The sequence below is a fragment of the Myxine glutinosa genome, chromosome 6 (assembly GCF_964187855.1).
Source record: "Myxine glutinosa chromosome 6, kmMyxGlut1.1, whole genome shotgun sequence".
In the NCBI taxonomy this organism is placed as follows: domain Eukaryota; kingdom Metazoa; phylum Chordata; class Myxini; order Myxiniformes; family Myxinidae; genus Myxine; species Myxine glutinosa.
In genome coordinates, this window is record NC_136266.1 from 45,319,161 (window position 1) to 45,391,249 (window position 72,089).

Sequence of the window (72,089 nt, forward strand, 5' to 3'; positions counted from 1 at the left end):
ATTCCTCATGCTCTGAATATTCCAAAAATGTATAGTTTTGCTAATCTCCAAAAATTTTGAACGAAAAAACATGGTGAACCTGACTAGTCTTGGTGACGCAACAAAGTATTGTGACAAAGAAGTGCAAACTGGTTGATATCGATAATAGAGGTTCCCTTCTGGGGAATTGACAATGTTTGTCCTTGGTCTATATCCCGAAATGTATCTTTAAATTCTGAGTGTCGGCAAGGAAGCAGCACGTACAGCAGCAGCACGTACCATTTTTTAAGTATTTGCCATGACTCAGCCGGGGTTCAGAACACTTTGAACCTCTGACCTCCCGGACTCAGAGAGCAGACCCTCTAACCATTACACCACTGAGTCTGATGAAATTTTCATGCTTTCAGGGTGTTCACACCCAAATCTTACAGTTAGAATAAAGTTGTTGTTTTTCATCTAGGAATATGTTATTTCAGATATCTTGGTGAAAATAGTTTAGAGGACTTCCATGATTATTGCATGAAAGTGTAATTCGGAGTTTTGGAGACAACAGACAAATATAGTGATGGTACATATTGTTGTGGGAATGGCTCCGAGAGGTGAATTAATACATAACATTCATCAATTTATTACCATGTGAAATGTGGGGTTAAGCGATCGGCTGTATGTGTACGTACATACATACGTACGTGCGTGTCTGCATTAAAAAAAAAAATTCTCGGCAACCGTTGGTCTGATGGACACGAAATTTTCACCATATGAAAGCAACTCCTCCTATAGAATATTATAATGATAATTATGACGTCATAGGTCACGTGGTACCGGCGCCATCTTGGAAAAACTGAAAAACGTTGCACCTCTATCCCTGAAACTGCTCCATGGAAAAAATTTGAAACGTGGCTCATTGTTTAAGAACTCCGCATGGAGAATAAGTGTTCTTAATGATGACCTCATTGGTGCCTTAATTATGACGTCATAATTATACAGGGACAATGCTTAGTCTGATCAGTTTGAAATTTCTTGAGCGTGATTTACGCAACAATTATATTAGAGAATATAAGTTTATGATATATTCGCTCACGTGGTCTGACAGCCATATTGGATCAAATAAAAAAAACCTTCAAAACCAGAAGAGTTGGTTCACACCAACTTGACTGCGCAGGGTAATTATTCTATGAATACCATCTAATTATGTTAGCAAAAATAGCCACCATAGTTAGATTCAAAATGACACTACAAGTGTGTGTGTGTGTGTGTGTGTGTGTGTGTGTGTGTGTGTGTGTGTGTGTGTGTGTGTGTGTGTGTGTGTGTGTGTGTGTGTGTGTATCAGAGATAAATGCCATCAAATATTTTAATAAACACGAACCGAGGCAACCCCTATCGTAGTAGATCTTGAAACCCGTGGCTGTAACTATATACATATAGTTATAGAACAAAACGCCCTGCATCTGGAAAATAAAATACATTTACTTGTTCATGCGGGTGGATGAATCAAATTGGCACCCCTTTCTATGAACGTTTCTAAAGCATTACTTGGTTCCTCCGAAGAACACAAGGGTAGTACAGCATGCACACGAGATTATTTGAATGTCCCTTCTATTCTATTGTTCGACATTTTCTACAAGCTATGGAATGTCCCTTCATTTCTATACTTTGCCACATGGCACATACCCTTATATTATATAAAGGGGCCTTTTCTATGCCCCTGGCATTTTTCACAAGATACATTTTAAATACGAACAAAATGCATTTGTTCATCGTACAAGACTTTATTCAAGACGATCGATATGAAAGACTTGAAAAAGTAATGGGCTCAAGATTATTTTGTCACCATTCCATTGTCTTTTTCTCTCAGCTTGCGAAAAATATTTGGTTGGGAACTTTCATGACAAATTGAGATAGTTAGTTCAGTATACCGACGCCAAGGTCGTGATGTTCTTGCACTGAATGGAGTGTTGGTGTGAATGGTGTGATTGTAACGGATGTCCTGATAAGTTTGACGTCAAAATACTAAGTACAAACGACGTTATCCTCACGTGATTTGATATGAAGAAACAACATGGTGCGGTGTTGATTGGTCGGTGGAAAGGTAGTGGGCGGAGCTTCGGTTCGTTTTTGAAACTGTAAACAGGGAAAGTGAAGGGAAAGATTGGAGGAGATGCAATATTCTCAGGGATAAAAGCCGCCTGAAGTTTTTATTTGAGTTTTAATCGAATACAAGACATCGCAGAGTGCCAGGTGCGGGGTTCTGTGTTGTTGTGAATATATTTTTTTATACATATATATATATATATATATATATATATATATATATATATATATATATATAAATATATATATATATATATATATATATGTATACGTATATATATATATATATATATATATATATATATATATATATATATATATATATATATATATACATATATATATATATATATATATATATATGTATATACATATATATATATATATATATATATATATATATATATATATATATATATATATATATATACATATATATATATATAACTGTAAGAAATAGTAGAAACTCCAAAGTACGAGCAGGGCGTCTCATTTGTATTGAGTATATAATCGTTAGATTAAATAAGACGCGGACGTAGCTTCAGGACGTCGATCTTTAATTGTCGACCAAGCTTTCGACCAACAAAGGTCTTCTTCTGAGTCAGCCCCAAGTTCAACGGAAGCCTTCCGTTGAACTTGGGGCTGACTCAGAAGAAGACCTTTGTTGGTCGAAAGCTTGGTCGACAATTAAAGATTGACGTCCTGAAGCTACGTCTGCGTCTTATTTAATCTAACGATTATATATATATATATATATATATATATATATATATACACATTTGTGATAAAATGTAAGTGATGGATGTAAAAAAAAAAAATTATGTGTTATCAAGCATTATTGAGATGTAATTTAGTTGTCAATAATCAAAGTTTTCAACTTACAACTCAGGATTGTTTGAAGAAGAAAAAAGCGTTTTGCTGAAAATGAATATGGTATATTGCTGATAAACATACTTTTGGGCCACGACGAATGTATTTGTGTGTACAGGTATGCACAGTCACGTGAAAAAGTAAGTACACCCCATGTAAAGTTTTGACTATTTCAACATATTTCAACATACAGCTATTTGATCTTCATTTCAACAATATTGAAAGATAAAAGTGATATAATATAACAAATATCATGAAACATTTACATTTTGTAGTCCATTGTATAATTTAAATAAACATAAATGCAAATTTCACATGTGGAAAAAGTAAGTACACCCCTACATTTATCAATGCTTCAAATACCTAAAATTAGAATCAGGTGCATCAGCTCAGGTGCAAATGATTAGAACATCGTTAGAGAGGATCTTGGAGGAACCTGTCTCATTTAAACCTCAAACATTTCGTTTGGTTTGCTCTTTGTTGTTGAAGTGTGCGGCGTCGCCATGCCTAGATCATAAGAGCAGAGCTCTCTGAGGCCTTCAGAAAGAAGGTTATAGGTGCTTACGAGTCTGGGAAGGGATTTAAAAAGATCTCCAAACAATTTGAAATCAATCATTCGACTGTTCGGAAGATCATTTACAAGTGGAGCAGATTCCAAACAACTGCCAACTTGCTCAGGCCAGGCCGCCCCTGCAAGTTCAGCCAGAGGGCAGACCGCAAGATGCTGAAAGAAGTCTCTAAGAACCCCAGAACGTCATCACGGGACCTACAGGTAGCTCTTGCCACTGTTGATGTCAAAGTGCACGAGTCTACCATTAGAAAGTGGCTGCACAAATTTGATCTACAAGGGAGGTGTGCCAGGAGGAAACCTTTGCTGTCCAGAAATAACATCAGGGCAAGACTAAAGTTTGCCAATGAACACCTAGGCAAAGACCAGCACTTCTGGAACAATGTGCTCTGGACAGATGAGTCAAAGGTAGAGCTGTTTGGCCACAGTACCAGAAGACATGTTTGGTGAAAACCAAAGACAGCATTTGACCACAAGAACCTGATACCAACTGTAAAGCATGGTGGTGGAAATATTATGGTTTGGGGCAGCTTTGCTGCATCAGGGCCTGGGCAGCTCACCATCATAGAATCCACTATGAATTCTTCATTGTACCAGAGAGTGCTTGAGGATAATATGAGGCCATCTGTCGGAAAGTTGAAGCTCAACCGAAGGTGGACCTTGCAACATGACAATGACCCTAAACATACCAGTAAATCCACCAAGGAATGGCTGAAAAGAAATAAATGGAGGGGTCTGGAATGGCCAAGTCAAAGCCTGGATCTAAATCCCATCGAGATGTTGTGGGGGGATTTGAAATGAGCTGTGCATGCAAGAAACCCCTCAAACATCGCACAGCTGAAAGAATTCTGCATGGAGGAGTGGGCAAAAATTTCTCCCAGTCGATGTCAGAGACTGGTAGACAGTTATAAGAAACGCCTACTTGAGGTTGTTTCTGCCAAAGGGGGCAATACCGCCTATCAGAGCCAAGGGTGTACTTACTTTTTCCACATGCGAAATTTGCATTTATGTTTACTTAAATTATACAATGGACTACAAAATGTAAATGTTTCATGATATTTGTTGTATTATATCACCTTTATCTATCAATATTGTTGAAATGAAGATCAAATAGCTGTATGTTGAAATGTGTTGAAAAAGTCAAAACTTTACATGGGGTGTACTTACTTTTTCACGTGACTGTAAGTATTCATACCCTTTGCTATGACACTTGAAATTTAGCAAAGGTGCCTCCCATTTCTGTTGATCATCTTTGAGATCCCTCTCTGTACCTACCGTACCCAGTCGTACCCAGCTGCTCCTGGACTCCGTGTCCTTTCCTCCTGACAAGGTGGAAAAGTTTCTGTCAACCCTCGACTCTGATTCTGCAAATGGACCTGACGGCATCAGCCCACGGGTCCTAAAATCCTGTTTTTCCGCTCTTTCACTCCCTCTCTCTGTTCTCTTCACCCTCTCTTTTGCTCAAGGTAAACTGCCATCTGCTTGGAAATCAGCCAACATCACCGCTTTACACAAAAAGGTGCAAAAACAGATCCGAGCAACTACAGACCAATCAGCCTTCTCCAAATTATCGGCAAAGTCATGGAATCCATCTTTGCTTCGGATATGAAATCTTTCCTCTTCTCCAATGGCTTGATCTCTGATCATCAATTTGGTTTCAGACCAGGTCACTCTACTCTGAACATGCTGCTTCTGCTGTCTCAACAATGGATGGAGGTCCTCAATGCCAAACAGGAAATTAGAGCTGTCTCCCTCGACATATCACGTGCCTTCGATACGGCCTGGCACCCCGCTCTGCTCACCAAACTCTCCTCCTTTGGTATCCAGGGAAATCTCCACGCATGGCTGGCGGACTTCCTCTCTAGTCGTAGTCAACGTGTGGCCCTGAATGGGTTTCTCACATCTCCTCTTCCTGTTCAGGCTGGAGTTCCCCAAGGCAGTGTTCTGGGCCCTGTGCTTTTTCTGGTCTTCATCAATGATCTCTCTGACTCTCTTGAAAATCCTCTCTATCACTTTGCTGATGACTCTACTCTCTGTCGCTCCATTTCTCATCCCTCAGATCGGCAGTCTGCAGCCTCCTCACTCTCTGCAGACCTGGACAAAATCACAGACTGGGCAAACAAGTGGAACATGTCTTTCAATCCTGACAAATCTCACACTCTTACAATGTCTCTCCGAAAAGACCGACTGGACAACCCTCCCATCTACTTTCTGAATAATCCTCTCCAAGAAGTTCTGTCACTCAAGCTTTTGGGTCTCACTATCTGCCATGATATTTCCTGGGAAAACCACATTTCCAAGCTGGCCTCCAAAGCCAGTCGCCGACTGGGCATCCTCCGTCGTGCGAAGTCCTTCCTTGGCACACCTGAGATCCTCACCACATACAAGGCTTTCATCCGCAGCTCAATGGAGTACTGCTCTCCCCTCTGGACTGGTGCTCCTGCCTCACACCTAGCTTGTCTTCACGCTGTTGAAACCAAAGCGTTCAGAATCATTGGAATCTCCCGCGATGACGCTATCTCCGAGGGCCTTTCACTTACTCACCGCAAGCAGGTTGGTGATCTTTCTGTCTTCTACCGACTCCTCTCCGGCCTAGCCCCCCAGCCCTGTCTGTGCTCTGGCCCCCAAATATTCCTACAGGTCGCACAAGATCTGCCTGCAACCCTCTTATGGTTAAACTGCCAAAATCAAGACTCTCTGCTCACCTTCACTCTTTCATTCCTCTTTTCTCCCGCCTCTGGAACAAACTCCCTCACTCTCTTCAATCCCACTCCTCCCTCCAGGTCTTTAAAACAGCTGTTCACCACCATCTCTTATCTTCCCCCATCCAAAACCTTGATCTTTTCTACCCCCGCTAATTTCACCCCAAATCCACTTTTTTGAAATTCCAACTGCTTTCCTTGGTGTCCTTGCGTTTTATACCTGTCCTGCCTCCCCCCAAGCCCTCTCCCTCCCACACATCTCCCGATGTTCCTGCTCTCAAATGTTGTGTTTGTGTGCTTCCTCCCCTTCTCTCCCAGTCTTGTCTGCCGATCCCCTTTTTATATACTTTGTTTGCTTGCTTGTTTGATTTGTTTGTTTGATAAATGTTAGCTCTTTCACGAGCCTCGATTCTGTATACAAAAAAAAAGAAAAAAAAAAGAAGATGTTTCTACACCTTGAATGGAGTCCACCTGTAGTAAATTCAATTGATTGGACATGATTTGGAAAGGCACACACCTGTCTATATAAGGTCTCACAGCTGACAATGCATATCAGAGCAAAAACCAAGCCATGAGGTCGAAGGAACTGCCTGAAGAGCTCAGAGACAGGATTGTGTCGAGGCACAGATCTGGAGAAGCCTACAAAAAAATTCTGCTACATTGAAGGTTCCCAAGAGCACAGTGGCCTTCATAATTCATAAATGGAAGAAGTTTGGACAACCAGGACTCTTCCTAGAGCTGGCCGCCCGGCAAAACTGAGCAATTGGGGGAGAAGGGCCTTGGTAGGAGAGGTGACCGAGAACCCGATGGTCACTCTGACTGGGCTCCAGAGATCCTGTGTGGAGATGGGAGAAACTTCCAGAAGGACAACCATCACTGCAACACTCCACCGATCTGGGCTTTATGGCAGAGTGGCCAGACGGAAGCCTCTCCTCAGTGAAAGACACATGAAAGCCCACAGAATCTTGTTTCTCACAGTCTGAGTCCTTTAGGTGCTTTCATGTCTCTTTCACTGAGGCTTTCATGTGTCTTTCACTGAGGAGAGGCTTCCGTCTGGCCACTCTGCCATAAAGCCCAGATCGGTGGAGTGTTGCAGTGATGGTTGTCCTTCTGGAAGTTTCTCCCATCTCCACACAGGATCTCTGGAGCTCAGCCAGAGTGACCATGCGGTTCTAGATCACCTCTCTTACCAAGGCCCTTCTCCCCCGATTGCTCAGTTTGTCCGGGTGGCCAGCTCGAGGAAGAGTCCTGGTTGTTCCAAACTTCTTCCATTTAAGAATTATGGAGGCCACTGTGCTCTTGGAAACCTTCAATGCAGCAGAATTTTTTTTTGTGGGCTTCCCCAGATCTGTGCCTCGACACAATCCTGTCTGAGCTCTGCAGGCAGTTCCTTCGACCTCATGGCTTGGTTTTTGCTCTGATATGCATTGTCAGCTGTGAGACCTTATATGGACAGGTGTGTGCCTATCCAAATCATGCCCAATCAATTGAATTCACTACAGGTGGACTCCAATCAAGGTGTAGAAACATCTCAACAATGATTAAGAGAAATGGGTGGCACCTGAGCTAAATTTGAAGTGTCATAGCAAAGGGTCTGAATACTTCTGTCGATGTGATATTTCAGTTTTTTCTTTTTAATAAATTTGCAAAACTTTCTAAAATCCTGTTTTCTCTTTGTCATTATGGGGTATTGAGTGTAGATTGATGAGGAAAAAAATGAATTTAAACGATTTCAGCATAAGGCTGCAACATAACAAAATGTGAAAAAAGTGAAGGGGTCTGAATACTTTCTGAATGCACTGTATATATTGTCATCCTCATGTTTCACATGCAGGACAAGTCATCAATTTGTGTGCTGTCTCTCAGATGGACGTTATACTGGTGTCCTTTTTGCCAGCATTAGTTGATGGACTTTAAAGCTCCCACAGTGTCCTTTGTAAAGTGTAGGTGAACTATCACAGTATCACAGGCACCCTGGACAAATTCAAAATACCTACCCTGACTTCTGGTGCTGGAGTGGCGACCAGTTCAACACAAAGTTGAACACTAACAACTCGTGAAGGAGCTAGAACGTCGAATGAATCATTCGACGGAACATGAGAACAAAAGGAACATGAGAAAGAGAGGGGAAAAACCAACAACAGAGATGATGAATCAAATATATAGAGACTTAGACAAATAAGGGATGTTGGGAAGAACGAGGGTTAAGGAACAACACAAGGGAGTGGACAAGACAGATACAGAAGCAAACTCTCAGGAAGGAAAAACTGGAAACGTCGAAAGAGGTGAGATTGGGGAGGGTTAACAGGCATAGAAAATGCCAAGGTTTTGTGTGGGAGGGGTGATCTGAGATGGTGGTGGTCAGCTGTCTTGAAGATATGGAGGGAAGAATGAGATTGAAGAGGATGTGGACGTTGATTCCCTTCGATTTGTTGTGTGGCACAAGGATGGCCACAAGTGTTGATGATTTATTTGAGGCCATCTACATTTTACATAAGCAATTTAAAATTGTTTAATGCAATACCCTCGCTCTCTCCAACTCCTTCAGACGTCCCAAATGCTCCCTTCCTTCTCCTGACTCACATCAATTGTAAATTCATAAGCACAAGACAATATGATTTAATTTTGCAATTCTCTTTCTTTGTCTTTATTTCAGCTGAACGAGGCATCGACCACCATCCCAGACATTTGGAAACCGTGTCCACTAGCGATTTATCCTGTCTTCAGCAAATGGCTCAGGAAATGTACACATCCTTTAATCCTGTGCAGAACACATGGGATGCTGTCACACTGGCAGTGTTTGTCATCATTGTGGGTATGTCAATGGATTTGGCATTGAATCAAGAAAATCCCATGTTTTATGCAATACTGTTAATAAGTCAAATTATTGCTGATTAAAGGGTGAATTTGAATCTCTCATGGTATTTTTTGTATACTAAGTCAAGGCTCGTATAAGAGCGAAGACAGAACATATAATAAAGAGAGTGGGAGACAAGAAGGGGGGCAGAGAGTGAAGTACAACAGCTGTAGAGAACAGGTACATCGGGAGATCTGTGGAAGAGAGAGGGCTGCGGCAAGTTACACGGGATAAACAAGATGGCTACATCAGGAAAGAAATCAGGGAATAGGGGGTGGGTTTAGGGTGGATCAACGGGGGTAAAAAAAGTCAAGGTTTTGGATGGGGGGAAATATGAGATTGTGGTGAACAGTTGTTTTAAAGGCCTGGAGAGAGGAGTGGGATTGAAGAGAGTGAGGGAGTTTGTTCTAGAGGTGGGGAAAAAGCGAAATGAAAGAGTGAAGGTGAGCAGAGAGTCTTGATTTTGGAAGTTTCACCATAAGAGGGTTGCTGGCAGATCTTGTGCGTCCTGCAGGAATATGGTTGGGACAGAGCACAGAGAGAGCAGAGGGGCAAGGCCGGAGAGGAGTCGGTGGAAGATAGAAAGACCACCGAAGGTGGATGGAGGTTATGTTTTCACACCTGTTTGTTTATCTGTCTGTTTGTCTGTATTTCAGCAAGATATCTCAAAAGGTTATAGACGGATTTGGACGAAACGTCCTGGAAAGGTTGGGTGTGTGACAAGGGCAAAATGATTCGATGTTGGTGAAGATCAGCATCCAGATTTGGATCCGATAATTTTTCAAGTGATTCTTCACCATTGAGAGATTGGGCAAAAACTCTATATATATCATGACATCTCAAAAAGTTGTGGACGGATTTCGACGAAACATGGTGTACTGCTTGTGTGTGTAACAATTTAGATTTTCGTTCAAATCGATTCGATTTTGGTAAAGATCTGAATCCCAGATTCGAGAAGTTTTAATTTTTTTTAATGATTCTTCACCATTGAGTGATAAGACCAAAAATTATATACACCATGATGTTTCAAAAAGTTGTGGACGACTTATGACAAAACTTGGTGGACAGGTTGTTAAAGTGAAAAGAACAAGCCGATTCGATTTTTGTTCAGGTCCGAGTCCAGATCCGACCTATCAGTGGGGTACAAAATACCTAAACATACCTAAATATACCAAAACAACAAACATACTGTTACGTGGTCCCCTCAGTGCATACCAGGTCTCGGTGACCCCCGGACCGTGAGAGGACCTTCGCCAGCAAATAGTATTATATAGGCGCATTCGCCACGCAATCCATAGGAATTTCACCCAGGCGACAACTGATGTGCAAGTATATATTTCCAATGGTAATGATACCAAACACTTTCAAAGACACAACCACGGAGATTTTCCCCGAGCAATCAACAATACACAACCAGGCACAATCAATATTACAACCATGTGAACTCATCTACACAAACTCTAAGATGGCCATCTTAATCTTATACATTCCTCACGTGAGCCCCACTCCTGACTCCCTCCGTGGTCAATGTCTCTCCTCTCCGCACACGGGCGGTTGAACGAGCCCCGGGCGGACGTGCTCTAAACGTGCCGTCTCGGACTGGGGCCGCGGCTGCAGCGCACCTCCTTGCCAAGCCACGGGGCAAACCCAGCGCGGCGTCCAACGTGCGCGAGGCCCCAAGTGCGGACCCGTACGCGTCTTTGTAGACGGGGCAAAACCCAGCGCGGCTTTCGACGCGAGCGAGGCCCAACGTGCGGACCCGTACGCGTCTTTGTAGACGGGGCAAACTGTCCCGGACGCTTGGTTTCGTGCACGAACTCACGGTGACTGGACGTGTCAAAAGGTATTTACCGCCCAGGTAACTCCTCTCGCCAGACGTTTCGCAACGGCGCGTTTTCCGCGCAGCGTAAGGTCGATTCCACCTTCTCGTCGTCGCGGGGCGAGGAAGAAGAAAAACCTTCCTTTCCCTCGTGTCTTTTCCTCCCTTTTCGTCACTTCCGCTTCCGGCCACTTCCGTTTCCTGCCACTCTTTCAGAAGGGCTCCTGACCCTCCAACCACAACAACTACACAACAACTTAATATACTACACACGGAAGCAAAGACCTGCATGGTAATTTACATACATTCACCTAAATATGTAACACTCCCCCCCTTCAAGAAAGAAAGTTTGAACCCAGCGAAAACTTTCTTTGCCGGCCAATTTGGAGAAACAACCAGATAACTCAACCCCCCCACATTATCAGTTCCCCCCGGGCACAGTTATCACTTAAAAATAAAGCCAGTTAAGCCACTCGATAGCACTTTTCCGGGAGGCCAAGCCGAGTATTCACTACATGGATGCCTTTAGGAACGCGGAGTTCACGGTTAGTCCGTGCAGGAAAGTTCTCTACATGGGCGCCTTGAGGAACGTGGAGTTCACGGTTAGTCCGTGCAGGAAAGTTCTCTACATGGGCGCCTTGAGGAACGTGGAGTTCACGGTTAGTCCGTGCAGGAAAGTTCACTACATGGACGCCTTTAGGAACGGCGTTCACGGTTAATTCGTGTAGGAATCTTGGCTCGGCGGCTCCGCCGCCTTCAGTGCTTCAACTTCTCAGAACGTCCCTAATAATTAGGGTGGGACCACTGGTCCCTGTAGTCCCCTGAATACCGGTCTTCTTCTCGGCCACTACTTTGCCAATTCTTCCTTCGGGAGCGGCCGTAACTCAGGGAGCCTCCATAATAATATTGACTGCGGCCACCACCAAAACTACCGCCCAGTTGTCCTCTCCTGTAGACCTCTCGACGCCTACGAAATGCCTTCCCTACTGTTATGGTCCGACCCTCCAAATCCTTGCCATTCCAATTCTTCTCTGCCTCTCTGGCGTCTTTTGTGCTGGCAAACGTGACAAAGCCGAACCCTCTTGACTGTTGCGTTTCCCAGTCTCTTACCAACCGCACTTCCACCAGCGGCCCATATCTGTTGAAGACAGAGGTCAGAACTTCTTCCTCTGTTTTGAAGTTCAGTCCCCCTACAAATAACTTGGCACTTTTGTCACCATCCCGAGCTGGTGTGGTGTTATTTTCCCTGCTGGGCTCTTTATCAACCCTCAGGTTACCATAAACTTGACCCCCGGCCAAATCATTCCCGAGAACCACAGATACACCCTCTACAGGAAACGTGGCTTGTAAACCGACGGTGACCGGTCCTGACACCAAATCGGACTCCAACTGGATGACCTGAAGGGGAGCACTAACACCGCCCCCGATCCCCTGTAAACGAACACTATCCCTCGTTGCCGTCTCCTCAGACCATGGCAAAATGCCTTCAAGCATTAAAGATTGATGGGCCCCTGTGTCTCTCAATATCCTAACCGGTCTCCGGTTAGTCGAGGCTCCATCCAGTGACACAAACCCCTCGGAAATAAATGGTTGGTAACCCTCTTGATGGCGATTTCTTACGCTAGCCATCGCATTCGGAGTTGTAATAGTCGGACTCCGCTCTGGGTTGTCCCTTTTCATGAGGTAACAACTGGACATCAAGTGTCCAGGTTTTTTGCAAAACGCGCAAGTAGGCCCGGAGGAAAAACTCGGGGTCTGCCTCGGGCCCCCCGAACTATAAGTTTGTCTTGGGCCCGCATCCCTCTGATTTCGAACCGGTGGGGTATCATAGTTGTCCCCATAATCATCTCGAGGCCGCCGCCATGTATGGTCGTTCTCCGCACCTGCTGTTCCCCACCTCCCCTGCGGAGATCTAGGCGAGGAGTTAGGTTCGTGGACCCCTATTCGGTGGGTTAAGGCATAATCATCTGCCATGGTGGCTGCGTCCCACAACTTTGGTACCTTCTTTTCCTGCAGGTACACTTTGATGTCCTCGTGGACACACTGCTGGAATTCCTCCACCAGGATCAAGTCCCGCAATGTCTCGAAGTCTTTCCCGACTCCTTTTGACTCACACCACCGATCAAACATGTTTTCTTTCACTCTGGCAAACTCCACATGGGTCTCACTCTCCCTCTTCCTGGCATTCCTGAATTTTTGCCTGTAAGCTTCCGGAACCAACTCATAGGCTTTGAGGATGTGCTTCTTCAGTACCTCATAATCTGCACATTGGTCCATTGGTAGCGCCGAATAAATTTCCTGAGCTTTCCCCACCAGCACACTTTGCACGAGTATGGTCCATGCCTCCTCCGGCCAGTTTAATTGTCGAGCCACTTTCTCAAAGTGTGGAAAAAATTTCGCGACTTCTTTTTCACTGAACGGTGGAACCAGCCTCACATGTCTGCCCACATCCCAGGTTTTCTGGTTAGGTGTCGACCCCGTCAGCAAGGGTGGTGCCTCTCCCCGTTCTCTCATTAACTCCAGCTCCTTGAATTTGATTTCTTGCTGAAGCTGCATGTCACGTTCCTTTAATTCCCTTTCCGCTTTTCTCTCCTCTGCTTCGAGGTCCCTTGCAGCTCTCCTTTCCTCTGCTTGTTCCTTTTCTCTTCTTTCCTGGAGTTCTCTTTCCACTCTCCTTTCCTCTGCTTGTTTCTCTTCTCTCCTCTCTTCTGCTTTCCTTTCCTCTTCTGCTCTTTCCTTTTCTGCTTTCCTTTCTTCTTCTGCTAACCTTTCCTGGAGTTCTCGTTCCACTCTCCTTTCTTGTGCTTGTTTCTCTTCTCTTCTCTCTTCTGCTTTCCTTTCTTCTTCTGCTCTTTCCTTTTCTGCTTTCCTTTCCTCTTCTTTTATCCGTTCCTGGCTCCGTAATTGCAACTCCAGTTTCCGGAGCTCAACGTCTTCTGGTTCTTCGGGTAGCCACTCCCAGGCTAACTCGTCCCATGTTCCTAATCCCACCATAGATTGTATCACCGTGGCCTGCAACTCTGCCTTCCTCAAATTAGTTCGGACCTCCAAGTTAAAATGTTTGGCCAATTTCAAGAGATCCGACTTTAGCAACGCTCGGAACTGTGCCTCACTCGGGGTTACCCCAAAGTTCTGTGCCACAAACGCCATGGTGCCTATCGTTAACACCTGTTAACCTTCACCCCAAGACTTTCCCCAATTTCTCAAAAAAAAATATTACCAATTAATAATTAATTAATAAATTTTAATTACCAAAAATATTATTATTTTATTATTTTATACACTTTTAGATCCCGGACGTAGACCCAATTGCGAAACCGCAAATCGTAATTTGGACGAGCCCCCAATTCTGTTACGTGGTCCCCTCAGTGCATACCAGGTCTCGGTGACCCCCGGACCGTGAGAGGACCTTCGCCAGCAAATAGTATTATATAGGCGCATTCGCCACGCAATCCATAGGAATTTCACCCAGGCGACAACTGATGTGCAAGTATATATTTCCAATGGTAATGATACCAAACACTTTCAAAGACACAACCACGGAGATTTTCCCCGAGCAATCAACAATACACAACCAGGCACAATCAATATTACAACCATGTGAACTCATCTACACAAACTCTAAGATGGCCATCTTAATCTTATACATTCCTCACGTGAGCCCCACTCCTGACTCCCTCCGTGGTCAATGTCTCTCCTCTCCGCACACGGGCGGTTGAACGAGCCCCGGGCGGACGTGCTCTAAACGTGCCGTCTCGGACTGGGGCCGCGGCTGCAGCGCACCTCCTTGCCAAGCCACGGGGCAAACCCAGCGCGGCGTCCAACGTGCGCGAGGCCCCAAGTGCGGACCCGTACGCGTCTTTGTAGACGGGGCAAAACCCAGCGCGGCTTTCGACGCGAGCGAGGCCCAACGTGCGGACCCGTACGCGTCTTTGTAGACGGGGCAAACTGTCCCGGACGCTTGGTTTCGTGCACGAACTCACGGTGACTGGACGTGTCAAAAGGTATTTACCGCCCAGGTAACTCCTCTCGCCAGACGTTTCGCAACGGCGCGTTTTCCGCGCAGCGTAAGGTCGATTCCACCTTCTCGTCGTCGCGGGGCGAGGAAGAAGAAAAACCTTCCTTTCCCTCGTGTCTTTTCCTCCCTTTTCGTCACTTCCGCTTCCGGCCACTTCCGTTTCCTGCCACTCTTTCAGAAGGGCTCCTGACCCTCCAACCACAACAACTACACAACAACTTAATATACTACACACGGAAGCAAAGACCTGCATGGTAATTTACATACATTCACCTAAATATGTAACAATACCAAATGGCATACCTAAACCACCACTGCTTCATCCGAATCTGTAACTTTTTGAAAATTAATGAATCAAGTAATTAATCAAAATATTAAATAATTAATCGATTAATTGATTAATCAATAAATCAAGAATACCCTATATAGTACTTGGTCACGATTGTACCCAAATTTCAGCCTCCGAGCTCAAAGGATGGCTGAGATATCGCCCGGACAAACAAGAAAGCAAATAAAAACTAGAATTGCACTCAGTAGAGAGCATACCTCCATCAGGTGAACAGTTTACTTTTTGTATCCCAGAGTAGACCAGAAAATCACAATACAGAATCACGTTTCATCAAAATCATCCGTCCACAACTTTTTGAAATATCCTGCTTTGTATCGTTTTTGGCCCGATTTCCCCAATGGTGAAGAATCACTTAAAACTATATGAGCCGGATCCGGATCTGAATTTTCACCAAACTTGAATCGAATCGCCCTTGTCACACACACGACCTGTCCACAAAGTTTCGCGCAAATCAGTCCATAACCTTTTGAGATATCCTTCTGCATATCGTTTTTGGCCCGATCTCCCAATGGTGAAGAATCACTTAAAAACTACACTAGCCAGATCCAGATCTTCACCAAATTTGCATCGATTCGTCCTTGTCACACACCCAACCTGTCCACCAAATTTCTTCCAAATCCGTCCATAATGTTTTGAGAAATATCAATCAGATGTAATCCATAATCCATCACCGGTTGTGTTTGTTTGCAGGAATTGTGCTCCTTCTGATTGTTCTTCGCATGTGCTTGAGTTGCTGCTGCTGCTGCTCCTCGAAAAAGTCTCACAAGGTAGGCAAAGCATTTACCTGAGTATAGAGATAACCCCCAATGTATATATAATTTCCCTACAGTAAAGTTTACAAACAAGAGCTGAGTGTTGATCAGTTAGAGGCCTCGGAATGTCGAAAAAACTGAAAAATATCAGCAGATCTGACATCTGGTTGGTGATTTGCTCATTCTTCCACGTGACTTACCCATTTTTCCCCTTTTGGATTAATAATATCTTTGGCTGTGCACCATGGTCCATGAGGAGGTTGTAGGGGAATTTGTAGCTGAGAGACTCAAGACTCCAATGACCGGACACAGGTTTACAAAAGGTCTGGTTTATTAACTGGTTATTCACTTCATTCCATTTACCAAATAATACCGCATAATTCAATGGCTGAGATTAACTCTTTTCGCATGGTCCTTCTCGTTCGGCTGATGTTCCTCCGCCACTCCCGTTGGTCAGAGCTCCTCGTAGCAAGTCCTGTCGACTCCACGTTTGCTCTCGTTTATATGGACAAACTGGACTTAATCCCCTCTCCGCTAATGCCCCGAGGTCATGCATGTACCAAGTCCTGGTATCAGCTCGCTCCCCTCCTGTTGTGAGTTCCGTTTACCAAACGATAGGGGGGTGCTTCAGCCAGGGGCTGTGACCAGGTGGACAAGAGATTATCATGTTCGGGCGCATTCCTGACACTCATTTACAAACTCGTCTTTCACAGAGTTTGCATGTAAAATGTATCTGCTTCGTTACCAGTTTAATTAATAAGTTACCAGTGCCAATTAATAAGTTACACTGAGTTACACTTCCACAATTCCCTCATCTTTTTGTTTTTGTTTATATTAACCATTAATCTAAACATCAATATAAGTAAACAATCAATCACTACAAGTAAACAAATTCCCTTGGGCATACACCGTCATCCTGCAAGAATCACAAAACATTTCGTTGGTCATTGACTCCTTCCATATCGTTCAATCTATTGCATTTGCATCACAAATATATTTTCAAAACAACACTTCACCATCACCAAGATACAACAATTTCACTTCATTTTCAAGTTTTATAAAGCATCTGCACCATCTGGCAAAAAACGTTTGCCTCCACACAAATGTTGACTTTGTTTGAAAGGAAGGGCTGATCACTTGTGTTTGAATCCTGGTATGAAACATTTTCTCCTAATGTCTTCATAGCTCCTGCACTACTTCGTGTAGGATTTCGCTGTTGTGGTAACATTGCGGAGTCATAGACTGACCCTGCTCTCCTTGTAGCATTCTTGCCACTTTTTGCTGTAAACCATAGTAATTCCTGAACACGGCCTTCACCCAGTTGTAGTCGACTTGCCTCCTCCCTCATTGTGAGTGGGCAGCAAGTATTGGTGTGACGTTGATTGGCCAGCAAGATGTGGAACAGGGATGCCGGATGCATCCACAATGATGTTGGGACCATGGTGTTCAGGTCATTCATGGTCCTTACCAGGAGCAACCAGCAGAATCGTGCACAGCTGTTGTGACAAGGGCACAGCCGTTTTTTGCAGCTCCATGCTGGTTCCCCGGACGTTGGTGAAGTAATAACATATGTTCCCGCATTTCACAGAGGTTGCAGGTAAAATGTCGTTGTCCTGCAACTTCTGATGTGGTGAATGTTCGAAGCCTTCGAACAAGAGTAAGTGATCGCCTTTCTTTCATATGTTGCAGTGTGATCCAGGCAAATGGTCACATAAATTTCCTTGGTGAAGGTAAGCATTCATCTCCAAGTTACACGGGAGAATGTCTTCATCATTCTTTGAGAAAGAGGGTGTATGCCACGATTAACTTCATTTTTTAGCCACAAATTTTCTTTCTCGAACTTCTTCCCAATTCCGTTAGCAATCCCTCCAAAATGTGATCTCGTCTTATCCTTATGCTCAGTCACATCTGAATCTGCTTTCCGCACACACTGGATCAGATAGGGTACATCTTACCATGAAATCAGCATAATCATGTATATCTTCCGACAGTTTCACATTCAACAATTTGTTGTTTTTCCTTAACACAAAAGTTATATTCATTTATATGCGTCACCCAAATAATATTCAATCAGGTATGTATTTTATTACTAAACTAAGAATAGCATTGTATATGATTACAATCACAAACGGGAATACCTAATTCCCAACAACAATTTTTTCAAACCAACAAATTAAACATAATGTATTATTACCATAATTCCTCTCCACTTTTTCTTTTCCCTCTTTTTCCTAACAGTGTGTCACTCGTGGTGATATGAGTTCACTGATATTGTAATTGACACAACTCATAACATTGTCGTTATGCCATTATCTTAATTCTACTGTTTCATTTGCAACATCACTTGATTTAATCTTTTAATCTCAGTATTTATTCATATCATCATAACAATCTTTCTATTTTAGGTCCATATTTGTTTCTATTCTTATCAACCTCCTACGGTTTATCAATTTGTTCCAAAACACTGCAACCAAAGGTTTTAACCAAAGCTCTACCAAACTATTTCCAATTTGAACTCAAAATGCTAATTAAACAACAATTCAAAGAATTAACTTCAATGGGTCAACAAACTCATTTTATAAACAGATCTAATTTTCCCATCCAATAATTTTCCTTGCCAAATGTCATATTGCAACACTTTAATAAACCTTCGAAAAATGTCTCCCAAATCAATAAATTCCCTTTTTACTTCCCAAATACTCATCTGTAAATTACATATTCAATTACAGTTTTTCCATTTGTTCGGCCTGAATGGCCACTGAAGTGGCTGCCAGCATGCAGTACCGTTTTTATCTACCAAGCAAGTATTCGTCCACATAAGATCTCTACCAAAATGTTGTTTGTAAAAACAAATCTGGGATTTCTGATTACATGGATGCACACTCTCAGGACATTTCAGGCTGCTTGTTAACAATCCACTACGATTAATTAATTTCTTTACCCACAATCAAATAATTAGTACAAATTGAGGATATTATCCCTATCACATTCATTTATAGATTCATTATGTTGGATCTAAATTTTCTCCCACTGCTGCAAGGAAGAACAATAGCTCTAATAAGTCTTTGTAATATCTCACTTCATTTACCCAGCATCGAAGAATTTATTTACTATCCATTCCCATCTGTTAACCAGTGACTTTGTTTGAACTCCAAAACTTAATTTGATGAATCCCATGTGTATGGTACCACTTATTGAAACCCCTACTTTTGTAGAAAATATCCAAGTAAGTGTTTTTTTTTTACACCCCCTTAACTGTTGCTCATCCATTTCTATGCACCCAGTGAGTACTACTGACACCAGTATGCCAATATAGGTGTGCGAGATTAACAAATATGTTGCAGGTACACGTAACAGCGCGTTCTGAGTATAAATAACGTAACAGCGCGTTCATGTCTGCCCCTTGGTTTAAGATGCACAATGCATTCCGTTTTAAAACTCACAATAGTTCAAATCAGCAAGATTTTCTTTACTATTTTCCCATATCATCTATGCCTAATACACATCCATACATGCAGCACAATTTATATGCTGATAAAATTCAAGTTTATATATATATATATAAATCCATGAGCAGAGTATTCTGGGAAGTCAGTGTAAGACCTCTCCCAAATTTGGATAATTTTGTACTCCCTCATTTCTTTTTATGAAGCTCATATCCATAAATAGCTGTTATTCTCATATAAATTCTATCAAAAATGGAATCCCCAAATTACTCACAATTTTACTATTAATTAATGGCTGCTCATAACCCAGCACATCAAATCTTTATATTCCATCTCCCTTGACAAAAGAGATAATGTTCATAATCAAATTTTATTTCTATTTTATTTTACGGATTCTCTGCATATTCAATCCCATCCACATAAAACTATCCATTTCCAGACAGGCACACTGTCGGTGTCAACAATCTTGGAAGATTGATACACAAAACAATAAAAAACACTAACATTGACACACAAAAAATACACACACACATGCATTATGCGTATTTGTTTGCGTTGGAACTATTATTTACAGATCAAGATGGGTGTCAATTTTATTTCAATTTCATAAAATTTGTCCTTCAATTTTAGAAATGCTAATACACAAATGGACCAAAAGCTTATTCTTAGAAAACCCCTATGATGTCACATTGAAATTACCCTTTCAGTTCCCACAATAATTTATCCAAATTTGACTACACACCCATTTACATGTCAGTCGACCACTGACTTATCAATCGTGTGGAACAATAGTCCGAAATTCCCACCTGATCATCATGTGACCCTTGTCCCTTGGTTTAAAATTTGCAAAGCAATTGTTCCAACTTTGTAAATTTAAAATTGTGTGCCCAACATAAAAGATCCAATTTCGGCATTTGATCAATTAATTATCAATTTGCTTACAAGCAAAAGAAAAAATGAATAATTCTTGCTCCGAAAACTTTTCAGACCCAAGAATCATCGACAGTTATTCATGTTTGTCCAGTAATCTAATTTGTTGAGGCCAATCGTCATTTGGGATTTGTCGCAATGAAGGCCTAATCATTGTCTGAGGTATCGGTCAGCACTGGTACCCTTGATCTTGGTTTACCCTATGAACTTGTCTTCCTTTTGGTATACGGACATCCTCTTTTCCAATGTCCCATCCGTCCACACTCGAAACACCGGTTTCTGTCGTTTCCTGGTCTGTGCACCTGTGCATTTGTATTGCTGGGCTGCATCTCTACATCCCTGAGTTGCCATTGCAATCTCTCGTTGTCTCCTGAAACACGAAAAAATTCTCTGTACCGTCCTTTTTGGGGAGACAACTGGAAATCAGATGGGACAACTGTCCCTTTCATTCCTAATTTCGAGGGCAGTTGTGCATTTGTCTCCTCCACTGTATCCTGTATCCTTTTTATTTTAAGTTCTAGATCCGTTATCCGTTCTTGCTGTTCCCGTTGTCTGGATTCACCATCCCAAAGATGGAATGCAAGCCAGTCTACCGTTAGATTCTGTCTCTTCCTGGCTTTCAATCTTTGTTCCAATCTTTCCAATCGACTTCGCTCAAATGTACCATCTCTTGGAAACTCCTCATCATGTCCCTTTATCCACAAATACCAATTCTCGACCTGCCTTATAGCTTCTGCACCATAACGGTCGTACATATTTTTTATTTTTTTTTATTTTTTATTTTTTTTGTATACAAGATCGAGGCTCGTGAAAGAGCGAACATTAATCACACAGAAAGACAAACCGACACATAAAACATATAACATCGGGAGCGGTAGACAAGATGGGGAGAGAGGGGGAAGGACACAAACACAACATTTGAGAGCAGGGACCGAGAGACATGGAGACATCGAGAGATCTGAGAGAGGGCGAGGGCTTTGCGGGGGGGGCATGGGAAGGGGGCGGTGGGAGAGGTATAAAACATATGGACACTGCCAGGACTTCCAGGAAAGAAGTTGGAATTTCAAACAAGGTGGATCTGGGGTGAATTAGCGGGGGTAGAAAAGATCAAGGTTTTGGATGGGGGAAGATAAGAGATGGTGGTGAACAGCTGTTTTAAAGACCTGGAGGGAGGAGTGGGATTGAAGGGAGTGAGGGAGTTTGTTCCAGAGGCGGGAGAAAAGAGGAATGAAAGAGTGAAGGTGAGCAGAGAGCCGAGATTTCGGCAGTTTAACAATCAGAGGGTTGCTGGCAGATCTTGTGCGACCTGTAGGAATATTTGGGGGACAGAGCACAGAGAGAGCTGGGGGTGCAAGGCCGGAGAGGAGTCGGTAGAAGACAGAAAGACCACCTACCTGCCTGCGGTGAGTGAGTGAAAGGCCCTCAGAGATAGCTTCATCGCGGGAGATTCCAATAATTCTGAAAGCTTTGGTTTCAACAGCGTGAAGCCGAGCTAGGTGTGAGGCAGGAGCACCGGCCCATAGGGGAGAACAGTATTCCATTGAGCTGCGGATGAAAGCCTTGTATGTGGTGAGGAGCTCAGGTGTGCCGAGGAAGGACTTCGCACGACGGAGGATGCCCAGTCGGCGACTGGCTTTGGAGGCCAGCTTGGAAATGTGGTTTTCCCAAGAAAGATCATGGCAGATAGTGAGACCCAAAATCCTGAGCGACAGCACTTCTTGGAGAGGATTGTTGAGAAAGTAGATGGGAGGGTTGTCCAGTCGATCTTTTCGGAGAGACATAGTAAGAGTGTGAGATTTGTCAGGATTGAAAGACATGTTCCACTTGTTTGACCAGTCTGTGATTTTGTCCAGGTCTTCAGAGAGTGAGGAGGCAGCAGACTGCCGATCTGAGGGAAGAGGAATGGAGCGGCAGAGAGTGGAGTCATCAGCAAAGAGATAGAGAGGATTTTCGAGAGAGTCAGAGAGATCATTGATGAAGACCAGAAAAAGCACGGGGCCCAGAACACTGCCTTGGGGAACTCCAGCCTGAACAGGAAGAGGAGATGAGAGAAACCCATTCTAGATGAGAGAAACCCAGACGACGACTAGAGAGGAAGTCCGCCAGCCATGCGTGGAGATTTCCATGGATACCAAAGGAGGAGAGTTTGGTGAGCAGAGCGGGGTGCCAGACCGTGTCGAAGGCACGTGATATGTCGAGGGAGACAGCTCTAATTTCCTGTTTGGCATTGAGGACCTCCATCCATTGTTGAGACAGCAGAAGCAGCATGTCCAGAGTAGAGTGACCTGCTCTGAAACCAAATTGATGATCAGAGATCAAGCCATTGGAGAAGAGGAAAGATTTCATATCCGAAGCAATGATGGATTCCATGACTTTGCTGATAATTGGGAGAAGGCTGATTGGTCTATAGTTGCTAGGATCTGTTTTTGCACCTTTTTTGTGCAAAGCGGTGATGTTGGCTGATTTCCAAGCAGATGGCAGTTGACCTTGAGCAAAAGAGAGGGTGAAGAGAACAGAGAGAGGGTGAGATAGAGCAGCAGAGCAGGATTTTAGGACCCGTGGGCTGATGCCATCGGGTCCAGTTGCAGAATCAGAGTCGAGGGTTGACAGAAACTTTTCCACCTTGTCAGGAGGAAAGGACACGGAGTCCAGGAGCAGCAGGGTACGACTGGGTATGGTGGGTACAGAGAGGGATGGGTTTGGGACACAAGATTTAGAGGCAAACACAGAGTTGAGGCATTCAGCTTTTTCACGTGCGGAGTCAGCTGTGTAGCCGTTTGAGGTAAGGGAGGGGATGGAGGGGGAACAAACACCAGAAACGGATTTGACCAGACGCCACCAGGATTTGGAAGAGGGAGACAGATAAGAGAGTTCGGTCTTGAGAACGGAGATATATTGTTTCCTGGCTCTCCTGAGGGTGGACACACACTTGTTTCGGGCTTTGTGAAAGGAAATGAGATTTCCTTCCGTTGGATTTGCTTTCCAGGAGACGAAGGCAAGTTGTTTCTGGGCAACAGCCTCACCACAAGATTCCGTGTACCATGGACGGGAGGAAGGGTATGACAACTGAAGACGAGATGGGATAAATCTGTGCATGAGAGAGAGCAATTTACTTTGGAAGAATTCCCAGGATGAGTTGATGTCAGAGGTGGTAGAGATGGGAGACCAGTCCAGATGATTGATGGCTGCTTGAAGACCGTGCCAGTTGGCCTGAGTGAAATGCCAGACTCGTCGACGCTGAGCAGGCTCCCTGAGGATGGTCAGAGAGATGTCCACTTTAACAAGGACATGATCAGATGATCCGATCGGAGCAGAAGAAGAGCAGCAGACATTTTCAGGGAAGTTAGTCATAACCAAGTCCAGAAGAGAAGATGTTCCGTTGACTGAGATCCGGGTCGGGAAATTGACAGATTGTGTCAGTCCCAGTGAGTCGCAGAAGTCCTTTGCTGAAGAGCCATGGCTGGTGAGAGAGGTACCCACACCCAGCCAACTGGCATGGTGACAATTGAAATCACCACATATGAGGAAGAGAGAGTTGGGATGAGTAGATAGAAGTTGGTCCATATCATCAGACAGCGAGATGTAGATGGAGTCATCACTGTTTGGTGGACGGTACAACACACATATGAACAAGAGGTGGGAGCGAAGGGGAAGCCGTAGCCAGAGGTATTCCTGGGGGTGAGGTGGAGAGAGTGCAGTGCAGGGCGAGTGAGGAAGAGAGTTTTTGATAAAGATAGCAACCCCGCCTCCAGGACGAGGCTCAGGTCTATCATACCGGAGGAGGGAGTAGCCCGGGAGAGATACTATGGAATCAGAGACATCATAAAGGAGGAAAGTTTCTGTTAAGCAGATCACGTCTGGTTTGACAGAAGCAACCTGTATGGAGAGATCAGTTAAGTTTGAACGAAGGCCCCGGATGTTTGAGGTCCATACCGTTAATGAAGAGGAAGGGGGAGCATCAGATACAGAACAGGGGGGAGGAGGGGTAGGGTAAGATGTGGAAGAGGTGGAAGAGATAGGGAGAGCTGTTGAAGGTGTGTCAGAGATTTCAGAATAGCTCGGAGAAAGGGAAGGATGTGGCGGACAAAAGGTTTGATGGTGATTGGGTGAGCCACAATGAGGTGTTATTTGAGGAGGGGGAAGAGCGAGGCAGAAGGTTGGGGGAGATGGAGGTGAGAGTTTGAAGGGGGAAGAAGCGGGGAGGACGCTTTGAGGAGGGGGAGTGAGAGGGGGGAAATTGAGAAGCAATGAGGGTGGGGAGATTTGAAGGGGAGGGGTGAGGGGGGAGTTTGGGAGGGAAGGGACAAGGGGAGGGATTTGAAAGGGATGGGATATGGGGGAGATTTGGAGGGGAGGGGTGAGGCAGGAGAAAAGGTCAGGAGGAAAGGACACGGAGTCCAGGAGCAGCAGGGTACGACTGGGTATGGTGGGTACAGAGAGGGATGGGTTTGGGACACAAACATATGATGTGTACAAGTACCTTTTTGTGGAATCTCTGGTTGTCCTTGTGTATTCTTGCAGGCTCCATTTCCCATTCTGCCTTTTATCAAAGTAGCGTTGGATGTGTTGTAGTTTGTTCCTCTAAAGCTTCACTCGTACCTCCAGGAAGGGTCTCTCCACCTGTTCACACGGTGATTTCCAGAGAATCTCCCTCAGCCGTGGCTTTTGCACAATCCAATCTCACAGATCAGTATTTGCAGATGAGCCGGAGGGTCAGTATGAAATGGGTGAATCCTCAGGTGTCCGCTCTGTTGACGGGGAAATCACACAATGGTAACCGCACATATATATCTGTATATAAACTCACCACCTTGCTCAATTTTCCCAGGTTGTCTCCACATTGTTAATATCTCGCAAAGATATCAAAGCTTCTTTCTTGAGACCGCATTTTCATCAATCAAACAATCAATATATTCAATTCAATTTATTCAGTTAAATTTATTCAATTAAATTCAATCAATTAGATTCAATCAATTAATAATTCAATCAATTATTCAATTTCAATTAATTCATCAATATTCATCAATAAATCAAATTAATCATTTTGGATGACTCCTTGCATAAGCCCTTTCCCCAATGATGTCAGGACAGGTCCATCCATTGACCGTCACCTCTGGTTCGTACCTCATGTTAATTGATGAATCACCGTCCTGTCCTAGGGTCATATCTGACATATTTCCCCATTTTGCCTGGTCTCCACAAATTTTCTTTGCAACCACTAAAGGCAACTCATCCTTCATTCGTGAGACAGCCAAAATGGATGGCAGATATTAAAGTTCTTTGGGAAAAATATCTCATCATTTTCTTTTAATAGTACCCAAAATCTCTTGGCAATATAAATTTCGTAAAACTCCTGAAATGGGACTGTCAAATTCCTTCAATCATGCTAAATTTTGAAACTCCATCGCTTGTAATACCCAATTTATCCCATAGGGCTTGAAAGTTCTTTCCCAAGTTCATGCAGCATTCTGCATTTGAACCCTATGATATTGTTGCGAATATGGAATTTGGCCTCCATATCCGCTTGTAAATATTCCCCTATTTTCCCCAATACTCCCCAACTATCCCCAATCCCCCATTCCCTAGTCCCATTGTCTGTAAACAACAATCAGTAGAGCCGACCTTCCCCTTATTCCCCCATTAAATGTCGTGCCCAGGTCCACCGCACCACACGTAGACAACTTTCGGACATCTTGCTAGTTATTCTTAGTCTATGTCAGTTAAGGCCTCGTTTCCATTAATTATGACTCTTCGTTGCACCAGAATGTGATTATATGGCACCAGTAGTGAGTTTAGGACCTTTCCCATACCTCCTCCCATCTTCTTCCCCGTCTACAACAACAGAGGGGCACGGCGCTGCGCGGGGGGGAGTGTGCGTCCTCCCACCGGCTCGGTTCGCCGCCATCGACAATGCGCTCCAGACGATGCGCTCCAGACCATGCGCTCCACGGGGTTACCACGAAGGGGCTCCTTGTCAGCTCCTCGTCAAGGGCGGAGCCTGGTAAACCCCCCGCACGCACCCAATGAGAAGCAACGTGCCGATTCCACGAGGCGGAGCTAACGAGCCGAGGGCGTGTCACTCCCCGCCGGATATACGCGGCCACGCGCCGGAGGTGACGTCAGATGCGCCCCCAGCTTGAGACGAAAAGACGCCACTTCGAGCGCTGTGCAACCTTCCGCATCTCTGGACCGGACCGGGTCGATCCTGCCCTGAGCCCAGGAGAACCTGGAGCCATCGACAACCGCTTTCCTGCCATCAACCCCCGTGTGAGTCAGCCTTGTCCCGTTTGCCTGTCGTCTGTTGGGGAATAATATAAGATTGTGTCTAAGTGCTTGTCTTTCTATGTTGTACCTCTCGTCCCTGTAATCTGACCTTCCGCACGAATATAATCTCCTCCGGAGGTCTTGAGAACCGTATCCCTGGTGTCTGTCATTATAATTCAGCCGTGTGTCTTCTTTTTCCTTATTGAGCCAGCGTGGCGCGGCTTCGTCAACGTTCGAGTACAATCGGGTAATTTGTGCGGACACGACGGCCATTCCGCTCGGCCCACCTTAACATCAAAGTCGTGTCTGTAACAATATCATTCATAATAATCATCATGATCTTATAGTCATGGTCCTATCATAATCATCTATTTAAACGAACATTTCCTTTATCACCACAGCTATGTGGTATAATCAACAATAGAATAAAACTGTACATAGCAACAGGCTACCTCATGGCCACTTAGTATACCTATTGACAATAAGTCATAACAATATCGAATAATCATTGAACAATTCAAAAATCGCTTCCACTGCTCCAGCCGCAGCATCCGTGATATTTGTTTGCTCATTCACTATTCCTGATTCGTCATCAAGGATCTCCATCATCACACAGCGTACTTAATTCCGCATTTTAATGAGAATTCAACAGGAATTTACGACTCAAAGGAAAAAGAACGAGCAGACCTTTTGCAGGATGATCGTTACAAAAATCGTTACATATATTAAAGTATTTATAATGTCGACAAATCATATCTTAATTCTTACAAGATTTTGGTTCTTTGAATAAATCACAGCACCGGGAGAACCAGCTCCAAAAAATGGATCTTTGTGTTTATTCAGCACCCTAGTAATTGGCTCTTTGTGTACTAATTACACAGCACCCAGGCCCCGCTCATATGGATCTTTGTGCAGCGCTACACAGCACCTGAGCAAAAGGGGTTTCATCTACATTTTCCCTATCCGGTGTACCATCCGTGATATTTGTTTGCTCATTCACTATTCCTGATTCGTCATCAAGGATCTCCATCATCACACAGCGTACTTAATTCCGCATTTTAATGAGAGTTCAACAGGAATTTACGACTCAAAGGAAAAAGAACGAGCAGACATTTTGCTGGACGATAACTGGAATTAGTCGTGAAAATATATCCAAATACACAAAAATACACACCCACACAAATAAACAACATTTATTCCGTTTAACAGAACAAACATTTCCTCTATCATGACATGCATGTCTTCAAAATTATATGACCAAGAGAAAAAGTAAAATTAATTAAAAACTGCGAGCAGTGATAATCCGGGGACCATACCGCTCCATCCTGATTGGACGAGTGCGTGCTAGAGTCGTTAACAGCGACAGTCCAGATCCGATTGTTCAAAATTTCAACTCAATCGATCGAAAAATGAACGCAGGGATGCATTTTAAAGGTGCAGTGGCACTAACTGAGTTGCCACGAATATGGCCACGAAATTGCCAATATGGCCATCACAAAATATTTTCCTTAATCAATTGGCTCATAGCATAACCAATCTGTAAGTATTTCATCCGAAGATGTATCTCTGAGGACTTTTAATTAAATAAGTCATTTATAAATCAACGAGTTAATTTATTAAATGATTAATCAATAAATCAATATTTTCCTTGACAGCCACATCACTTGGTCAGTGTCATGTCCAAATATCAGCTTCCTTACTCAAAAGGTGCCTGAGTTAATGTAATGTAATTACTGTAATAAGATTACTGCAATTACTGTAATGATTACTGTAATTACTGTAATTACCGGAACTGTAATTACTGTAATTACCTCAGGTAATTACTGTAATGTAATTACTGTAATTTAATAAGAAATGTAATTAATTAAATGAGTACTTCATTAATCGCTCATAATTAAATAACTCGTGAATTCTTATCCGGTTTATTTAACATTTGAGTGTCCCCAAAACGTTGGAGCAAAACGTTGCAACAACGAAAGTAAAACGTTGTGGCGACGTTGTGAAAACGTTAGCAAAACCCAACATTTAAATGTTCACAAAACGTTGGAGCAAAACGTTGCAACAACGAAAGTGAAACGTTGTGGCGACGTTGTGGAAACGTTAGCAAAACCCAACATTTAAATGTTCACAAAACGTTGGAGCAAAACGTTGCAACAACGAAAGTGAAACGTTGTGGCGACGTTGTGGAAACGTCAGCAAAACCCAACATTTAAATGTTCACAAAACGTTGGAGCAAAACGTTGCAACAACGAAAGTGAAACGTTGTGGCGACGTTGTGGAAACGTCAGCAAAACCCAACATTTAAATGTTCACAAAACGTTGGAGCAAAACGTTGCAACAACGAAAGTGAAACGTTGTGGCGACGTTGTGGAAACGTTAGCAAAACCCAACATTTAAATGTTTACAAAACGTTGGAGCAAAACGTTGCAACAACGATAGTGAAACGTTGTGGCGACATTGTGGAAACGTTAGCAAAACCCAACATTTAAATGTTCACAAAACGTTGGAGCAAAACGTTGCAACAACGAAAGTGAAACGTTGTGGCGACGTTGTGGAAACGTTAGCAAAACCCAACATTTAAATGTTCACAAAACGTTGGAGCAAAACGTTGCAACAACGAAAGTGAAACGTTGTGGCGACGTTGTGGAAACGTCAGCAAAACCCAACATTTAAATGTTCACAAAACGTTGGAGCAAAACGTTGCAACAACGAAAGTGAAACGTTGTGGCGACGTTGTGGAAACGTTAGCAAAACCCAACATTTAAATGTTTGCAAAACGTTGGAGCAAAACGTTGCAACAACGATAGTGAAACGTTGTGGCGACATTGTGGAAACGTTAGCAAAACCCAACATTTAAATGTTCACAAAACGTTGGAGCAAAACGTTGCAACAACGAAAGTGAAACGTTGTGGCGACGTTGTGGAAACGTCAGCAAAACCCAACATTTAAATGTTCACAAAACGTTGGAGCAAAACGTTGCAACAACGAAAGTGAAACGTTGTGGCGACGTTGTGGAAACGTTAGCAAAACCCAACATTTAAATGTTCACAAAACGTTGGAGCAAAACGTTGCAACAACGAAAGTGAAACGTTGTGGCGACGTTGTGGAAACGTTAGCAAAACCCAACATTTAAATGTTTACAAAACGTTGGAGCAAAACGTTGCAACAACGATAGTGAAACGTTGTGGATTATCCCAATGGATAATCCCAATGAATCACAATGCAATCCCATTAAAATCCCATTAAAATCCCATATCTTGTCACCCTTTGCATTGTTGAAAGCAATTAATTCCATAACTCAATATTACCTCTATTTATATACATATACTAGGGTGTGCCCGCACGTACGTGCTTGCCCGTACGTGCTTGCAAAAAAAACATGCGTGCAAGCAACAACAAAAACTTTGAAACCACGTGGCAGTAACGACCACAGAACCCCCCTTCTATTTACATGCAATGGTTTGGTCCATTCGCAAAGCCAAAGCGAACGACCACAGAACCCCCCCCCCCTCTATTTACATGAAATGGTTTGGTCCATTCGCAGAGCCAAAGCGAACGGCTTGCGAGTACGGTGACCATACCTTGGGACCCACTTGTCCGATTAATTTCAAACCTTAACAAATTTTCCATTCCTTCCCTTCTTTCGATCTTTCGATGTGGGGATGGGTTCTTTTTAGGATCATGTTGCATCGAGCATTATTTTCCAAAACAGTGTGAACATTAACCCACACCAAAACCTCTGACATCCCACCATCAACACCTATTGTAAGCGTGCCGAATCAGTAAGCATCACCCCTCCTATGAGCCTCGACCAGAGGGTGGTTGTTACTCACAAACACTCGTCGCTAGCTGTTCCATTGTCTGCCGATTCCCACTCTGCTGATTTTGTCTCATAATCACCAAACAAGAACAGTACACATTTCCTGTAATTATCTCTCATAATCAGGATAAATTTGGAACAGCCCTTAAACTAACACCAAGCAGATCAATTTTTATATTTAGGTTGAGGTTTCACACAAACTGGTTAACTAAATAATACAAAATTGTTATTATTATGCTATTTATCTGGCAAATTTCGTCAAAAAAAACAACAGCACTGGTTTTGTTTCACCCATGCTATTTATCTGGCAAATTTCGTCAAAAAAAACAACAGCACTGGTTTTGTTTCACCCATGCTATTTATCTGGCAAATTTCGTCAAAAAAAACAACAGCACTGGTTTTGTTTCACCCATGCTATTTATCTGGCAAATTTCGTCAAAAAAAACAACAGCACTGGTTCCGTTTCCTGGAAGCAGGGTGCCGGAATGGACATGAGGGACAATGAGGGACAGTGAGGGAGTGTTGGTATGCAATTTTTATCCAATCGCCATCTTTCACAGTAATTCTGGACCGGCATGAGGTGGGATTGTCTGTCATGAATTTATTTGTTGATCGAACGAGTTTTAATTTGTCTAAATCCGACCAGTCGTTCCAAAGATATAAGCCTTTTTGTCGCAATACCATAAATTGGAATGAGGTAAACATATATATATATATAAATATAATTCCCTTTCCCGGTTCCCTGTCGCTCGCCGAGCAAGTAGAGTGCTTTGAACAAGTGCAAAAAAAAGAAGTACTTTATACGTGTACGGGTGTGTAAACGAGTGTACCGGCCTTACACGTCCTGGAAGCAAATGGTCGCAAGGTGCACGCTTGCTCCGTTTGCTCCCAGGTCACAGTAAGACCCTTAATGACCAGCGCAAAAATACGTATTTACAGAAATCATTTAGGAAAACACGAATAAATAGAATCATTTAACACGTTTCATCCTTGTATTACCTATGGACAATCGCCAGTCCCACACAAATCCTCCATGTATATACAACATAACTATTCCCAAGTTCGTAAATCATACTGGACAAAACAAGACATACTCACCTTTCAAAGACTTGTTTGTGTCCAGTTGATGTCAGCGGTGCCTCCAAATTGTAGGGGAATTTGTAGCTGAGAGACTCAAGACTCCAATGACCGGACACAGGTTTACAAAAGGTCTGGTTTATTAACTGGTTATTCACTTCATTCCATTTACCAAATAATACCGCATAATTCAATGGCTGAGATTAACTCTTTTCGCATGGTCCTTCTCGTTCGGCTGATGTTCCTCCGCCACTCCCGTTGGTCAGAGCTCCTCGTAGCAAGTCCTGTCGACTCCACGTTTGCTCTCGTTTATATGGACAAACTGGACTTAATCCCCTCTCCGCTAATGCCCCGAGGTCATGCATGTACCAAGTCCTGGTATCAGCTCGCTCCCCTCCTGTTGTGAGTTCCGTTTACCAAACGATAGGGGGGTGCTTCAGCCAGGGGCTGTGACCAGGTGGACAAGAGATTATCATGTTCGGGCGCATTCCTGACACTCATTTACAAACTCGTCTTTCACAGAGTTTGCATGTAAAATGTATCTGCTTCGTTACCAGTTTAATTAATAAGTTACCAGTGCCAATTAATAAGTTACACTGAGTTACACTTCCACAAGGTCAATATGCGAGGAATCTCTCCAGATTCCTGTTTTGCAGAAGTGAATCCAAACAAAAGAAATGACAGATGGTGAGATGCCCCTGAACCAATTCCCCATATAAGTTCCAGTGACTTGTGATTTGTTCACTTGGCTAATTGGTGCTCATTTTAAAAGTTTTCATGAACCAAATTTATAGTGGAATGAAACGGGTTTGAATATGGACCCAACTAAGTTTCATCTTCCCCCATCCAAAACCTTAATCTTTTCTACCCCCGTTGATTCACCCCAGATCCACTTTTGTGGAATACCGACTTCTTTCCTGGAAGTCCTAGCAGTGTCCACGTGTTTGTTTTTTTTTTTGTTTTTTTTTTTTTACCTCTCCCACCCCCTTCCCGTGCCTCCTCCCCCAAGCCCTCTCCCTCACACAGATCTCCCGATGTCTCTGCTCTCCATCTTGTTCTCCCGCTCCCTTTATCATGTTTTATGTTTTATGTGTCAGTTTGTCTTTTTGTGATCAGTTTGCCTTTTTAGCTCTGACACAAACCTCGACCTTGTATACAAAGAAAAAAAAAAAAAAACCTATAAACTGTCATCCTGGTATTTCCCATGCAGGTTGAGACATCATTGTCACAATCCCTCGAAAGGGTGTTGAGCCAGAGGACCCACTTGCCAGTACTGGTCATTGGTGGACGAACAAATATCCCACAGTGTCTCCCACGAAGAGTAGACGAGTTATGTCTCCAGCACCTTGAAACATTTCCAAATTCCTGTTGTGATTGACTACTGGGAAGTCAAAAGCAAACCATCCAGCTGAACCCTCCCTAAAAGTACTTTGGCAGTCCTGATGCTCCATAAAGAGTCCATTGATGATGATGATGTTTCCGGTGTCCTTGGTCACAACCACAGTGTCATGTATGCAGTGCAAATGTTCACCGTTGTATCCCTACACCGGGACCCGGTTGTATCCCTACGCCAGAGCTCGGATGGCGCTGCTGTGAATCGGGCCTTGAACGGCAGAGTGAATAAACGCGTACGACAATTGATCGTAGTTTGTCGAGATACTTTACATGGCGACGAGGATAAACATCTAGACCATGACATCTTTCGGCCATATCGATGAATTCGACCCTCATGAGGGGGATTTTGACACGTATTCTGAGCGGTTGTCTTTCTACTTCGAGGCGAACGGCATCGCGACCGAAGGCCGGATGAAGGCCGTCTTCCTCTCCGTTTGCGGAGGTGAGACGTTCACACTCGTTAAAAACCTGATTCGGCCTCGGACAATCCAGGAGCTCACGTATGCAGAGCTCAAGGCCGCTTTGAAGGAACATTGCAATCCATCTCCTTCAGTCATCCTGTGTCGGTTTAATTTTTACATGTGCAGACAGCAGCAAGGTCAGTCGATCGCAGACTTCATTGCACACCTCAAAAAACTGTCACATCTGTGTGAGTTTGGGGACACGATCGATGACATGCTTCGTGATTTGCTGGTGGTTGGCATGTCCGATGACCGCACTCGTAGACGCCTGCTTGCTGAGAGAAGACTGACGTTCCAAAATGCCAGAGACACCGCCATTTCCATGGAAAGTGCTGAACGCAACGCTACGAGCATCGGTGCCACTCGCTCGTCTGGTACCAGCCCTGCTGTGAATCGGTTGGATCATGTTCAGCCAAAACGTTGGAACAAGGCTCCTCGTCAGAAGCCAGTGCAGTCTCAAACCCACAACAACTGTTTTCGGTGCAACGGAAAGCACCCTCCGGAGACGTGTCGGTTCAAAGATGCCACCTGCCATTTCTGTTCGAAAACTGGCCATATTGCTCCAGCTTGCATCACTCGCAAATCGGGAAAAGGAAAAGCTGCTGACAAGATTCATCAGTTTATCGGTTCGGAGGAACCCGAGCTTGACCAGGTGAGCTCTGTTTCCGACAACTCAGAATCGTATGACCTGCTTCATATTGATTCTCACCATAGGCGGGACCCTCTTCTTGCCAATGTTGTCGTCAACAATCGACCATTGCAAATGGAGGTCGACACTGGTGCGGCCGTCTCGCTCATCAGCCATGCTGTTTTCACAAACCTGTGGAGTGATGCTGACCGACCCCATCTGAAACCTACTACCTATGGACTCTCCACCTATTCAGGTGAGAAGATTGTTCCCTGCGGTACATGTGACTTCACGGTGGGCTACGATAACCGTGAGTTTCATCTACCCCTGATCGTCAATCCTGGAAAGGGCCCTTCCTTACTCGGCAGGAACTGGTTGAGCATAATTCGACTGAAGTGGGAAAGCATTCATCAACTCCGGGCAACCAACGTTTCTCCTACCGCAGCATACACACTCAAAAATGTGCTGGATATGTACCCGGATGTCTTCAAGGATGAGCTTGGAACCTTGAAAGGACATACGGCTAAACTCAGGGTTGACCGGGATGCCAATCCTATATTTTGCAGGGCTCGCCCAGTCCCTTTCGCCCTGCGTGAGCGGATTGACAAGGAACTGGATCATCTTGAAAATCTCGGGATCATCGAGCAAATCCAGTATGCCGAATGGGCGGCGCCCATCGTTCCGGTCATAAAATCGGACCAGTCCATCCGCATATGTGGAGATTATAAAATGACCGTGAACAGGTGTTCTTCATTGGATAAATATCCAATCCCAAGGAGCGAAGACCTCTATGCTCGTCTCACGGGAGGCAAGACTTTTACGAAACTCGATCTCAAATCCGCCTATCTACAGCTCTGCTTGGACGAGAATTCGAAACAGTATCTTACCATCAACACGCATCGTGGGTTGTACAGGTACCACCGACTTAGTTTTGGAGTGAAATCTGCACCTGGAATTTATCAGCGTGTCATGGACAGTTTGTTTGCCACCGAACGCAATGTCGTTTGTTACCAGGATGATATTGTTACAGACGCGGCTTTTAAATGTTATATTGACCGAGCGGTGGTGTATTTAACCACGTCCGAACAGTTACTCCCCGATTAAAACCCGATTCCCCCCGACGTTGACCAGATCGCCCCACAGATATTCAATCGGGAAATCTCTAAAGCGACCGAAAGAGAATCATAAAGAAGAAGAAGAAGAATACAGAGGAAGAACAGATTTTATTATACACACACAAGCAATGGATGGAAGAAGCAGTAACACAGCGAATCGTTAACTTACACTATTCATTTTTACTTAGCCCCAAGACAAACGAGTAGGACAGGATGTTCACACTTACACAGGGGATATTGCAGGCAGGTAGGGCTTGAGATGGATTGCTTGAGAGGGAGGCAAGGTCGGGAGGCCGCAGTTCGCAATTCCTCGCGGTTTTGGCGGGAAACCCTCCGTCGTGTATCCACCGCGGTAGACGTCACGCGCTGGTTCGGCACACCTGCTCCTCTTCTTTGGGGTGGAGCCGTCTCCCTCCTTTCAGCGCGTCTCTCCAAAGCTGGTTTCCTTGCCGAGTACCTCTCCTCTTTGGCTTGGAGCGTTTCGCATCTCACCGCCTCTTGGTGCAGTCTCTTTGCTCATCTCCCAAGGCCATCTGGTAAAGCAGTCCCTTACAGTCGCTTTTATCACCTCGAGCGAAATCAAGCCGCCGACTCCGAGGGCACGCCTACCGGGTCACTCACCGCAGTGTTGATTGGCTGTTAGGGCTGGTTCACTCCTTCCCTCTTATGACGAGGTGGAGACACGCCTTTCTTCCCCAACCCTACCTCGTGGCCAATGGTGGTTTGAAGAAAACCGGCCAAAATGCGGAAGGCAATTGGAAGGGAGGTTTTGGGGAAATTGGAAGGGCCTACGCTTATTTTGTTTGATACAATGCAAAGTCAATCTAGTGGGAAAACACATATTTAGCCTACATGGAATAAGGAAATACACTATTTAAAAGATATATCGTGACCTGCGTGTAAGTTTCATGCAATTAACTAGGACGCCGACTGCGACCATTATTTACATTAACAGGGTGTTACCGTACTTTTGTAACGTTCACATTGTAACGTTTCCACATTCGTTACACGGCACCCTCCTTTCTTCAGGCCCGTCCTCGGGCCTATTAAACTTTAACTTAGTGTGACACGTCGGTGTAATTCCCTCTACAATTAACCTGACCCTGAGTGTGACAATCTTAAAACACAAATAAGTATGTCCCCCTATTGCATTGCATCCTGTCTAACAGACTCAAGCCCACAGCTAACCGAATTACGGAATTATTCTCAAACTATACATTTACGGTGGGGAGCATTATTTACAATGACGTGATTTCTTATTTACAACGCAACCCAGGACCTGTGTTTTTGTTTTTTTTTCTTTTTAGGGAACAAGAGAAAGAAATTCCTGTTGGGAGGGAGGAGACAGCACGCATTGCATCGATGCACCAGTACCAATACCACCAAAGCACCCAAAAGCACCAAACACCACAAAGCACCACAAAGCACCATCCGGTGCGCAGTCACCATGGTTCATAATATAATAAACACAACAAAACAACTGGTGGTGGTCTTCTCTTTCTCTGCTGGGCCGATGTTCTTCCCGATGTCTTCTGGCTTCATGCGGCCTAGTTGGAAATAATAAAAAGCACAACTTGTGTCCATTTTTATTTAGGGCCTCAGGGGCCAACTAAGGGTGGTCCACCTGTTTGGCATAGGTGCCACCTTACCGAGGTCCGCAAGCAAGATTCCCTGGCCACTATGGCCGGTCTCCAACAGAGGTGCCCTGCCCCAGAACCTGGGGTCCATCAAGTGGTACTTGGCCGCAGAACAGCGGTCCATACAGTGGTACATCAACGCAATGCATGCTGGTTCTGGGAATCTCGGGCGCACAATGGCCACCTCACGCACGCTCCCATCGGCACCCAATGGCGCACAGGTCATGTGGGAGACAAAAGAAAGACAATTGAGCGAGGGGTAAGGTCACAAGGGTGCACGTCAATAAGGCAATGCAAGGCGAAATGCGTACGGAGGGCGAAGTGAGAAAGCTCGTCCCTACCGTACGTCACCCCCCTGTCACCTACCCTACCCTTACCCCATAAGTCCAAAAATCTACCCATTTACAAATTCGTCACTACTGTCACGTCTTCCCCATATTTCCCCTATACCAAATTCGTCTCCACAATCCCTTTACTTCAAAATTTGCCATCACCAATTCATCATCAATCCTCATAAGGAGGGAGAGATGGAATTACGCACAATGTCACACCCACGTCATGATGCGTCTCACAATCCAAACATTTGCATCATAAAAAATTATCAAAACATGGCATGGTGTGGAGTACCTGTCACCTCAGGTGAGTGGATGCAGATGGTGCGAGGAGATCCTTCATCCTAACTATTTTCTAAATGACTTAAACACACTTTACACTACCCGGGGTCTTTCCCTGCCAATCCATTGGCCAACTTACACTATGGGTTCTAATAACCAATTCCCATTGGCCAAACTGTGGTGCTTCTCAATTTGGGGTCTCACTCCCCCGATTCATCTCCCGGTGCTCTCACACAATTTCTGGGCTGCGACGTCTAGCTCTCCCAACAGGTCTACCCACCTGCACACCTCCACCACTGTAGTTGCCACCCGAGCTTACCTAGCTCCTCACCCTAACCTAACTAACTGGGGACAGCCCCTCTCCTGGCTCTGTCACCCCATGGTGCCCTCTGGCACTGGGCTACCCGGGTCCGTCCTCCGGATCCTCGGGCCCCATCCACAACAACTACTACCGGCTCCCAGAGCCCACCTGCGGCCTCACCTGGCCGACATCCTTACAGTGGTGGAGCGCCCAAACAACTACACACACTAACAGGCTACACGCCCAGCCATTTCCACAACACTAATGCACCCATCCAAATACCATTCTGCCACCCGCACCACAGATGCCAATATCCAACCACAATTTACCTGTACCCTCTACCTAACACTTACACTACCCGCCCCGGGTATCCGTGATGGGGGTCCACTCTTCCCCCATTCACACCTTCGCACCATCCACTCCACTCCACAATTTCCACCATTCTCACTCCACGACCATCCATTCCAATACTCCATACCATTTATTCCATACAACCATTTATTCCACACACCTGTCCTCCATTCACCTGTCGTTGCACACCTGTGCAATCATACCTGGTGCCACCTGCACCCTCCTTTCTTCCTGGACCATTTGGTCAGCACAACACGCAATCACCACTACTCCCTCATACACTGCTCCATTCACCTGTTCAGTTGCACACCTGTGCAATCACACCTGTTCAATCACACCTGTCCAATCCTCACCTGTTCAATCTTCACACACACGGCATCATCTCAGCTAACCACTCCCCTCTTAAACTTGCGCTTCCCAGTCGTCCCTTTAAACTATTGCGCTCCCACGTCATTATAATCCACACTAATCTACCTGCGTCCCCACTACAGGTATCAGTCACTAACTAAACTTAACGTTACCTAATGTCATCTTCGCTAGATCCCTATCAATATCCTAACCCACCCGGGCTAGTTTCCACTGCCATACACCCCATAAGCTATTGCGCATTTGCCCCACCTGTGAGGGATGGTGGATTTGCCATCCCACCACATCGGGGGTCTCTCACTATCAATTTTGTTCGTCCAGATTCCAACCAATTCAAAAATTTTCCATTTACTGCCAATTCTACCCACTTTTCGAAATTTCGTATCAATTCACTATCACTTTCACCATCACCCGTCTACTTATTACATCCTCTCGGTGCGCCAATTCACATCTACAGCCCGGCTTCGTACAGCCGAGCAATGAACGCGGATTCTTTTGTGCCGGCGGCTGGATGCGTCCCGCATTCGGGGCAGGGGCGGGGGCTTACCCGGGCCGAGATCCCACGCACCACCTCGGCGTGGAGCCATCCAATGTCCTGATCTCGACCTGCCGGCACCTCTCAACTCAACGTGGTCGCCATGACGACCCTTCCTATTCAGCTGCCCGCTCTGCCTAGTGGAGCCCGGACGTGGCCGTTCCAAGCGAGGCACAGCGCGGATCGTGTACGGCGGTTCTTTCGAAACCGCCGTGGTTCGGATCCCCGCTGGTCCTCGCGGCACGCGAAGCTGCCCGACGCGCGCCGAGGGCCCGATTCGGCTATAAGTCGCCCTAACCGCTAAACCGGTTACCGTCGACGCTTCACCTGGACGCTTACATGCATACGCTACACCTTTCTTGCTCATACATGCAGCTGTTCCCATTCTCCTCGTACCTTTCCTTACACACTTCGGTACACTCATTCCGCTTGCCGACTTGGTCACACACCCGACCACCGAACATTTTGGCACACATTCGTTGGTCGCACACCTCACCAACACACCTCTTCGCGCCCCCTCCTCGGTCACCTCCTCTGTGACAATCACAGGTGTGCTCTCATTCGCACACCCAACCACGTGCCTCACCACCAACTCAAATGTGCCTTCCCACACACGCTCTACCATTCCAGGTGTGCATCCTTCCATTCCAGGTGTACATCCTCACTCACCTGTCATAACCAACTCACGCTCCGTTTCACTCTCACTACTCTCACCTCCATTCTTGACCGCACACTCACCCTTACTCTGGACAGCACACTCTTTCCTCATGCACCCGTCCGTTACACACCTTTCTCGCGCACACCCTCCCGTTACATCCTCTGTAACACTCACCACAGGCGTACACTTCCTTGTTACATCCTCTGTAACACTCACCACAGGTGTACACTCTCTCGTTACATCCTCTGTAACACTCACCACAGGTATACACTCTCTCGTTACTTCCTCCGTAACACTCACCACACCACGCTTCCATGTACCCCCTCGCACACGCGCTTCGACCAACTCACTCTTGATGGCACACTCACTCCTCGGCGTGCACTTTTTCCTCACACACCCCATGGTCGGACATTCTCGCACACCTCTTTTTTCGCACACCTGACCTGTCACACACTTCACCAACGGCCTTTCACGAACACCCGGATCCAAACCAATCCCCAAGCCGACTGAAGCTTTCCTCACATCATATACATTGCCACTCACCTACGTACTTCGTCTCCGCACCTCCTTTGCCACCTGCAAACTCTTTATTTGGTTAGTGAGCATCACATTATGAGTTGAGCACCGACCTTGCACATATTCCGCTATCTCCTCCTTTATTTCTCTCTTAGTTTCCCTCCGTCTCTTCTTAATTTCACTCACCTCTTCTTCCACTTCCTCTAATTTTTGTTTAACCTCTTTTATTTCTCGGTGCGTCTCCTCAAGTTCGTCCTCTAAGGCTACCTTAACCGTTTCGATGTGCGTCCTCACCTCTCGGTCCTTTGTCTCCATTATCTCTGTCACCTCGTCCGCCCTCATTGTCAGTTCCTCACGTACCATCTGACATTGCCTCTGTGTCGCTATTAATTCGTTTTTAATTTCTTTTTGTGTCGCCTTTAACCCTCCTAGTACCGCAGTGTTCTTTTGAACCTGCTCCACTAGTTTCGTTTGTCCCTCTGTCAGCTGTTCCACCTCCTCCGTCAGATCTTCTATTCCCCCTTGTAACTTAGCCGTATTATTTCTCACCTCTTTCTCCATACGCATCTCCCCTCGCTTTACCTCCTCGCGTAGCCCCGAAACCTCCTCACTTACCCCTCGTCGTATTTCCTCCATCTATTTTGTAGATGCCACCCTCATCTGTCCCAATTCATCCCTCTGAGCATCCAGTTTGGTTTCTACCCCGATTTTCACCTCCTCTATTTGCTCTCCCATTTGTTTGATTTCCCTGGCAGATTGTTCCCCTATTTCCCGCAATTTGTCCTCCATCCTATTTTCTAACCCCATTAACCCATTTTTTACCCCCTCTAACTGATTCTCCTGGGCAGCCATTCTGTTTTCCACCCCCGTTAACCCATTCTTTACCTCTTTTATCCCGTTGTCTAACCCCTCAAAATTATTGTCTAACTTCTCACCGGTACCCCTCGCTTCGTCCCTCATTACCCCCATTTGGTTTCCCATTACCCCCATTTGGTTTCCCAACCGCTCACTATCAGCCCTCATTCCCACAATTTGGTCTCCCATTCGTTCCATAAGGGCCCTCATTTGCAACATAAAAAGGTTCGAATCCACCAGGGGCGCTGCCACGGTCGCGGCAAAATTTGGTGCCGCTTCACCCACGTGCGTGAGGACGCCACTTTGCGCGTCTGATACTTCCGCAACCACATTGCTATTTTTCTCCTCCTCCCTATCCTCCACATACATTTCCCCGAGGTCCTGGGTCGATTCCACCCTGTCTATCTCTCCCACCGACATCCGATCGCCTTGATTGTCCATGGCGCGATCTCAAAATTCGGGTTTTGCTTTATAAAACAAAATCAAATTTCGCCGTTATAATTTCGAGCGCGTGAAACGCGCTCCGGATCGAATTCCACTTCCCCAACACCAATTGTTACCCTAATGGTACAATTGGTGTTCCAAAATTTGGGCCTAATAAATTTAGTCCCAGGTCCGAATCCAACTCCTCGACACCAAATGTTACAGACGCGGCTTTTAAATGTTATATTGACCGAGCGGTGGTGTATTTAACCGCGTCCGAACAGTTACTCCCCGATTAAAACCCGATTCCACCCGACGTTGACCAGATCGCCCCACAGATATTCAATCGGGAAATCTCTAAAGCGACCGAAAGAGAATGAAAAAGAAGAAGAAGAAGAATACGGAGGAAGAACAGATTTTATTATACACACACAAGCAATGGATGGAAGAAGCAGTAACACAGCGAATCGTTAACTTACACTATTCATTTTTACTTAGCCCCAAGACAAACGAGTAGGACAGGATGTTCACACTTACACAGGGGATATTGCAGGCAGGTAGGGCTTGAGATTGATTGCTTGAGAGGGAGGCAAGGTCGGGAGGCCGCAGTTCGCAATTCCTCGCGGTTTTGGCGGGAAACCCTCCGTCGTGTATCCACCGCGGTAGACGTCACGCGCTGGTTCGGCACACCTGCTCCTCTTCTTTGGGGTGGAGCCGTCTCCCTCCTTTCAGCGCGTCTCTCCAAAGCTGGTTTCCTTGCCGAGTACCTCTCCTCTTTGGCTTGGAGCGTTTCGCATCTCACCGCCTCTTGGTGCAGTCTCTTTGCTCATCTCCCAAGGCCATCTGGTAAAGCAGTCCCTTACAGTCGCTTTTATCACCTCGAGCGAAATCAAGCCGCCGACTCCGAGGGCACGCCTACCGGGTCACTCACCGCAGTGTTGATTGGCTGTTAGGGCTGGTTCACTCCTTCCCTCTTATGACGAGGTGGAGACACGCCTTTCTTCCCCAACCCTACCTCGTGGCCAATGGTGGTTTGAAGAAAACCGGCCAAAATGCGGAAGGCAATTGGAAGGGAGGTTTTGGGGAAATTGGAAGGGCCTACGCTTATTTTGTTTGATACAATGCAAAGTCAATCTAGTGGGAAAACACATATTTAGCCTACATGGAATAAGGAAATACACTATTTAAAAGATATATCGTGACCTGCGTGTAAGTTTCATGCAATTAACTAGGACGCCGACTGCGACCATTATTTACATTAACAGGGTGTTACCGTACTTTTGTAACGTTCACATTGTAACATTTCCACATTCGTTACAATATTCTGGTTACTGGTCGTACGGACGCGGAACATCTACAGAACCTGGAGAGAGTTCTGAAGAAGATTTCGGACTCCGGCCTACGTTTGCATCGAGACAAGTGCAAGTTTATGGTGCCATCAGTCACATACCTGGGTCATACGATTGATGCCGAGGGTCTACACCTGACAGATGAGAAAGTCCGAGCTATCAAGGATGCTCCTTCTCCACGAGATGTGACCGAATTAAAGTCATACCTCGGTTTGCTTCAGTTCTATGGTCGTTACATCCCGAATGTGACCGACGTTTTGGGCCCCCTTTATCGGCTTTTGAGGAAAGGAGTCTCCTGGAGCTGGGGGTCTACTGAACAATCAGCATTCCAGACCTCTAAGGATCTGCTCAAATCGTCCAATGTTCTCGTTCATTTTGATCCAGAGAAGGATCTTGTGCTGACATGCGATGCCTGTCGGTATGGAGTGGGGAGTGTATTATCACACGTGATGCCTGATGGTACGAAAGACCGGTTGCATTTGCATCCAGAACGTTGTCCCCGGCAGAGAAAAACTATTCCCAACTTGACAAGGAAGGATTGGGAATCGTTTTCGGCGTCGGCAAATTTCGCCAGTACCTTCTTGGACATCATTTCACGATTCGCACTGATCACAAGCCGCTGATCAGTCTGTTTGGTCCAACTAAGGCGACATCTGACACACTACCGCCCAGGATCATCCGCTGGTCCCTGTTTCTCGCTGCTTATGACTACACCATATGTTATAAGCCCGGTTCGTCTATCACAAATGCAGATGCCATGAGTCGGTTACCCCTTCCAGAATCCGTTGATGATTCGCCTACACCAGGATCCATTATCGCACTGATGGATCATCTGGAAGATTGTGCTGTCGATTCCGGCCAGATCCGCACTCATACTCGACGAGACCCCGTTCTGTCCAGAACTGTCCAGGCTGTACAGCTTGGATGGCATTTGCTACCTGAGGGTGACCCAGATTTTGCGGCTTTTAAAGCACGTAAAAACGAACTCAGCGTGGAAAATAGTTGCCTACTCTGGGGATGTCGTGTCATGATCCCGAAAAAGCTGCATTCCAGGGTCATGGATGAAATCCATGACTGTCACCCCGGGATTGTGAAGATGAAGTCACTCGCCAGAAACTATGTGTGGTGGCCGAATCTTGATGCTGATATCGAACATCATGTTCGACATTGTTACCCCTGCCAGTGCACCCGGAATACACCTGCGAAAGCGCCACTGCATCCCTGGGAATGGCCCAGCGAACCATGGCATCGCCTACATCTCGATTATGCCGGGCCTATTAACGGCAGCATGATTCTAATAATTACGGACGCGCACACAAAATGGATTGATGCCTATGTGACGCGTGGTACTACGTCAGCCATTGTCATCGAAAGACTCAGACGCTGTTTCGCCACTCATGGTCTGCCCAGGATGATCGTGAGTGATAACGGTTCGTGTTTTTCCAGTACCGAGTTTGCCAAGTTCACACGTCGGAACGGCATCAAACATAAGTTTGTCAGCCCACATCACCAGGCTTCAAATGGCTTGGTCGAACGATCCATGGAAATCATCAAATCCGGATTGCAGAAACTTCAGGAGGGAACCCTGGAAACAAAGCTGTCTCGTCTCCTGTTCAAATACCGCATCACGCCACAATCAACAACCGGTGCAGCTCCGTCTGAGTTATTGATGAAACGACACTTGAGATCGACACTTGACAATCTCAAACCAGACATATCATCAAATGTTTATCAGAGCCAGCTTAATCAAAAGATGGTGCATGATAAGACGTCCAACAGTCGATGTATCAACATTGGAGATCCAGTGTTTGCCCGAAATTTTGGTGCAGGTGCGACGTGGCTACCGGGGGACATCATCGAGAAGCCAGGTCCACTGTCCAGTGTGATTCGCCTGCAGGGCGGCCGCGAAATTCGTCGACATCAGGACCACATAACCTACCGTCACTGTGAGTCGATGGAGCCTGTAGCATCGTCACAGTCAGGACAACAGTTCGACCCGCCACTGCCGGAGATCGTCGTGGCCGCTCCAGCCGGCTCGGATGCCCCGAAAACCTCTGCAAACGCTACACCCTTCGTGGAGACCAAAGGAATCACCTCGGACTCTGTATCCACTGGTACACCGCGACCCAAAGGAATCACCTCGGACTCTGTATCCACTGGTACACCGCGACGCTCAATGCGTGAGAGAAAAGCACCCGACCGGTTGAATCTTTGAAGATGTTTTTTTTCACGTTGACACATGTTCTATTTTCACGTATTTTCATTATTCTCATAACCGTTTGCACACATATTTTCACATGTTTTGGAAATGTTGCTTTTGAAATGTCAATTCTGGAAATCTAGCACGTATTGCTCTTGGTAATTTTGGACTTAAAGGGGAGGATGTCATGTATGCAGTGCAAATGTTCACCGTTGTATCCCTACACCGGGACCGGGTTGTATCCCTACGCCAGAGCTCGGATGGCGCTGCTGTGAATCGGGCCTTGAACGGCAGAGTGAATAAACGCGTACGACAATTGATCGTAGTTTGTCGAGATACTTTACAAGTCAAAAGTCAAAAGTCAAAAGCAAACCATCCAGCTGAACCCTCCCTAAAAGTACTTTGGCAGTCCTGATGCTCCATAAAGAGTCCATTGATGATGATGATGTTTCCGGTGTCCTTGGTCACAACCACAGTTCAACATTGTATTTTATTTTCACAGCAGTAGCAGCAAAAAGCTTCATAATATTAACTTTGAAACAGTTGCAAACCAACGAGCTGCAGAGCATGAAACATTCTTGAATGGCTTCTTTCTCATCTCAATATGACCAATTCAACTGCAATTTGTAACCTGTAGGTTAGGGTGGTCCAAAAATTTGAGGATTGGATTTTCATTTCTCCACAAGCCTGCCCCTGTTCCTATTGAAGAAAGTAGTTTGTGGTGAAAACTTGAGCTTGATTGGACAATATTTAGAGGTTGCTCAAAATATTGACAAATTTTAATGAATAAAACCTCCAAATTCCTCCATTGACCTCCAAATTGACCTCCAAAGCTGCTTCAATGAGGATACATGCTCCGTTTCTCAGCCCTGTGTTGGATGCAGTGGTGTCAAACGCTACGCCTTTCACCAACTGTTTGACATTCTACTCCTCAATAAGTTGTATGCATGCATTTGCTTGTGCTACACCAGTGCTTTGGGGAATTTTTGGGACTCCAAGCAACTTCTCAGTATTCATACCAGTTACAAGTATCGCTACCTGATCAACAGATTCTTTGTGATTGCCAGTATAATCAGGGAGCAGTTTCCCACCCCAGTGTAGTAGGAGTGGGCTATTACATGAGAAATTTGCCTTTTCTTCAGTGGCCATTATTTCCCTTCCACGAATTCGAGCACGACGAATTCCACTGTGTGACAGAGAAATGTCTTCAATGGTATGACCAAGAGATTGTGCAAAAGCACTGGCCACAAACATAGCACGCCGATCTGAGAGATTTACTCTGTCCAGAGTTGCCACCATTGCTGGAGTGATCACCTTGATGGGAGCCTTTTTCGCCTGTTTGGCAGAAGATTTGTTGGAGTCTTCCCGTTCAGGCTGGAGTTCCCCAAGGCAGTGTGCTGGGCCCTGTGCTTTTTCTGGTCTTTATCAATGATCTCTCCGACTCTCTGGAAAATCCTCTGTATCTCTTTGCTGATGACTCCACTCTCTGCCGCTCCATTCCTCTTCCCTCAGATCGGCAGTCTGCAGCCTCCTCACTCTCTGAAGACCTGGACAAAATCACAGACTGGTCAAACATGTGGAACATGTCTTACAATCCTGACAAATCTCACACTCTTACTATGTCTCTCCGAAAAGATCGACTGGACAACCCTCCCATCTACTTTCTCAACAATCCTCTCCAAGAAGTTCTGTCGCTCAAGCTTTTGGGTCTCACCATCTGCCATGATCTTTCTTGGGAAAACCACATTTCCAAGCTGGCCTCCAAAGCCAGTCACCGACTGGGCATCCTCCGTCGTGCGAAGTCCTTCCTAGGCACACCTGAGCTCCTCACCACATACAAGGCTTTCATCCGCAGCTCAATGGAATACTGTTCTCCCCTATGGGCTGGTGCTCCTGCCTCACACCTGGCTCGGCTTCACGCTGTTGAATCCAAAGCTTTCAGAATCATTGGAATCTCCCGCGATGAAGCTATCTCTGAGGGCCTTTCACTCACTCACCGCAGGCAGGTAGGTGGTCTTTCTGTCTTCTACCGACTCCTCTCCGGCCTTGCTCCCCCAGCTCTCTCTGTGCTCTGTCCCCCAAATATTCCTACAGGTCGCACAAGATCTGCCAGCCACCCTCTGATGGTTAAACTGCCGAAATCTCGGCTCTCTGCTCACCTTCACTCTTTCATTCCTCTTTTCTCCCGCCTCTGGAACAAACTCCCTCACTCTCTTCAATCCCACTCCTCCCTCCAGGTCTTTAAAACAGCTGTTTACCACCATCTCTTATCTTCCCCCACCCAAAACCTTGATCTTTTCTACCCCCGCTAATTCACCCCAGATCCCCTTTTTTTGAAATACCGACTTCTTTCCTGGAGGTCCGAGCTGTGTCCATGTGTTTTTTTTTTCGTTTGGTTTTTTTACTCCGTGTTTTTTTTTACCTCCCTCGTCCCCCCACCGCCCTTCCCACGCCTCCTCCCCTCAAGCCCTCTCCCTCCCACAGATCTCCCGATGTCCCTGCTCTCAAATGTTGTACCTGTGTGCTTCCCCATCTCCCCATCTGGTCTCCCGCTCCCTTTATTTTGTCTTATGTGTCCGTTTGTTTATTTGTCATTAATGTTGGCTCTTACACGAGCCTCGATGTTGTATACAAAAAAGAAAGAAAAAAAAGGACATTGCTCTCACGCTATGACGCGCATAGAGCTGCCAATGAAGTTTCATTGGCTATGGGCACAACGCAGGACGCGTGGCCACTCGAACACAGGATACTCGAATAGCTATTTTCCCAGAGCTGGTACTCATTTTCCTCACCTCAGAAGGATGTCAGGCTGTGTCCATCCACCTGGTGTTATGTACAGCACAACAGGGGCTCAAATTCAGGACCCCAATATTTTAAGCCAGTTGCCTTAACCAGTAAGCGAACACCAAGCTTTATAAATCAATGACAGCATGTAATAATAGCATTTGCTTATTTGTTGTTTCATATCTTTTGACCTGCAGATTACCAAATCTGGTGTTGATAACGTCAGCGTCGTGCTCTAAATCTTCACACCAGAAACTTGTGCATTTTCACTTGGTGGAGGAACATGGCCGTGTTATAGTTACACTGTCCTGGATTTGAGTTATGTTGTCAACAGTTGCTGTGTCATGACAAATTATAGTTTTATTCACAAAAGTTTCTAAACATCTGTTCAACTATTTCTCTGTGTTTCTGATTTCTGTAGAAAGAAGTTTGTTGCATCAATCAATAATGTATGTTGAAGTTTGTAAAGTTTATGGCATGAGCAAAGAACCATTTCTTGGGCAGTTGGGTTAATTCACCCACAGTTGGGATGTTTCAGTACAACTTGTACAATCCTGATAGTTGTGCTATGTCATACATATTTACAGAGAATTAAGTCATCCCACAACCCTGAATCACGAGCTATGAAGTTTTATTTTAATCCATCTAAAACCTTTTGACACACACCCCTTGTACAACCACCAGTTATCAACTCATTCCATCAAGAGTCCACAAAAGCCAAATAAACCCACAAACCCACAAAGACACTTCTTGAATTATGTTTTGAATATCCTGATCATTTGAGTTTAAAAATTGATTTCTGTTTTAAGAGGTATTTACTTGTGCTGTTCTACAAGTATAAATGTTTCTCATGAAGTTTTGCTTGCTATAAGTATATGAAATATCACAGTGTAAACAGTCATTATGTATTAAAACACCTCTGAAAATTGTGTTGTCATTACCTACTTTATCACCTTGGTGAAACCAAGGGGAAAGGTGAAAACCAAGGGGAAAGGTGAAAACCTCCACAGAAATGAATGTTATAAGTGTCCATGAACATCCTATGTCCAAAAACGTGGCAGAACTGATTCCACAATCAGATTCAAAATATTCAACTAACGAGATACTCACAATTTAGCTTTCACGAGCCTCGATTCAGTATACAAAAAAAAAAAAGAAGTTCAGGACGTATCTACTGTAGTACAATGAATGAGATGTATATATCCATATATACACGTACACACATCAGAAAAAACATTTTATAAAAATAAAAAAGCATAGAATATTCCTACAGGTCACACAAGACCTGCCAGCAACCCTCTTCTGGTGAAACTGCCAAAATCAAGACTCTCTGCTCACCTTCACTCTTTCATTCCTCTTTTCTCCCACCTCTGGAACAAACTCCCTCACTCTCTTCAATCCCACTCCTCCCTCCAGGTCTCTAAAATAGCTGTTCACCACCATCTCTTATCTTCCCCCATCCAAAACCTTGATCTTTTCCACCCCCGTTAATTCACCCCAGATCCACTTTTTTGAAATACCGACTTCTTTCCTGGAAGTCCGAGCAGTGTGCATGTGATTTATACCTCTCCCACCACCCCCTTCCCATGCCTCTTCCCCCCAAGCTCTCTCCCTCCCACAGATCTCCCAAAGTCCCTTTTCTCTACCGTTGTTGTGCTTGTGTGCTTCCCTCTCTATCCCCATCTTGTCGCCCACTCCCTTTATCATATGTTTTTTTGTGTCTGTTTATGTTTTTTGTGATTAATGTGAGCTCTTACACAAGCCTCGATCTTATATACAAAAAAGAAAAGAAAAAGGAATGAATGACAACGGAATGACAAGGTAGGAATAACACCAAAACCCTTTTACGGATTGCTTTCACTATCTTTTGACATTTTGTTATACAGGGTGAGCCAGGAATATGGTCATTTTTAACACTCGTGTAAAGGTAATAAAAAGTTGTATTTCAAAACAAATTTTTACAAGAAAGTGAAGTACATAACATGCCATTTATTTGTGGAAAAGAACATCGTGGAGATGCGCGCCATTTCATCTGACACATTCCTCCAATCTTGGACGCCAATTATTCATGACGTCGTGCAACATGGCCAAGCATTCCCTCACAACAATTATTGTGGGCAATCTCATCATTTTGGCTTAATTCCTGGACAGTTTGAATTTTATGGGGATAAAAGTTTAAATCCTTATGCAATATGCGGCGTAGTGACGTGTGAGAAATTCTTAAGGCTAATGCATGCTTTCGGCTGGAGCGATGCGGACTTCTCAAAACTGACTCCCTTACACGCTCAATGTTTTGTGCCATTCTTACCGATTTGGGTGCTCCCAGCGGTTTCTCTTTTAAAGTTGAACCGGTCCTCTCAAACTTCTGATCACATAACTTGATAGCACGAACAGACGGCACATTTCCATGATGTTGAATATTGAAATGAAGTTTGAATTGACGTTGTGCAGCAGTTGCACTATCATTATTCTTGCAAAAATCTTTGATAGCGAAAGCGCATTCTTCACCTGACCAGTTCCACATGGTTACTCAAGTGTTCTGCCTGCAAAAAATAAAACTAAATCAGTAAAAAAAAAAAAAAATGCATGTTATGTACTTCAATATCATGAATGAATCTATTTTGAAATACAATTTTTTATTTCCTTCACACGAATTTCAAAAATGACCATATTTCTGGCTCACCCTGTACATGGCAATAGTAAGAATTGTATGAATATGTCTATGTTAGATGTAGTTGTACATTTGTAGTTTGGTGGGTGTAATTGTATATTATTAGGCTGTACTCGCAAAGCGGAAAGCAGGGTTAAGTAAGTGGGTGCGTGCGTGCGGACGTAAATTCAACCTATGACGTCATACTTATCATTTAAAAAAATCTACAGGAGGTGCTCCGATGGTGAAAATTTCGTGTCCATCGGACCAACACTTGCAGAGAAAAAATATTCATACTCATCAGATCAAGAGTAGAGGCCGAGATGGTGGCCGTGCCACACGACATATGACATCATAATTATCAATAAATATTCTACAGGACAAGGTGCTCCTATGGTGAAAATTTTTGTGTCAATCAGACAAACAGTGGCAGAGAGAAACAAATTCATACTGATCGAGTCAAGCGTTGTATTTGTATTATGACATCATCATTGACATTTTATTCCCCATGGAGAGTTCTTTACAATGAGCCATGTTTAATTTTTTTCCATGAAGTGGTTTCGGAGATATAGAGGTGCAACCTTATTCGGTTTTTCCAAGATGATGCCTTATCATGTGACCTGTGATGTCATAATTATCATTACAAAAATATACAGGAGGAGGCACTTCTATGGTGCAAAATTTCGTGTCAATCAGACCACGCTTGCCAAGAAAATGAATTTTTAAAATGCAGACATGTACGACATACGTATATAGTATGTATGTACACACGCAAGCAACAGATAACTTAATCCCACTTTTCACTTCGTGAGCGCAGGGTAATGAGTCCAATGATCGAACTCGGCGGTACTATTTTAGCTATTTTTACTATTTTGGCTCTTACACGAGCCTCAATCTTGTATACGAAAAAAACAAACCCTTGTGGACGGAGTAGAGGGTGGTGTATATATGGAGGATAGGACCAGAATTTTGTCCGTTGATCAATGGATGTATTTGGAGTGAAGGTGCGAGTGCTTTACTTTTGCCATGTGTCGTCATGGCTTGCAAACGAACAACCAAGCAGCTTGTAGAGCACTCGCCAAGTGACTTAAGCAATCAAGCAGTGGCCCCTTAAGTGGACCCCAGACCCCACACCTTGATGGCTTCGTGATCGTTGCATCCAGCCGAGTATGCACCCTGTTCCCTTCATTTCTGGAAATCCCCTTTCAAAAAATCCTAGATCCGCCCCTGCAGTAGATCCTGGAACCACCCCCACCCCTTCTAGATCCGCCCCATTATGTATAGATTCGTCGGGCGTCGCAAGCGGGTGAATGGCAGTAAAAAAAAATAATCTGGCATTATTCCATGGACAGGTAGCTCTCCTTCCGCAGACTGATAGTGGTCTGTAGCTCTCCTTCCGCAGACCGCCATCGATTTACGGACCAGCAGTTAAGAATCTCTAGTACAGAGCAACGCATTTTATGATTTATTCGAGCAAAAAGGTGGGGGTGGTGCCCTCTCTCTTCACCCTCTCCCAACACCCCTGGCAGATGGTTACAGGAGATTTTAGACACGTTTCCTTCACTTAATCACCCGCTATCTACTACAAGCACCATCCTCCGTATGGTACACAATCAAACAGACAATCCTTAAGCTGACATGTCCCTACTCATTATATAGAGATTGGCTACCTACTCGCATATGGACCATGCTACTCTATACAGTTCTATCTGGTTCAAGGTAATCTCTAACACTCCCCTCCCCCCCATAAACATAACAATATGTTGACGCCTCCCTCCCCCAAGTCAAATAAGTGGGGGGTCATGTCCTCCACATCTCCCACCCATCCTACACTGTCATGCGAACGTGACATCATTGCTTTGGTGCAATTTCTTTAGCTTTTTTGAACTGTATTAATTTTTTTTAAATCTGATTTTTAAAAAATGCTTATAATACAGGTGAAATACCCAAGAGAGAGAGCATCGCTTCCTTCAGTTGGAATCATTATAATTGCTTCAGCCATTATTGTGCTGGGCACAGTGATATTTATCAACAAACGCCGATTTTGCGATCTCCCCATCTGGTACTTTCACGATGTATTTTTGGTGTATTTTAATTGTTGTTAGTTATGAAAACGTTGAAGAATAAAAGATATGGCTTTTAAATGCTTATGACTTCACTTTATAGTAGCTTTAAAGCTTATTACTTTGTGGGCTACACATTTGAATGGGGGGGGGGGAGAGGGAATTTTTTCCCCTTACCATCCCGACATATGGAGTACGATTGTACTCCATGATAAAAACGAAAAACATGGTCTGTCCATCTGTCCATGAATCAGTGTGTCTATATTTCTCATAATTACGTCCTGTTTGAACATCAGTTGCACCCTGACTATGAAAGGTTATTTAGTTTGACAATTTACATGTGGTTTACCAATTATGAGGAGATCCTCAGTTTTCCATTGATGCCTTTCATGCATCATTGCTGTCACACATGACCGAGTACATGTTCATTGAAAATGACAAGTTCAAATCGCATTTTTACAAGTTTAGCTAATTGTTGCAAGACAGTTTTAAATGGACGCATTACTTGTCGACTGCCAAGTTGATTATGTGAAATTGTTAAGCTGGTCTGGTAATCGTCGGTTGCATCATCCTTTGTTTAAGATGGGTATTTAAGATGGGCCTACAGTGTATGGGTTTAGAGACAGTCTGAGTCATTGAAAAGATGGTTCAACTTACAACTGAACAGCGGACCTTCGTGGTTACAACCTTTCACCAAACCGGAAGTTTGCAGCGAACTCGTGATGCGTTCAGAGAACGTTTCCCAGAACAGGAGCCTCCAGCAGCCAAAACCATCTGGGCGAATGTTAGAAAATACCAAGAGCATGGCACTAGCCTCAACCGCAACAAGGAGAATTCTGGTACGAGGCGCACTGGGCGATTGGAAATGAACATTGCAGCAGTAAGGCAGCAAGTTTTGGAGCATCCTCGGGATACCAGCGCAAGACGAAATGGGACGGGATTGCCTCCGGCAACATTCAACCGGATCACAAGACTGGACCTCCACCAACATCCATATCGGATTCACATCCGGCATCAACTTACGCCAGGGGATTTTGACAGGAGGCTGGTGCTTGCCAGATGGTTGATAGCACGTTGCGAAGCAGATGTCAATTTCCTGCGGTATCTCGTTATATGGCGACGAAGCTGCTTTCGCCATGGACGGCAAGGTCAATACCCATAATGTTCTTGAATATGCACCGACAGGACAACCCCCGGAATTTAATTTTGACACCAACATGAATCGACAAAAGTGGACTTTGGTTGGGACTTTGTGGAAGTGGTCAGGTGATCAGACCATTTTTCTTTCAAAGGAATGTCAATGGTAACAGGTATCTGCAGATGATCAATGATGAAGTTTTACTGCAGCTGGAGGAGAACTTTGAGCGACAGGTTTGTGGTGTCTTCAGATATCTCTAGTGGGGCCAAGACTGTGCCCCAGCACATCGTCTTATCGCTGTCCGAGATCGACTGAGGGAACTCTTTGGAGACCGAGTCATCGCCCTCAACCATGCAGTGGAATGGCCGCCAAGATCACCTGACCTCACACCATGTGATTATTTCCTTTGGGGACATTTAAAGAACTAGAACGCCACTCAGTAGAGCGCATACTCCCGCCGTGGGTTTAGTTGGAATAATACGTTTTGTTTAACATCCCCTCTCCCCAAAACAATAAATGAAAAAGAAAGTAAGCCCAAACTGTCAGAGAATATATTTTGATATATCTCGGAATTAGAGGAGAAAAACATCATTTAAGAATAAGAATAAAAGCTTTAATACAGTAAAACAGAAAAAATAATTCCCAAAAAATTTTCCAAAAAAAATTCCTGGATCCGGAATAATATCCTGAGCTTCACCAAAAACTAATCAATTCTTCCTTATCCCAAGGGCAATCATCCCACCAACTTTCATCCAAATCCGTTCAGAACTTTTCCAGATATCTTGTTCACAAACACACAAACATACGAACACACACACACGCGGACGGACACGATCGAATGCGTTACTCACTGGCGGGAGTAATAAACCTGAAAATCGCAGAGCCAGAACCAGAATTATTTATTTGGTCTGGGAAGCCCATGCGAGGTTTCTTCTTCTCAGACTCTCACAACCCTGGGTGAATATGCGATCTTTTTTTAAAAAAAGTTGGAATTTTGCCAAATCTGTTTATTCAGTTTGCTAATATACCTCAGCTATTGACAAATCTAGAACTAAGTCTTTATAAGTTCATCAAATTCTGACACCGCGAATGACATTCGCTGAGCTAAATGTTGATATCTCTTCTGAGGTAAAAAAAAAAAAAAAAAATTTTTAAAGCATTATACGTATCAAACGATACATTTTTTAAAACTGGGAAAACTAATACACACTTTGGTGGTTTTAAAATAACAGAATATATCTTTATTATAAATAAAAAAATGAACATTGAAGATGACGCTGCTCACAAAATACACCGCTCTAACGCATAACCACGAGTTTAAACTACATTTACAACAAATATGAAAACTATTTTCATATCACAATGTTAAATATAGAATATATAGAAGATAATGTTTAAAAAAATGAGCCCTATCTTCCAATGGTAAAAATATCCTTCAAAAAATTCCTGGATCGGGAATAATATCCTGAGCTTCACCAAAAACAAACAATTCTGCCTTATCCCAAGGGCACCAACTTTCATCGAAATCCGTTCAGACCTTGTCCAGATATCTTGTTCACAAACACACGAACACACACACACACGGACACGAGTGAATGCATTACTCCCTGGCGGGAGTAACAAGGTGTTCGTGACTCCTCCCCGTGATCTTGACGAATTGCAGGGCCATATTCGACATGAAGTGGATGCTTTGCGCAATGACCCGGCTATGGTGAGGCGAGCAGTTCAGGCCATGCTCCGCCACTGTGAGCTTTGTGTTGAAAGGGGAGGTGGACATGTTGAAGGTGTGGGGGCATAAAGGCCAATCATTCCTGAGAAAAGTTCACATCTGACGTTCATTTTGCACCAATTATCTTGACTTTCATCGATTAGCCAAACTTGTAAAAATGCGATTTGAAATGGGCATTTTCAATGAACATGTACTCGGTCATGTGTGACAGCAATGATGCATGGAAGGTATCAATGGAAAGCTGAGGATCTCCTCCTAATTAGTAAACCACCTGTAAATTGTCAAAATAAATAACCTTTGCATATTAACCCCTTGAATTCGGATTACCTTTTTTTTTGATACGCACTGTACGTATACAGTATATATATATATTTTTTAGGAGTCGCGGAAGGCGAGAGAACGAGGCCATTCGTAGGGTTCGAAGTTGGTTTATTCAAACAGCAAGATCCAGCACACTCAAAGCGAACGGAAGTCAGCATGCTTACATAAAGCCAAAAGCCCTCTTCGGAGGGCGTGGCTCCGGCAACCGCGCGTGCGTCACGTCCGCTGTCCGCACAACCAAAAGTCCAACAGGCCCGTGCGCGTGTGTTATGCCCAAATAAGGTAATGGTTACCTGCACATAAGGTAACCGCCACAATATATATATATATATATATATATATATATATATATATATATATATATATATATATATATATATATATATATATATACCTCTAAGACTCTCTAAAACCTTAAGGCTCTTGAAGCCCCTAAGACCATTGAAGCCCCCAAGAACCTTTAGACCCCCTAAACACTCCTAAGACCACTAATGACCCCCACCCTTAAAGCTCCTAAGACCCCTAAGACTCCCCAAATAACCATAAACCATTTAAGACACCAAGACCAGTAGTGTAATAATGTTGCTTCTGGGACACCTCCGTTTAACATGGGAAATCCCTATCTAATGTCATTTACCCCCTTGTCTTTTTCAAAAATCATAAACACCTCTATTTCTCCCACCCTCATCTTTATGAACCTTTTGTCTGTAGTACCTATCCTTAATGTTGTTCATTAGACCACTCAAACACTACAAATATTTGTTTTCTCTTATAGACCTATCATCCTTCTTCTACATATCATCTGGCAGATTAATCTTTGACCCACTCAAACATTGACCCATTCACTTCCATATTAATTCTTTCCCTCCCTCATTGCCCCTAAACACCTATATTTCTCTCACCCTGTTCTTTACGAACCTTCTAACCTTTTGACATGTTATCCTTATTCATTAGACCACTTAAACACCTGTGATCCTTCTGACCTCATGGACCTTTTAACCTTTTACTCTTAATATCATCTGGTGAATATAACCCACTCAAACAACGACCCTACAAATATTTGTTTATGCGTGGGAAATAATTTAATTCTCCTACAACTCTCTTCACCATCTAATATATTAACAAAAAATATGTTTGAGTTTGGTTCTTTATTAAGATATTTTAACTGAGCTAAGATAAAATGGTAAACCTCCCTCAATGTTCTTGCTTGAGCGCCTCCAGTGCCACATACCATTTTTTGGTAAGCTCCGCCCGCTTTTTGGTAAACCACGCCCATTTTTTACTAAGCCCCGCCCACTTTTTGTTAAGCCACGCCCACTTTTTACTAAGCCCCGCCCACTTTTGCTAAGCTCCTCCCACTTTTGCTAAGTCCCACCCACTTTATAAACTCTTCAGCATTGTATCATTTCCAGGTAATACATTACATCATTTTCAGGGAATTTCCATCACATCATTTCCAGTTAAGACACGCCCAGGGAATTTCCACAGGAAGACACACCCAGTCCTTATAAAAGGCACCGACCACACAGGCTTTTTCAAACACGCTTTCTGCTTCACTTGAGAATGGACTACTATGCCGAAATGGAATGGGATAACTTTGCTATTCCATGGAGTCCTACTACCTGTGTAGAACTCAACCTTCAGATTGATGAACTGGACTCGAACCTCTTATCAATGGAGGTAAGTTTGTTTATTTATTTATTTATTTATTTAATTTTTTTTTTTTAAGATGAGACTCGTGTAAGAGTTAACAAAGTTTATTTTAATATTCATAGAGCTTGATTTATACAAATAAAAAATATTGTATTAAATTAATACATTGTTATTTTCTTTCACAGGAAATTGTATCTGAGATACGAAATGAAAATTCTGCTTTTAACACAACTTGGGATGAAGTTATTTTTTTGTTTGAAGACATTTTGAACAACCAAGACCCCCAGAACGAGTTCTACCTTGATGACCCAGCCAAAGAGTTATACCTTGGAGATCCACAAAATCCTGAAAAAGAGTTTTACCATGATGATACTTGTTGTGAGTTATCAAAACAAAACCCACTGAACAAGTTCTACCTTGATGAGCCAGAATACAAGTCATACATTGGAGACCCACAAATTTCTGAAAATTGGGAAAGGAGAGTTCTCCCTGATGGTCCGCAGTTATACTATGTGAGACACATCATAGAAACCCTAAAAAATTGGGCAAGGAGAGTTCTCCCTGATGGTCCGCAGTTATACTATGTGAGACACATCATAGAAACCCTAAAAAATTGGGCAAGGAGAGTTCTCCCTGATGGTCCGCAGTTATACTATGTGAGACACATCATAGAAACCCTAAAAAATTGGGCAAGGAGAGTTCTCCCTGATGGTCCGCAGTTATACTATGTGAGACACATCATAGAAACCCTAAAAAATTGTGAAATGGGAATTCTCCCTGATGGTCCGCAGTTATACTATGTGAGACACATCATAGAAACCCTAAAAAATTGTGAAATGGGAATTCTCCCTGATGGTCCGCAGTTATACTATGTGAGACACATCATAGAAACCCAAAAAAATTGGGAAAGGGAAGTTTTCCCTGATGGTCCGCAGTTATACTATGTGAGACTTATCACGGAAACCCCCAATATTTCTGAAAATTGTGGTTTTACCTTGGGGACTTGGAAAGATGGTTATATTTTTGGAGACTCGGAATGGGGGTTTTGTTTTGATGACTCGGAATGTGATACCTATCTTGGAGGCTCAACAGGAATGTGGTTATACCTTGGGAACTTGGAAAGTTGTTTTTATTTTGGAGACTCTACCTGTGGGGTTCCTCTTGGAGACTCTTTGGATTCTAAAGCAATGAACAATGTTCTTTATTTAATGACGCTTGATTTAAGCAATATCAAGAAAGTTCGAGGAAGAAAATGCTGGAAAATTCTTTCTTCCCATTTCTACTTCTTCAAACTTAAAAGCCTTGAAAGACAGAATTGGAGGAAGAGGAAAAAAAAAAAAGAAATACGTATTTAAAAAAGAAGAAAAGAAAGATTATGTTAGGGTTTGGGTGGGATTTTGAATGTGAGGGTTAGGGATGGGGTTGGGTTAGGGTTGGGATTTTGAATGTGAGGGTTAGGGTTGGGGTTGGGTTAGGGATGGGGTTGGGTTAGGGATGGGGTTGGGTTAGGGATGGGTTGGGTTAGGGTTGGGATTTTGAATGTGAGGGTTAGGGTTGGGGTTGGGTTAGGGATGGGATTGGGTTAGGGTTGGGATTTTGAATGTGAGGGTTAGGGATGGGTTGGGTTAGGGATGGGGTTGGGTTAGGGATGGGGTTGGGTTAGGGTTGGGGTTGGGTTAGGGATGGGGTTGGGTTAGGGATGGGGTTGGGTTAGGGATGGGGTTGGGTTAGGGATGGGGTTGGGTTAGGGATGGGGTTGGGTTAGGGATGGGTTGGGTTAGGGATGGGTTTGGGTTAGGGATGGGGTTGGGTTAGGGCTTGGGTTGGGTTAGGGTTTGTATATTATTATGACTCACTCGCACATACACACACACACAAAAGTTAAGCCCCAACTAAAAAGTTGTGGGATTCTGTGTTTGGGGTTCACAGATTTAAAAACGTATCCCCATTATACACACACAAAAGTTAAGCCCCAACTAAAAAGTTGTGGGATTCTGTGTTTGGGGTTCACAGATTTAAAAACGTATCCCCATTATACACACACAAAAGTTAAGCCCCAACTAAAAAGTTGTGGGATTCTGTGTTTGGGGTTCACAGATTTAAAAACGTATCCCCATTATACACACACAAAAGTTAAGCCCCAACTAAAAAGTTGTGGGATTCTGTGTTTGGGGTTCACAGATTTAAAAACATATCCCCATTATACACACACAAAAGTTAAGCCCCAACTAAAAAGTTGTGGGATTCTGTGTTTGGGGTTCACAGATTTAAAAACGTATCCCCATTATACACACAAAAAAGTTAAGCCCCAACTAAAAAGTTGTGGGATTCTGTGTTTGGGGTTCACAGATTTAAAAACGTATCCCCATTACATTTTATTTATTTATTTATTATTTTCAAGGGTATTATCTGCTTACTTGTGTTTTTTGTAATTCTTGTGAGTAAAATGAACCCAAGATTTCTTCTCCATTTAAATCATATAATTTGTAGGTCCAAGGGACTGTATCCATTACATCAATGATTTTAAATAATTCACGAGTCCATTTTTGTGTATAACCTTTCTCAAAATGACTTTTCCATTTGTATATTCTTACAATATCACCAACTTTGAACTTGGGCTTTCTCAAATTAATCTCCTTTTCATATTCTAATTTTGTAAATGTTTCTGATGGTTTTGATTTTGTTGATGAATGAACTGTATTATTGTAATTATCTACAATATCCTGAATTAAATACACCCATTTTTGAGAACCGAGTTGTGTGAATTTTTTATATAATTTCTCTTTCAAAGTACGATTAAAACGCTCAATAACAACTGCCTTTCCTTCATTAAAGGTGCTGTATAATTTAATACCCTTCCCCTTAAGAAATTTCATGAATATTTTGTTATAGAACTCTGTTCCCTCATCAGTCCATAACTTCTTTGGTTTCCTTTTATCCCGATCAAATATTAGCTTAAAGGCTAACATTAAAGTATCACCCCTTTTTTTTTTTAAAGGGACAACCCAGGCAAATCTACTCCTCAAATCAATAACGGTTAAAGCATACCTGTATCCCCTGTCATTATTCAATTCAATTAAATCAGCGGACCATATGTGGTCGGTGTATTTAGAATAAACCTTCCTTCTTTTAAACTTTGTGATTATAGGTTTGTGTAATTCTTCAGCCAAAAGCTCCTCAGTCTTGATGACATCATTAGAGCCTAATAGTTTTTTGAGGAATAACCAAGACCAAGTTTCAATTTAGCATTTATCAAATTTCTCACAATAAACCTATCAACTTTCTCTCTCAACGTTGGATTTTGTATCAAAGACAAATTATACAACATTTCGCTGTCGGCTTTATGTTTTTCAGTCAACGTAGTGGTTTTCCCATAAGCAATATCATGCTTCATACACACTTCGTCAACCCTATTTGTAGGTTTAGACCAAGGTTTAGGATTGTCAGCCTCATCTAATCTTTTATCCAAGTTTGTTCCTGGACCACAGAAAGAATACCCTGGAAGGTGTAATTCCCCTGGAATTCCAGTTGTTGTAAATTTACTTCCTGACAGAAACTTTTGTATGTCTCCTCCTCTTTTAGGAGAGATGAATTGGCACTTTTTAGAGCCACATACTTGACATATTCCTTTTTGATAAACTCTATTATTTTTAGCTTTAACATAAGAGATATTTTTAGATTTAGTTTTCTTTTTACATTTGAGACAATAACTCATATTTATTTATCAGAAAAATTCCGACAGAGTATCAAAACCTTTTTGGTTTTCAACATATACATTTCAATCTTTATTTTTAAAACATAAAGAATCCTAAGGAATGCCTTCACTCTCTCCTCCATTTATTTACAAATAAAAACTAACTAAAGTCAATGACACCAACATCATCAATCACATAATCTTTTCCTTCTTCTTCTTCTTCTTCTTCACCACTTTCTCGTTTAAATCTCCTCCCTGAAATTGAAGACATTGACGTTCTTATTTTTGAAACCATTATCTTCATAAGAGTTGTTAATTCTTTAATTTCCTCTTCGGTGCGTTGAGATTGATTTATTTGCTTTAATACACTCAATCTTTTATGAATCTCACTGATTTCCATCTCCCTCTCCCCCCTCTCTCTTTGTTCCCTCTCCTCCTTCTCTCTTTTCTCTCTTTTCTCCTTCTCTTCTTCAACTCCTTCCTCATCCCTTGCTACCCTTGAGTTTAAACCCCAAAGAATATTATACATATACTCATCTGGATTTTGAGATATTCTTGTATCTATAATTATTTTTCTCATAATAGGATACCAATAAGATTTGTTGACGATTTCTAAAAGAGTTTTATATTTCATAACTTTGAGAAGTTCATTTTTATTTAATACTTTAAACAAGTCTCTATTTGTGGGTTTAACAATATCAGTATAAGGCCAGTTTTTAATGACAAAATTTCCATGTGTATGTTCCAATTCGTACGGTATGTAAAACCGAGCACCCTTTTCTTGTAGGTATCCTTGAATACAAAAATTATAATTCTCTTGTAGTCTTCTTCCTGCCATTTATGTATCAGAAATATATGTGAGATTAATATTATGACAGGTAATACCACCCCATCTTCCCACTACCAAATCGGTTTGTATTCCTCGGCTTTCTATCCTTATCTCATTACCTTCCTTCTTTGTCATGCGAACCATCGCTATACTATCATATATTTTTATTTTCTTAAAATCACGTATTTGTTGTTTACTAATTGTACTTCCACATAAATCCTTATCTTCACCAAGTGGATAATATTCTTCTTTACGAGACTGATTTAAATCATGTAGGTCTTCTATGTTTATTGAAAAAGACCAATTATACCCTAAATCAGGCATATCATACCCCCATTTATTAATTCGCATATTAACTAAATGTCCTTCTTTATAAAATTTAATTGTAAGCAGGTAGTTAAATTCAATGAGGAAAGGTGTATGGTCAGTATAACCAGGTGTTGTGGTTGTAAATTTTACTTGTTTCACAAAACGTGCTGTTTTCTTTAAAGATATATATTGTGATAAATCACTGAATCTAATCAAGTCATTCGCATCTGTAGGGTTTGGATAATTGATTAATTTATAAGTATTCTTCATATTAATATTTTTACTTACACTATATTTTTGTCGTTCAGCCTGTGCCTTTGTATAATAATTTGATAAATCAATATCCTGAGAGGATTTTCCAAAGATAGAACCATCTTTTCCAACATAGGTCATTTATATTAGATAAAAAATGATATCATAAAAATTTTCATTATTGTTGAGTTGAAATAATACATATAAACATAATTGGCCACAACATTTAGAATTAATTTCTTGAACTTGGAATGTTTGATAAACACCATTCTGTAAGAATTGTATTACTTCAACAGGTGGTGGCATACCATAACTATCAAAATAATATTTATCCTGACTATTATGAATACAAACCCAATGAGAACCATTCTGTGTGTCTAAATTCATAATAATATTCTTTGTATTCTTATTTACATGTATTAATTCATCTCTCATACAGATTACCACATTATCAATTTTTAGTGTTTTACAATACTTGGCTAGTTCTATATTTGACGTTGTATTCTTTCCAAATTGTTTAAACCATTTATCCATTTATTTATGAGAAAGATACAATCCATTACCCCGTTTAGTTAGTTTAACACCCGCTTGAGCGATAGAGGAAAGCATATCACCAACCAACAATCTAGCTTTATCAGGTAGACTTTCAAGTTTTTGAGCAAAATCTACAATTACACCACTTCCACTAATTTGTTTCTCCAACTCCTTGTTATGTCTTTCCAATTCTTTTTGAGCTTTTAGTTGTGCCTTCCTTTCGTTAGCAGTTTTTACCGCTGCTGAAATACCACCAGTCAATGCTCCCGCCGCACTTAAACCAGCAAATAAAGGAATTAGAAACGGGAGAAATCCTCCTCTTGACTCGTCTATTGAATATTTCTTTAACATAGGTTTCGTCATTTTAATTTTAAGTGATCCAACATCATTTAGTGTTTTTACTTGTGTGTGTGTGAGTAAAACATCAATTCTTACAGCTCCTTTTCTTTGAATTGTATTAACATTAATAATACAAGGCTTTTGATTTTGAATACAAGATGTTAATTTATTAAGATTGATTTGATTAACATATACCCCTACCATTTATTTATGAGAAAAAACCTATGTGATATTAATCATAACACCATTATCTGTATTAATCTGTAATTCTGTTTCCTCCAAAAGCAAACAATAAGCATCAACTTCTTCATTCTCCCCTCTTTCAATGTATAGAGAAGTATCCACTCGATTAGACTTTATAGTTTCCTTTTGAGAACTCAGGTCAATTGCGTAGATTGTATATAAACCTTTAAATGCAACCATATCCAAAATAGGATCATTATTACCATTACTTTCACACACTTTTTGGTAGGACTTGTAGGCTTCCGCATAATCATTTTTTTCCCAATCAATTTCCAATCTATCTCGCGGATAAAATGTGCCATCAAGAGAAACCCGAAGTTGTTTCACCTTAGCATTATCACTCAGCGCATTATTCTTATTAGTACCCTCCTCTCCATCTGGTTTTTTAAAAATGAGCCATAGGTATCGTGGCTTTCCTTCAAGAACACCCAAATTCCAAGTGTAGGTAGTGTGTTCCAGTTTAACGTGTTGACATCTTCTTTTAAGGTATGATACATTTAGCGGTTTCTTTGAGTTAAGTCTTCTATTTAACATCTCCTCCGTTTTAAGATTAGGAGTATATTCATTGATATACCAACACAAATCATTAATAACAAATTTATTATTGTCGCCAAAAGCATTTTCAGCCCCAAAAAGCAATCTATTTACATTATCATTCCTTTGTAGTTGAAATCTAATTTTAAGACCATACAAAACTTTATCATAATCACAAAATCCAAATATACCTTTAAGAGGTACTGCTACGGTAAAACTATTCTCAGCTTTTGCGTCATCATTATACATTGACTTCCTTTGACTATAACCAGGGTCTGTGTTTGTTCCCGTTGACATATCAGGAATAAAGCCTTCAACAGCTCCCTTACCCATTCTATCACCAAACGAATATAGTGTAAATTTCATCATTTCAGATGTAGCAGAGACATAATCAACCGCTTCAACCTCTTGTGTTCCAATATACAGGCGAACACTGTCAAACATTTTCCAGAAGAAATCATTTACGAGTGTAGCATTAGTATTATTCGCAGCCTTAGTGAATTTAAATTTACACAGCAAGAAACTATCAGCTATATTCAAGTAAGTTTGTTGATTATTTATTTCAAAACTTTTTGTTCCGTTTGAATTCCAGTCGGTTCCTGTAATAGCATTTACCTTAAAATAGTCTTCCTTTTTAGTAGAGTTTGAAATGATAATCGTATCATCCAAATCATAGATACTATCAATCGCTTCCATACTTGTATTTATATAGTATTAAAATTGTTGAAACCCTGACCCAAGTATTTTAATGATTTTTTGTCGTTCTTGTGAAGATAGTTGAGTTTTACCTTTTTTAATTTCTTTGATTGCTTGTAATTTATGGGACTCCTTTTGAGCATCTTTTATACTCTTTACAACACCTGCTACATTTCCCATGAGAGAAGCAGTTGAACCAATTAGGTCTTTATGTTTAAGAATGGTTGAACCAATACCCATTAGAGTATCAATTATCCCATCTCGTTTATTTCGAAATTGATGACCCACACCCCGTTGTCTCTTAGGTTTATAGTATCCTTTACCCACATACCTTGTATAGTCTGGTGAAAGGAACATGCCCTCCCCTGTAATTATTTTATATTTTCCCAACTCGTGTTTTCTTACAATAACCATTATTTATTTATTGAAAAACTTCACGTAGGTGAATTCTGATGGATATAATTTCATCATTAAAGGATATCATACGATTATCTTGGTCGGTTATCCTAAAATTTACTCTGTATATGGTTTTTCCTGACACAGGTAAATAGACAAGATTTTTTGGTTCCATATTAAATTTATAACCAATCGGGGTTGAGTATGCACTGAATGAAAATATTGTATTTGTTCTTATTCCATCGTTATAAGCACCATCAATCAAATCACAATGAATTAATACTGAATTTATACCGGAGGATATTTGGATAACATTATCACTGTAAAACGTCCCGTTATTTTCAATCTTTTTTGAAGAGAAACCCAATAGCTCTCTGAACGAATTTTCAATCGTGAAATCAACTTTATAATTATTTTTCAGTTTAATAGTTGATTTTGAAGTGTGTGTTTGAATATCTATTACAATATTTTTTGGTTCATCACCTTTTTCTTTCATAAGGCGAGAGACTTCTGAAGATATTTGAGAAATCTCGTAAGCTCCAGGTGAAACAGTTATAGTTTTGTAGGCAGTGCCTGGATTATAACTAAACTTGTTGTTTTTCTCTGTGATATTAAAAAGGGTATTGTAAGTTTCCATTGACAACAAAGATGCCTCATATGAGGTAAGGGGGTCAAGTTGTAGTGGGTAAGGGAATGAAGCTGTGTAATCGCTCGTTGTGAAATTAAAACTAAGAATTGTGCTTCTCATCTTATTTAATATCTAATAAAATATCTTTGTATTGACATTTATTAATTATTTTCATGTTCATCAACTGATCTAAAATGGCTGAGGATTCATTAAAACAATTGTTGTTTCCAGCCTTCTTACTACCTAATAACAATAATAGCCTATTAACTAATTGTGATGGGTCATTTGGAAGAAAACTAACACCCGAACCAAGCTTACTTAAAGCATCAATAATATGTTTCTCCTTCTCATTCTTCTTACTTTTACCAGCAACAGAAACTCCATAATCAAGTGTATTTAACAACTCAATATATACCCTATCTTCCTCTCTTTCCATATCAAGTGGTTCCTCAAAATATTTTGAACCGCTGAATCCGGGGTTTGTTAGAAGAAACATTAATCTTGGAGTTAATTTAACATTTGGTTGAGTAGAACTCAAGAACATCAATTCATCATTAAATATCAATACCTTTTCTTCCACAAGATGAAACACTGCTGGTTCTTCTGTTGGAATGAGACCTGCTCTGGTTTTTGAACCCGCAGAATATTCATTGTTTTGAAGAGCTTCCACAACATAATTAGGGGGTTGATTTACCTGCTCAAGTTTCCGAAATAATCCCTCGTCATCATATTCTAATTCACCAAGTTCTTGTTTTGTTATCTGACTAAAATCTTTGAGCATTTGAAGTTTTTTCGGAGTAAATTCTACCGTGGGAACTGTAGGGTGTTGAGTTTTCAAAAGTGGTTTAAAGAATTTCTCTTGTTTTCTTTCAAAGGCTTCTTCACCAGTTAGTTTCTGTCTCCGTTTCTTCTTTATCTCTTCCTGTTGTTTAACAACTTTTGAAACTAATTGTTGATGTTCCTTAAACTTTCTTTCTCTTTCTTCAGTATTCATTTTCTGTATTTATTTATTGAAAAATATCATTTAGTATCTCATCTTGTTTCACAACAATATATTTATATTTTCCAATCGTGTGTTTCATATAATTTTCAAATTCTTTTTTACTACATAACGTAGAGCAATTATCTCTCCAAAAATTATTTACATCTATTGAATTTAACTTAAATAAAATAAAAGTATTGGCATTGTTTCTTATTGAGCGTCGAGGGAGTTGAAAATATGATTGACTAAGATATATACAATTACAAGAAGAATGTCTCCCTCTTGTATAGTAGCTATCCATTACTGTTTGGTTTCTCTCATTAACACAATCATCAAAGATGACAAGGTTCTTTTTTGATTTATCTAAATCTTGAGGTGAAGGTATATCATCCGTATTATCACTGAGAATACAAGTTATGGGTTTCGATTTTGATTTCTGTGTATCACAAAATAATTGTATTATATCATCAATATTATAATCATTTAGTTTGTTTTGAAGTTTAAATAAACCGATAATGTCTTCCTTTTTAAGACCCGCATTAAAACCCTGTGAGAGTAGTTGATACTCGGGTTGAAAACTTGACTTTGTAAAAATTATTAAATTATCATAATCTAAAAAATTAGAACCAAGGAGCATCTTTAAAAGTAAACAGGTTTTTCCACATCCGCTTGAACCAACTATTAGACATCTCAATGAATTTGGAATGTTTTTATGGTTATTAAATTTTATCTTATTTTCCCAAACGGGTAAAAAATCATTCATTTATATATTTGGAAAACAAGTTATCCAACTTTTTTTGAGCTATTTGAGAAACTCTATATTTTATCCTGAGTTCGGGTTTAATTTCAAAATAATCCATTATTTTATTTATATAGTATCTTGTATTAACATTTCCATTAAAATTATTTTGAATAATAAATATCATTAAACCCTTATACATTTCCTCAATACAATTAGTCTCTTCCCTTGAAAGAAATGGTGTATTATCATCACAATACTTAACATTCATCTCTCTTATTAATCTTGTAAAGTAATTCATTTTTGGTTCTAATTTAAAAGAGTTATATATTTTTTTATATTTCTTATTATCATTAATTAAAATTAAATCACAGAAAATACATTGTTTATATGAATCCTCATCATTAAGCCCCACTCTATCACAAGCCGGACAATTCTCTAATTTATCATATGGAGAGTCTGGAAATTCTAAATATCCTTCAGAACTTATCATATTTATGTGGTAAATTTTTACTTAAACTAAACGCAAGTTTATTCATTAATAAATACAATGTTTCAAAGCACAAAAGACAAATTTCAATCAATCTCTACTTCGGTGGAAGATATAGAAAAATATGTCAAAGATGTTAAATTGAACAAAGATAAATATGGAAAATTTTGGGTAAAACCAGTTATGGAAAATAACATGAGCCCCTCTATTTCATTTAAAGGAAGAGCTCTAACTATACCTGGAAAGACATCCATTAAAGTAAATCTAACAAAAGTTTCTCCTCTACTCCTGGCAATTTATTCAAAGCTTGAAAAAGTGATTGACCACGATACTTTGAAAAAGAATGATAAGACCATTAATAATTCTAGAGGAGACATTTGTATTTTCTTTAATAATCCAAAGGGTGTAGATCTAAGTAAAATGAATGATGTTAATATTTCTGGTGAAATGTCATTTCGTTCTATGATAGTTAGAGATTATTTAAAGATAACTTTTGATATAAAAATTGTAGAGATTGAATCTGTTAATGAAAGAAAGTATATAGATATTGATGGGAATATTTTTCTTGCTAATTAAATATGAGTCAATACAGCAGTGAAGATTTTACTATTTCATTGAACTCAGACGATAGTGATGATAGTATTTCATTGAACTTGGACGATGGTGATGATAGTATTTCATTGAACACAGATGATAGTTATGATACTAATAGTTTGTGCTCAAATGATAGTTATGAGAGTAGCTTTATTGATGACTCTGAGTATGATTCTGAGTATTCATGTGATAGTTATGACTTAGATGATTCTGAGTGAAAAAGTGTTTTAGTTTAAGCACAGCGATATATATAAAACGGAGCTGTAAAGCTCAAAAGTGTTTTATTTTAAGCACAGTGATATATATAAAACACCACGTTTTCTCACGCTATAAATATGGTTTATTGTGATACTTGCGAGAAGGAAGTAAAATATTATAAACAACATATTCTCACCGCAAAACATACATACAACATTTTAAACAAACTTTCCCCTCTTCCACCTGAAACAAAACACTGTTCTACATGTAATAAAAATATCCTCAAGAAAGGCTTCAAAATACATCTTAAAACAAATCTACATTTATCAAATTTTATCACAACTAAAAACTCTGATGGAGCATTCAAAGGACATATTAAAATAAGAGTCTTTAACTTCAAACCTCCTGAACCAGAGTCTATAGTTGATGCTGTAGAAATAGTTAAACCTGCTGTTCAAACGTTGATTGAAAAAACACTAAAGGAAATGAAACCACTTAAATTTTATATGGGAGTAAAATTAGAAATGACAAAGGATGAAGGAGTTATAGATGCACCATACATGAGAACTGAGCCACACTTTATATCTTCATATCAAGATTTTAAAACATCAGGAGTCTATGATGAACTTATTAAACAAGAGCAAGATGTGGATAATTCAATCGTAGGAAGTGGATTCAATATAGGAAAAATTATTTACATAGACATTCATATTCTTAAATCAGATCCTCTAAAAGCTTCTTCTTACATTGATTTACCCAGTGTTATCAAAAATAGAAAAGCAGTTATCAATATCAAAAATAAAGACAATAAATGTTTTCTCTGGTCTATTTTAGCACACTTACATCCTCCACATTTTCATGATGAAAGAGTATCTCATTATAAAAAATATGAGAATACATTAAATACGAAAGATCTAAAGTTTCCGATGACTTTAAATGATATTCCTAAATTTGAAAAGATGAATAATTTATCAGTTAATGTTTATGGTCTAACAGAAACAAACAACATTCAGGTTTTAAAGCTTTCTGACAATTGTAAACAAACTCATATTAATCTTCTATATTTTAATTCAGACGAAAATTCACATTATACATACATCAAAGATATTGCTAAATTAATAAAACCACAAGTCTGTAAGAGAACAAATAAAATATATATTTGTTTGCGTTGTCTTAACTTCTTCAATTCACAAGAAAGATTAGATAAACATTCAAATTATTGTGGCGAACATAAATCAACGGTAATCAATATGCCTAAAGAAGGCTCAAAGATCACATTCAAAGATGAAAATAAAAAGATCAAACATCCATTTGTTATATATGCTGATTTTGAAAGTATTTTAGAAAAAATTGATACTGCTTCTCAAGATCCAAAAGAATCATACACAAATAAATATCAAAAACATACTCCTTGTGGTTTTTGTTATTATATCAAATCATCCGTTGGTGATAAATATAACAAGTTAGAGATGTATAGAGGCTCAAATACCCCAGAGGAGTTTGTGAAACGACTAGAAAAAGACTGTGTTCGATTAACCAAGATAATGAGAGAAACCAATAAACCAATGTCCTTAACAAGTAAAGAAAAAAGGGAATTTATAAAAAACAATGTCTGTCATATTTGTGAGGAGAAAATTGGTAAAGGTCTAAAGGTTAGAGACCATTGTCATCTCACTGGTAAATATAGAGGTCCGGCTCATCAAAGTTGTAATATTAATTATCAACTCCCCTCTTTCATTCCTGTCTTTCTTCATAACAACGCTCATTATGATACACATCTATTTATCAAGGAACTCTCAAAGACTTCTGGAAGTATCTCAGCAATTCCAAACACGGATCAGAAATACATTTCATTCACAAAAACAATTCACACATCTCCTATTACTCATATCAGATTTCTTGATACATTTAAATTCATGGCAAGTCCATTGGTTAACTTGGTTCAAAATCTAAAAGAGTTTCCATGTCTTTCAGAGTATTTTTTAGATAAAGATTTTCTAACACAAAAGGGAATTTACCCCTATGACTATATGGACTCATTTGAGAGATTCAATGAAACACAACTTCCTTCAAAAGAAAATTTCTATAACAAATTAAATAATAGTCATATATCTGATAAAGATTATGTACACGCACAAAATGTTTGGGAAAAATATAACATCAAGAATCTTGGCGAGTATCACGATTTGTATCTCAAAACTGATGTGCTTTTATTGGCCGATGTATTTGAAGCCTTTAGATCTGTTTGTCGCACTGGATATGGATTGGATCCTGCTCACTACTACACAGCACCTGGATTGGCCTGGAGTGCGATGTTGAAAATGACAAAACAAGATTTGGATTTGATAACCGATGTTGATATGCTTTTGATGATTGAAAAGGCAAAAAGAGGTGGAATTTCACAAGTCTGCTCGAGTAGATACGCAAAAGCAAATAACAAATATCTTCCAAATTATGATCCAACGAAAGAGAGTTCTTACTTGATGTACTATGACGCGAACAACCTGTATGGCTGGGCAATGTCTCAGGCTCTTCCTTATGGAAAACTTAGATGGGTAAAGGAAAAAGACTACAAAAACGTTTTACAAGATGTATGTATCTCTACACAAAAAGAATTGGATGAAGAAAAAGTTGGTTATTATTTTGAAATTGATTTAAAATATCCAGAGGAACTCCATAACCTACACAAAGATCTCCCATTTGCTTGTGAGAAAGCAAGTCCAAAGAAAGAATGGTTGAGTGATTATCAACGATCGTTTGATATAGGTGAATCAACAGAAAAATTACTTACTACATTATATAACAAGAAAAATTATGTTCTACACCAAAGAAATTTGCGACAATATTTATCAAAAGGTCTAAGAGTAGAGAAGATCCATAGGGTTCTAAAGTTCAATCAAAGTCATTGGTTAAAGGGGTACATTGATTTTAATACACAAAGAAAAACAGAGTCAAAAACAGATTTTGAGAAAGACTTTTATAAATTGATGAATAATGCGGTCTTTGGTAAGACTATGGAGAATGTGAGGAAAAGACAAAATATCAGACTATCAACATCTTGGGAACAAGCATCAAAATTAATTAATAGACCGAGTTTTACTCGAGCTGAGGTCTTTACTGAGAACTTTTGTGCGATCCATTTGATTAAAGAGAGTATTGAAATGAACAAACCTATTTATATTGGAACAACAATTCTTGATTTATCAAAGTCATTAATGTATGATTACTTTTATAATAACTTGAGGAAGAAATATCAAAATGATGTTAATCTACTTTATATGGATACAGATAGTTTTATTTTGAAAATTAATACCAACGATGTTTATTCAGACATGAAAAGAGACATTA

General features: G+C 42.0%; 1 long non-coding RNA gene across 1 annotated transcript; it reads left to right on the forward strand.

Moving 5' to 3' along the window:
- Positions 1-2,102: 2,102 nt before the first annotated feature.
- On the forward strand, positions 2,103-48,650 carry LOC144892587 (uncharacterized). Its single transcript, XR_013623786.1, has 4 exons — positions 2,103-2,217; positions 8,867-9,025; positions 15,944-16,020; positions 47,928-48,650. It is a non-coding gene; the product is annotated as an uncharacterized LOC144892587 (long non-coding RNA).
- Positions 48,651-72,089: the final 23,439 nt, after the last annotated feature.